At 39.3% G+C, this 72,089-nt stretch overlaps 1 protein-coding gene, 1 long non-coding RNA gene, 1 other non-coding gene and 1 pseudogene across 3 annotated transcripts; 3 read left to right on the top strand and 1 right to left on the bottom strand.

Moving 5' to 3' along the window:
- Nucleotides 1-4,525: 4,525 nt before the first annotated feature.
- Nucleotides 4,526-6,828, top strand: LOC145035964 (uncharacterized). Its single transcript, XM_078984458.1, has 2 exons — nt 4,526-5,005; nt 6,346-6,828. Exons 1-2 carry the CDS (start codon nt 4,526-4,528, stop codon nt 6,826-6,828), a joined length of 963 nt encoding a protein of 320 aa, XP_078840584.1.
- A 48,241-nt stretch (nt 6,829-55,069) lies between these two features.
- On the top strand, nt 55,070-55,483 carry LOC145033938 (uncharacterized). Its single transcript, XR_013677787.1, has 3 exons — nt 55,070-55,178; nt 55,254-55,324; nt 55,429-55,483. It is a non-coding gene; the product is annotated as an uncharacterized LOC145033938 (long non-coding RNA).
- A 5,688-nt stretch (nt 55,484-61,171) lies between these two features.
- Nucleotides 61,172-61,289, bottom strand: LOC145038075 (5S ribosomal RNA; annotated as a pseudogene).
- Nucleotides 61,290-62,225: 936 nt separating this feature from the next.
- LOC145038076 (5S ribosomal RNA) lies at nt 62,226-62,344 on the top strand. Its single transcript, XR_013679153.1, has one exon. It is a non-coding gene; the product is annotated as a 5S ribosomal RNA (ribosomal RNA).
- Nucleotides 62,345-72,089: the final 9,745 nt, after the last annotated feature.

Below are 72,089 nucleotides of genomic sequence, written 5' to 3'. Positions count from 1 at the left end.
CCCTCCTTCTCTTTTCACTCTCATTCTCCAAGACACACACACACACACATCCCTCTTCTTTCTCTCTCTAGAAAACTTCTCTCCTCATTCTCTCTAGAAAATACAAAATTAGAAGCAGAATCTGTAGGAGAGATTTTTCCAGTTGATAGTTCATGAGTCTACATGCATTTTTATATTTTGGTGGTCAATTTTGGTGGAGAGAAAAAGAGATGAAGAGAAAGAATAGATATCAAAAGAGATGAAATCTTTCTTTTCTCTCTTTTCTTCTCTCTAAAACTCTCATTCATTCTTTTCCTTTCACCCATGAAAATTTCCAGCAAAAACCACCATTTTGCATAAAAATATCCTTCGTCAATAAGGACTCATCAAGGTAAAAACACCTAAATAAATCATGCATGCAAGTTTCTACTATTTTCTTGTGATTTTATGTGCTAAATCTTTATCTTCGTCTCTTCTTTTTATAAGATCATCACCATTTTCAGATTTTTATGATGATGTTTGTATATTTTTACCATGAACATCTTGCATGTTGCTTATATGGTGAAAATCCATGATCAAATCTATATTAAGATCTTGATTCAAGCCATGCATGTGCAAATAACTTCAAAAATCGTCTTCTATTCCTTCATCTTCTTCAAACTTTTTTCGTATGGTTAAAATGCTTTTTAGAACATCATGGATGTGTTATAACACCATGCATATATGATAAACAAGGTTGCATGTTCATGATCTTAGTGCAAAATTTGATTTTTAAAGATTAAAACATCAAACTTAAGCTAAGAGTTTTTGAGAAACAAAACTTTTTACATTAATACATGTATGTATTTTATGATTTTAAATCTTTTTTATCTCTAAAAACATGAATATATCATGCATGATTCATAATGTCTTTAAAAGATTTCTAAGAATTACTCAAGGTAATGATGAAAACTCACTTTTCCAACCTATTAACATGCATGTAGTCTGCCAGATTGCTTCACCTGGATTTGAACTGTCACATCTCACTCATTTGTTAACCAAAAATCGTGATTATTTTTCTGAATTATAATGATACGAGTTAGCTTTCCAATTCAAGTGGTCTCACTATAAAACATTAAGATTTCGATTTTTAATAATTTTTACAAAATTGTTGCTTAAACATCACTTTCCTTATGAATATTAGTTTTCTGTTGCATGTTCAAAGGACTTACTCTTCACTAAAAAAAAGAGTTATTCCTCACTAAAAATCTTAGAAAAATTAATTTGAGAATTTAACATCATATATTCAGGGGGGGGAAGATCTTGATTCAAAAGTCTTTATAACATGTTGGAAAATTCTCAAAGTGACATCAATAACTTTTACCAAAATCAAAAGAACTAAGTTTTTCTCTATAATACATTGACCCTTTAGGCATATTTTTCGATGTCCAAAATAAAAAAAAAGAAAATTTCATTATTATTAAATTGTTTGAAGATTCATTCTGGAAATTTTCAGTTTAATATACATTTTCTTTATTTTTACATGAAAATAATAAGAAAATAGAGTATTAAAGCATATAAAATACTTAAACTAGTAAATAAATTCTGGAAAAAATTTATGAATGACCTATACTGTGAACCAACGTCCCCCATGAGGTTTGAGAAATTTTTGTTACTCTTTACCATTAGTTTTTATTTTACTGTTATTAAGCACAAATAAATTACAAAAATAAGGTTCCAAGTTATAAAAATCATACTTCTTATCTTTAGAAGCTTTTATATATTATATAACCTTCACAAAAAAATTTGATTAATTTTCCATAATCGTTTACTATTTTTCCAAGATTTAATGTAGATTAAATGAATTAAATTAGTGAAAAATAGTAAAACGTATCCAAATTTCATAACAATTTACAAAAAAGAAATCTTACATTATGACCATAAATAAATATTTTGAGGATTTATCTTAACTTTTTACTATTTATTTCCTATTTTTTTAGTATTAAATACACTTAAGTTCTAAAAATAGGGGTTTCTGTTAAAAAAATGACTTTAAATAATTTTCCCAGATTATGTGCACTGTAAAACTATTAAAATAATTTATAAGAATATTTAATAATAATTTACTATTTTTCCTTGATTTTATGATTATTCAAGGAATTAAAATGGTGAAAAATAATTAGACAAATCAAAAATTCAATAACATTTATCTTAACATCTTTGACTTCAGTTGAAACTGAAATAGAAAGTTTGGGAAATTTTAGAACTAAATTGATTTAATTTTTGAATATTTAATCATTGGAACACCTCTTAAAATGTTAAATATTAACATTTCAATAATGGGAGATTTCCACTTAAATTGTTATATTACAATTGATTCATGCAAATTTAATTTTCATAGAAAAATGTTTATAACTCATCAATATCAAAATTTTAATACATTATTGGCATAATATTAATGTGGTAGTAAGTATACTAGTACTAGATTTCAATTAGAGACTCATTAGTGTGTCACATCGTTGTAAGAATCGATACTCTAGTTCAGCGCACCATTTGCATTATCTCAAAGCATTGTGTGTATTCAGGACTCCCCCTATTTTTGGTTTTTATGTTTTAGGGTGGAAAAGCATGCCCGAAAAGCTAGTTATTGTTTGTTGTATTTAAATTGGTTTGTATCAAATTTGATTGCTATATTTTGATACGTATGTCTATGCAACTTGAAACATGACGCATTATCGTCTTAAGTCTCTTCCCTTACACTTTACTCCAACCATTCACTCTTTGAGCAAATGGTTATTATGGATGCCGCTATTCGAAATTGACAACTCCTCACCCACCCGATTGTTTGAGTGCATGATACCATTTTAATCTATGGAACGATAAACATAGAACTTTATATGGAACTGATATTTGCATATTTAGTCATATATTAAGCATACATTTTTATCATTTATTAGCTAAATTATTGCATTTCATGGACAAAAGATACTTAAAAGTGTATGAATTATGTTCTCAGTCCAAAGTTTAAGCTTGGAAGCAAAAGGAAGCAGGAGAAGCGGTTTGGAGCTCGGGAATTGAACAAAGAAGAAATACCACCAAAAACAACACCTACTTGGCGAGTATGGTCGCCTACTCGGCGAGTCCGAACGAAGGATTGAGAAGATAATGAGAAGATAAAGACTCCGTGACTTACCGTACATGGGATTTAAGTGATGGACTTGGTGAGTCAGGTCGAATCTATATATACGGATTCCCAGATCGACATTCGACATTCTGGAACCCTTGGGGAGAAGTAAGCTGCGAATCCGAGCTAGGAGAGACCTGAAGAACGAAGATACAACCTAGAATTCAATCTCGAAGGAGATTTGAGGAAAATCTACATCATTCTACTTAATCTTTTGTTTTCCATTATGGCTAGACAACTAGAATTCGTTTTTATGTTGTTAATCACCTCAAACATGAGCTAAAACTCTTAAACTTCTGTTTGGGGATACAATATTGATACTATGGATTGATTATTATGGTAGGATTAATTCAATGTTGGTGATTTTGTTGATTTTAGCTTGTTAAAGAACCTTATGTGTGGATGATAACTATTTTTCTGTTAATAGGAAGATAATTAAATAGTATGAACATCTTTTAATTATCAACCTCATATGTATGTGACCACTTTATCATATGACTAGGATTAATGAATATGAAACTTGAATTAATAAGAAAAATAGGTAAATTCATGTATGAGCTTGTATGATGACCATCAATAAGAAGTTAACTAAAGGACCAAATTAGTTAGTTATTACAAGTCTAAATTAACCCGAATAAATAATCTAGTGAATTAAATTAAATTAGACAACTGATCACTGTTTAAGTTAGTTTGTTCTCTAAGGATTAGTGCAGCGAATGTGAATCTAATTACTTGAAACGGTAACCAATAGAAGAATTAATCCATTGCACTATTACCATAATATCAACCGTAGGATATATTGAGTTGAACTAAACAGAAGTCCTTCTCATTATTGAATTTAGTTAAACCTTTGCTTTTCTAGTTTTTAGTTTAAGTGAAAGTTAGTAAGTTTCTAGTCTTGTAAAACTATAGAAAAACCCCTGCTTATTAATAAATTTAGATAAAAGTAGTTTTTAGTTTTAATTTACCGTTCCCTGTGTTCGTTACCCTACTTTTTTAGCTTTACCACAATTGATAGGTCCACTGCCTTTGTGTGTTTATTCTATAACTAAAAGTAGGTTTACAACTAGTTGGTTTTACACACATCAAGTTTTTGGCGCCGTTTCCGGGGAATGGTTCTAAATTAGCACTAATTTCTATTTTTATCGGTCCTTTATGTGGGATTTATCTCACACAAAGTTAATTCTTAGGTAATTTGGTAATTAGTATAGGTTTTAATAAATATTCGTTTTATTAGTTAATTAGAAAAAAATTTCTGTTTTTGCCTTGAACTCACCGAGTGCACTCGTGCCAACTCGGCGAGTCCATCGCTATTCGCATTTTTATTTTTATTTTATTTTTGTTCTTTTTACGCGTTTCTCTTGTCTTGCTTGCAGTTGTTTCATGACCCGAGGATCTGATATACCTCTGGTCCGTCCTCTAGAAGACCTAAAATCCGCACTAAGGAGTAACAAAGGAAAAGCCGTTGGAGAATACGTTTCTTCAAAGAACTCGCCACTAAAGAACCTCAAGTCCGTTTTCAGCAAGAAGAAGAGCAGCAAATCAGGAGCATCCAACGCCTCTTTAGCAATCAAAGACCCGATTAAAGAAGACACTGAGTACGAGACCGAGGGAGAAGAAGATCTCACTTTCGGGCACGAATCCAACTTTGAAGACGACTTAGTTCTTACCATGGCTAACATCGAGGAAATCCCCATGGGGGAATGGAAGAAGAGGATGTGTGACGACACCGGACCGGGACTTGTGCAACCTGCAATTCCCGCTACTGCTACGTTCGAACTAAAGGGTCACATACTCGCTCAACTTAAGGAGATTCCTTTCTATGGAAAAGACCACAAAGACGTTTACAAGCATTTGGATGAAGTAAATGATGTAGCGGATTACTTCAATGTAACAAACGTGCCTCGCGAGACTCAGCTACTTCACATGCTCTTGGTTACATTCAAAGGTGCTGCAAAAGACTGGCTCAAGTCACTTCCTCTCGGGTCAGTCACCACATGGGCCAAGATGAAAGAAGAGTATATAGATCATTTCTACCTGCCTTCCAAAATAGCCAAGTTGAAGCAAGCCATTGCCAACTTCGAGCAACAAGTTGGGGAGTCAATGTCACCACAAGGCAATTGCTCACACCATGACCTTAATAGCCAACAAGAGGTCTCCATCTTCTATGATGGAGTCAATGTCACCACAAGGCAATTGCTCGACTCGCAAGGCCCGCTCACAAGGAAACCACCCCCGGAAATCAAAGAATTAATTGAAGAATTCTCTAAACATTCTAGAGAATACCACAACCCAAGAAATGAAGTAATCCGGGGGTAGTGAACTCGGCCAATGATAACATAGCGGTGGTGATGGCTAAGCTTGATAGTTTAGATAGAAGGATGAAAAAAATGGATCAAACAATCCATGCTATTTGAGTTGGATGCGAGAACTGTAGTGGTCCTTACCTTAAGAAGGATTGTGACTTAGATGCAAATGGGAACAAGAAGGAGCAAGTGTTCTACTCAAGTGGCGATCTTTACGATGAAAATTGGCGAAAACCGAAGAAGGAACGGCTCCCGTATGAAGAATACAAAAAGGTGAAGGAGGAGAAATACAAGCAGAAGGAGAGGGGTTTTTATCAAAAGGAAGAGCCGGTTATGGAAAAGAAGGCCGATTTAGAAGAAATGTTCATTAGATTTATAGCGGCATCCGAGAAAAGGCACAATGATCATGATGCTGCAATACATGAGACTAGAAATATACTTCGGAATCAGCAAGCATCTATTCTTAACATTGAGAAACAGCTAGGAAAACTTGCACAACAAGCGAACGAGAGAAGACAGGGTTAACTTCCAAGTAAAAAACGAGAATAATCCGAGAATGGAGAATGTGAATGTTGTGACCTCCAACTATGGAAAAATTTTCACCCTTGCACAGAAAATCTCCAAGGTGCATGCAGAGAAGACAGAAGAGTCGAACCCAGCTAAACCCGACCAGACTCGCCGAGTCCCTCTAATGGACTCGACGAGTCCATCCCTGATGACAAAACTATTGTTTCTTTAAGGCCTTACAACCCTCCTCTGCCATTCCCATTCAAAGCCATACCTGCTGAAAAGGTTAAAGCATACAGAGCATTCATGGAGCATGTGAGATCCCTTCAAGTAAATATTCCATTTGTGGAAACAATGCTTCAAACACCCAAGTACTTTAACTTGTTGAAGGGTCTCTTTGCTACTAGAAATGATTTGGCTGAAGTCACAGAGATAGTAATGAGTGAGCTACCCGAAAAGAAGGGCGATCCAGGAAGCATCATAATTCCTTGTCAACTTAGAAATGTACTTGCCACTCAAGCGTTGACCGATTCGGGTGCAAGTATTAACTTAATGCCTTTTTCTTTCTTTAAGAAGCTGAATTTACTGGAGCTAAGGCCTGTGAATATGAAGATACATTTGGCTAATAAGACGGTTATTAGTCCAAGAGATGTTTGTGAAGATCTCCTCATCAAGGTGGATAAGTTTATATTTACCGTGGACTTTGTAGTGCTAGATATGGAAGAAGACCCCAAAATTCCAATTATTTTGGGGAGACCATTCTTGAATACCGTGGGTGCATTAATAGATGTATGCAAGTCCACACTAGCATTGAGGGTAGGAGATGAGTCAAAAGTGTTTAAAGCTCTACCAGAAGTTAAGCAAGAAGAATGAAGAGAAGGAGAAGTCTCATTCGTTAATTTGGATGATGAAATACTACAAAAAGAACTTGCTCTCTTACACGAAGAAGATCCAAGTAAGTTTTTGCTATGTTCTGGAGGAATTAGTGATGTTGACAAAGACTTGGAGGAAATAGAGAAGCTGCTGGAAGGAACCGAGTCAGAAAACACAGTGGAATGTGAGGAATTCGCTTCGACTCGCCGAGTCGCTTTAATAGACTCAACGAGTCCAGTTGAAAATCTCAGCAATTTAGCCGATTGTGATCTGCTTGTTAGCAGCTCCCTGCATGCTCTAGACATGAAGATTTTCCCTAATTCTACAGAAGATAAAGCAACAGAAGGAAGAAAGGATGGTGATCTTCAACACGTTCATGTAGCATGTCTTGATACAATAATGCAAGAAGATGAGGACAATCCCCTTGAAGATGAGGAAAGCTTTGGAGAAGAGGGAGATGCAATGGTTATGAAGGATGATGCTGATGACCCATTCATTAAGTCACGCAATACCAAACCTCGAGCTCGAATTTTCACCAACTATGAAGTCATAAAGTTTAAGGAGAATGGGGAAAAGGGTAATTCATACAACGGAAGATTATGCTATATGGAAGAAGAGAGAAGAATTAAGACGGGCTTACAAAAAGAAGATACACGCTTACAAGACAAAGTATAAACCGCAAAAGATTAGGCATGCATTCCCGATACAAGAGGATGAAGAAACGTAGATGGGAAGGATTCCAGCTAACGACTCCTTAAAAAGAAGCGCTTGGCGAGAGGCAACCCATTATTAGAATTTGCTTTCTTTTATCTTTTTCGTTTTAGTTTGATTTTCGTTTTTAGGATTTTATTTTTGTCCTCTAAATCATTAGGCATGACCGCTTGAGAGTGCGTATGGACTAAGTGTGTGGTGGCATGAATTTTTATGACAAAATGATATGATTTTTGAACTTGCGACCAGACTCGCCGAGTTTGACCTTGACTCGACGAGTCAGTTTTATTTACAGAAAAAAAAAATTACATCTGGTAAAACTGGGGTTTTTAACCCTAATGAGATTATCTTTTTCTCCACCTTACTCGACGTGCGCCTCTTTTCTTTTCTCTCTCAAGCATTCATCAAAGTTTACACTCTTTCTTCAAGATTTTTAAATTCTATAAACAAAGGTACTTAATTTCTTCCATAATTCTGTTAAAGTCATGATTCTTAGATGATTTAGGGTGTCAATTTCATAGATTATCCGATTTGAAGTTTACTAAATTTTTAGGGTTTTGATTTAGTATGAATTGTGTTGTTTTGGATGGTTATTCTTGCTCTAATACATCTTAGGAACATCCATGGACAAAACCCTTGACAAAAATTCAAGTTTTTATGGTCGAATTTCGATCGATCTATTGACTGACTCGCATAGTTCGAACGACTCGCCGAGTCGTTCATGGACTCAACGAGTCCAGCCGGGGACCTAGATGAATTTTGTTTTTAATGTTTTTTTGTATTTGCTGGGTTGTTTGTTCTTTGTTTTGCAGGGATCATGTTTTTCAGGGGACAGAGCTCAAGAGGATACCAAGGAGATTTTCCTTGGTTGAATTTTCCTCCGATTGAATCGACTTCAACAATGACGAGATGGAAGAAGAGGTTGGCTGATTTCAGAAAGAAGGAGGTTTATGTACCTAATCGGATTCACTGGGATTCGTTAAATAGTGTCCGGTATGAAGAAGAGTTGGCGCCTTACCTTGTGAAGGAATTTACTTACGAAGGGGAGACGATTATTTGTGATGGATGGAGCTGGGTTTTTAGAATTCAAGAGCCGGTGTATCGAGAACTTTGCTGGGAATTTTTCTCCACGGTGTCTTTCCGAGGAGGAGATGATTGCTACCACCCCAAGATTTTTAGTTTTTGTCTCGAGGGCGAATACCATCAATGTTCTGTCATTGAGCTTGCATGTCGATTGGGAGTTTACAACCAACCATTGGTTACTATGGCTATCTTTCGCACCTTCTTGGAACAATCTCATAAGGTGTTTCCCGACGGTGTTACAAGTACCAGTTGGTGGAACACAATCCCCAATAAAGTATACATTCTGAAATCGGTTCTAGAAGGGAGCATTAGGTCCCCCACACACCGCCTCATACACCGCCTTATCTCCACTACCATCAATCAAAGGAAGGAGGAATACAAGGTGTCCAACCTTGATGTATTTTATCTTTGGAGTATCATGACGCCCGACACTTTCTACAACATTCCATGGTGTTTGGCTTCTTACTTGTCGGAGGGTGTGGTCAAGGATCGCAAAACGTCCAAAATAAACGGTGGCATGTTTGTGACCCGGCTAGCCAACTCATATGGGTTGATGACCCGCGGTGCATGGAATTTGATGACAATGATTCCTGCCCCACCCTTTAATCCTATTCTTTTTCGGAGGGCAAGGATTATTGAAGACTTTGGGGTGGTCATTATGCTATCCCAAGTGACGATCCGGTAATTGGACCCGAGGCACCGGGAAGGAGGGTTAGATCAAGACGTGAGCGGGAAGTGGAGGAGGGACCGCCGGTGATTCCAGTGGATAATGATGAAGTACCAATGGATTGGTACAATGTCGAGATGAGGAGGTTCCAAGATCAAATGGCGAGGGGAATCAATTTTAGCAACGTATCCCGCGTGCGGCTTTTCAATCATTTCCATATTCCGCACATTGATGGGGGTAATTTTCCCTACATTACTTCGTGGGACGAGGTCATTAATTCAAGGCGAAGTGGATTTGGTGGGAGCGGAGCTGCTCATGGCAATGATGATGAGGAGGAGGATTAGGTTTTTTTGTTTAATGGAACAATTTTCATTTTATTTTTGTTTTTCATTTGTTTAGTGTGTTTTGAATTCTTGGTTGAAACTCTAAGTTATGTGTTTGATGTTTTATTTGCCTTGATGACTTTCAGATTTTGAGTTAGGAATGCTTGCTTAAAGGGTTTAGAGTTTGAGAGAAAAAGAAAAATAGTGGAAGAGAGTCAAGAAAGGGCGATGTTTAGAGCTAAGGTGTCGAGTCTGGTTCTAAGGGTATTAAGTAAATAATTCTAGAAGTGATGGGAAGTTCTTGGGATTTATCCAAAGCTGGAATGAGTGAAGAACGTGAATTTTTCCACCCAGCGGTCGAGTCGCCGAGTGCAACAAACCTACTCGACAAGTCACCCTTTGTACTTACACATTTTGAGGCTTTTTGCGACTATACTCGACGAGTTGTCTATATGACTCGACGAGTCACATGTTTGTCCACCATGGAGACTACTGATTCGATGTTGATGGCTACACTACTTGATCATTTATTCTCTGCAAGCAATTCCTGGAGGCTTTGTACTATTTTTCCTGCACATTTGAAGCTACCCACATGAGATTTGATGTCCGAGACATGGATGCATTATTTCCATGAATAAAGTCAATTGAAGATGGAGTTGAAGAGAAGAGATATCGGCCTAGCGACTGCTACCCCAGGGGAGTTTGTTCTAATTCTCTCTACATTTCATGTTTGTTATTTTTCATGCATAATATGCAATGAGGACATTGCATAAATTAAGTGTGGGGTAGGGGGTTGATGTCATCTTAGTAAATATAGAATCCTAAGTTAGGTTAATTTTTAAAAGTTGTGAATATTAAAAATATGACTTAGGAATTAATTTAGGAAATTTTGGTAAAAAGTAATTAGGATTCCATGTTAAAGTTATGTTGATGATTGCATGACGACCCAAATGTTTAGTTGAGCCTATATACGTTCTAGTGCATTTGTGGCTTCCTTATTCCAGTGAAATCATGGGACAAAAACACGACCTTGGTTAGCCCGAGGGATCCAATATGTTTAGCATCGTGTACCAGAAATGTATCCAGGAAAATTATTATCGTTAACCAATAAAGGTTGAAGTTGAGCGCCCCTACTTAAGCATGTAGGGTTTTGAGCGAAAAAAGTGAGTTACATGTTAAAAACAAAAAAAAAAAAAGAGAATTACAAGAAAAAGTTTGAAGAATTTTTGGAGCAATTAAAGTGATGTTCAAAGATCAAAAATTCTGAAGAAATTCAAAAATTGAAGATACTAAAAATCAAACAATAAGGTGGTGAATTCAAAGAAATCAAAGATCAAATGTCAAAGAAATGAAGAATTCCAAAGAGCTCCAATATGGTATCATAAATTGTAATTGTCTAGATTATGTATGCTTGGGTTGCTCAACCAAAAATACCTTGAGGTTAAGTGGTTTTCTGAGGATGGATTCAGAGGGATGCATAAAATGAGCATAGTTCGGGGTAAGTGGGCGAATATTTATGAGGATTGTGAGTATTTGGAGTATGGGGGTCCTTAGGAAAAATTTTACACACAAATGCATGTGTTGCGGTCTTGGCATAATGGCTGGGTTAGATTGGAGTTGTCATATGTGATTCTAATGTGTTAAAATTCAGTTTTGCTTGGGGGCAAGCAAAAGTCAAGTGTGGGGTATTATGATATTTGCATATTTAGTCTTATATTACGCATAGATTTTTATCATTTATTAGCTAAATTATTGCATTTCATGGACAAAATATACTTAAAAGTGTTTGAATTATATTCTCAGTCCAAAGTTTAAGCTTGGAAGCAAAAGGAAGCAGGAGAAGCGGTTTGGAGCTCGGGAATTGAACAAAGAAGAAAAACCACCAAAAACAACACCTACTCGGCGAGTAGGGTCGCCTACTCGGCGAGTCCGAGCGAAGGATCGAGAAGATAATGAGAAGATAAAGACTCTATGACTTACCATACACGGGATTTAAGTGATGGACTCGGCGAGTCGGACATGGACTCGGAGAGTCAGGTCGAATCTATATATACGGCTTCCTAGATCGACATTCGACATTCTAGAACCCTTGGGGAGAAGTAAGCTGCGAATCCGAGCCAGAAGAGACCTGAAGAACGAAGATACAACCTAGAATTCAACCTCGAAGGAGATTTGAGGAAAATCTATATCATTCTACATAATCTTTTATTTTCCATTATGGCTAGACAACTAGAATTCGTTTTTATGTTGTTAATCACCTCAAACATGAGCTAAAACTCTTAAACTTCTGTTTGGGGATACAATATTGATACTATGGATTGATTATTATGGTAGGATTAATTCAATGTTGGTGATTTTGTTGATTTTAGCTTGTTAAAGAACCTTATGCGTGGATGATAACTATTTTTCTGTTAATAGGAAGATAATTAAATAGTATGAACATCTTTTAATTATCAACCTCATATGTATGTGACCACTTTATCATATGACTAGGATTAATGAATATGAAACTAGAATTAATAAGAAAAATAGGTAAATTCATGTATGAGCTTGTATGATGACCATCAACAAGAAGTTAACTAAAGGACCAAATTAGTTAGCTATTACAAGTCTAAATTAACCCGAATAAATAATCTAGTGAATTAAATTAAATTAGACAACTGATCACTGTTGAAGTTAGTTTGTTCTCTAAGGATTAGTGTAGCGAATGAGAATCTAATTACTTGAATCGGTAACCAATAGAAGAATTAATCCATTGCACTATTACCATAATATCAACCATAGGATCAATTGAGTTGAACTAAACAGAAGTCCTTCTCATTATTGAATTTAGTTAAATCTTTGCTTTTCTAGTTTTTAGTTTAAGTGATTGTTAGTAAGTTTCTAGTCTTGTAAAACTATAGAAAAACGCCTACTTATTAATAAATTTAGATAAAAGTAGTTTTTAGTTTTAATTTACCGTTCCCTGTGTTCGATACCCTGCTTATTTACCTTTACCACAATTGATAGGTCCACTGCCTTTGTGTGTTTATTCTATAATTAATGGTAGGCTTAAAACTAGTTGGTTTTACACACATCAGGAACCAATCATAGGCTTGGTTGAAAACTCATCGTTTGCTCATATTCATACAAACTTGGTACTTATTATAGCAATAAACTTTGTTTCTCATTATAACAACAAACTTTTGTTAATAGAAACTTATTTACTTGTCTTAACAACGTACGTGTTTGCTCCTTGTAGCAACGAACTTGATTGCTTATTATAGTAATGAAACTTGTTTACTCGTTTTAGTAACAAACTTTATTTCCCATGAGAATAGGAACGTTGCATCTCATTTGGGCAACATACTTTATCTCTCATGATGACAACGAACTTTGTTTATGTAAACTTATTTACTCATTTTTGCAATACATTTATATTTATGGAAACTTTTATCAAAACCTTGATTTCTATTCATGAAACCAATACTATTTTTAATCTGTAAGCACACCAACTATTTTTATAGTTAACGCTTGTTTTACTTGTTTTTTTTTCAGGAATCATCTAGTAAGTGGCACGTAGAGACACAACACTTGTAAGAGCATTTGCATGTGATGTCTTTCATATACATTGTAATTTATTTTAAAAATTTGTTCAATGTCATTGTACATTTTAATTCTTTTTATTAGTATGGTTGGTGTTCTCTTTTAACGTTTGCTATGAGACCCTTTGTACTGTTGCGTCCCGTGCTTCCACTTTCGCGAGGTGTGGCATTTCGTCAGTTCAGATATATGGGCTTCGAGATGAGACAAATTTTCTTCTTTTATCCCTCGCGATTGATCAGTGTACTACTCATCTTCATTTTCATATAGCTAACGTTTCAATTAGTGCTTGTATTTGAGTCAGAGTTATATCGCTGAAGGTTCTTGTAACGTCCGTAGATCCGGGCTAGTCAATTTAGAGATAATAGGGGTCGAAAATGACTTTTTGACAAAATATTATTTAGAATAAATAATTTGAACCAAGTTTTAATATACATCACAAGGTTTCCGTACATATAAAGAACGCCGAAATCCGAGTTATAACGAAGAAGTTATGACCCGTCGAAGTTTCGGGACGGAACCGGCACGACACCGGGAAGCGTAAAAAGTGAATTTAAGATAGAGCGAGATTTAGCCTTAGTGATCTAAATGAAAGTCGTAGAATATGTTAAACCGAGAAAATCCATAAAAATAACACCCAAATCTGACTTCGTATGAAGAAGTTATGATTTTTCTAAGATTCGACTTAGCAGTGTACAGCCCGAAACTCGAATTTTAGTTCGTACGGTTTTTGGCTTATGCGAAGTAAATGAGAGTTGAATATCTCATTAATAGGAACTCAACGGTAAAAAGACAGACGAAAACAGAGTCCGTATGAAGGAGTTACGAATTCTTCGCGGTCATTTAACAGTCTAAACGCCTCGTACTGTTAAATTTAAGATCGGTCCAGAATTAGCCGACGGAGTCAAAATGAAAGTTGTAGATATTATTTTTACCTACGCGTGGATATAAAGAACATCAAAAACGGAGATCGTATGTGAAAGTTACGGATTTTAGAAGTCGGAAGTGTGTTGTGCGAAAATAGGTGATGTGGCACAATCTTGGCCATTGCTTTCTCTCCAAGTCTTGCCACTAGATGGTGACATGTGGCACCAAGTTCAGCCATTTTCATCCTATAAATACCACCTCTCCCACCTTATTTTCTTCACACCTTTCCCATTCTTTCTTCTCTTTACTCTCTCTCTAGAACCTCTCTCTAGCCCCGAAATCCCCCGAAAAGCCTAGGGAACCTCCCTAGCACGAGGCGGAAGCCTCGGAGTGCTCGACGGCTCCGAGAAGAAGAGATTTTCGGCTCGGAAACATTGCTCCAAGCAAAGCCTGGTTTTCCATAAAACCCGCTGTAAGTGAGCTACGCCTACGCTATTTTTAATATAGCTTTTATTTAATTATAGTAACGTTATTAGGAACTTATAATAAATACTTGGGCTATTATTATGGGTTATATAAGTATTTTTATAATAGTAATAATAGCTAGACTAATAATTAGTCACGGTAAATATTAGACTAAAATCTAGTGGTGATAATACTAGGTTTCGTCGAAGGAAATTATTTTAAAGTAAACGAAGCGTTGTCCGAGTACCGAGTCACCACCTTTTCAAGTGAGTGCATAGTTACTTTCATCTTACACATAGATATGAAGTATTTTATATAAATTACACACTATGTTTGCATATTATCTTAGTACTTGTTGTCTATGCTAAATGAACGATTTTATACATGTTTTAAATGATTTAAACTGTATATGTATTTTATATCAACGATAATGTTAGGGTAAGACATGGGTAGATGTAATAGATGGAGTATGAGTTGGATGATGAGTTGAGAGGTGAAATAGACCATGAAGTGAGGATGAGAGGTGGACGATGTGAGAATCCTTTTTCCCAAATGATGGCCCCGTCATTCAGCAGAGTATGGATGACAACCACGGACTATTCTAGACAGTCTAGTGGAACACTAGCAGGATCGCAACCTGTAGGTGTTGTGAACGACGTGTTCACCTGGTGTACTCTAAACCCCGGTGATCATGCAGACTTGATGCCTAAACCCTGATGATCAGGCAGACTTGATGCCTAAACCTTGGTGATCATGCAGACTTGATGCCTAAACCTTGGCGACTATGCAGACTTAGTGCCAGTTGTGTAAACCGTGGGAATGATGGACATTCTACTGATTCGTTAGGATGATCCTTAGGAATGAATGAACGAGAAATAGTTGATTCTTAGGGTAGATCCTTAAGAGTAAAAAAGATAATGGGGATGAGTAATTGGGTTTAATTGCTTGATTGTTTAAACATAATAATATTATTGTGGGTTGAAAACCCTATATACTCACCAGGTTTCCCAACCTGACCCACTCAGTTTATTTATATCACAGGTGTTGATATGAAGTCACGTTACACTGAGAGATTAAAGAGATGTAGATCACTAGTGTAAATAAATGTAAGTTCTGTTTATGCTTATGTTCCTGTATTGACGATGGCATCCCAAACGTTTTAAAATGAATAAAATACGTTTCTTCGAAAATGTTTTAATAACGTATTTATCGTGTTTTTCTGGGAACGAATTCCGCAACATTTTGATTAAAAGAAGAACTCTGATTTTTATAAAGCATAAACAAAATCGGTCTTTTTCTGGCCGTGAAAATGGGGATGTCACAGTTCTGCTACTTGAAGCATTTAACAATCTTTTCTCTATATGTGTTAAGCCTTCACAAAAAAGATTGGTAAAGCTGATAGTCGTTGATTGTATGTTGAGAAAATCGAATAATCATTTTTTTGAAGTGCTTCCAATATGCATGAAAAGATTCTTTTTTCCTTTTTTAATGGTATGGATCTTGCGACAAAGGTTCAAAACTCGAGCTTCCGGAAAATAGTTTTCTAGGTATAACTTTTTGAGCTCATTTCAGGTGGTTATGGAGTTAGAGGGAAGATCATATATGCATTCCTTTGCCGAATATTGTACTGAATAGGGAATGCCCTTAAAATTTATTTGATCTTCTGTGATGGCATGCAGCTTTATACCAGAATATACGACACGAAATTTCTTGAGGAATTTGTGCGAGTCTTTGTTTTCGAGGCATTGAAACGTAGGAAGGAGGTGTATTAACACATATTTAAGTTTAAAATTTTGGGCATCAGCGAGTGTAATGTAGATACGTTGTCGAGTGACTTCTTGTGTAGCCCACAATCTGAAATACCTCTCTTAAGTTTCTATGTTACTCATGCTTGATTTGTAAGTAAGTGTTTGCAGATCAGACTCTAAAGAATCTATGGTCTTAGTTTTCTGGAAGGTGGTGGGCAGGGTTTCTTTGCACTATGAGCAGGTGACGATGGAGGTGCTTTTAGGAATGATAAAAATGTGATTTCGGGTTCGCTCCATAAGGGACTACCTTGTGGTGTGGTGGTTTCAGGTGGTAGGGAGGGTGATGGATTTGAGGAACCCATTTATTGCTTTTGAAGATAACACATGAAAGCAAGGCCGAATCCATAGGGACACAACCTAAAGGTCAATGTCACTTTGCGAAAGGTGCATACTAGTAAAAAATGTAAAGTATATAAACTGGGATTTTTGTTGTAAAATTAATAAATAAAAATTCCTGTAAAATAACTATAGGAAATTCAAAAATAATTTTTTTTTTCCGTTCTACTATGGCTATCCTTATTATGCAATCAATCCAGATCTATATATTTAAAATATGTTCTATTTAAGCCGATACAAAAAACCAGTAATAAGCTATAGTAAGTTCTAATTTACCAAATTAATTAATCCAAAACAAACTCTTCAGTTAATCTTAACTTTTTACTAACTTAATTAAACAAACTCTTAATTAAATCAGAAATGCAACATTAATTATGATCCGTGTAAAATTCATAGCAATATTCAATACTTTTCATAAGCTCGTAAGTCTAAAAATATGTGATTTTTAGTTTATAACAAAATCAAATTCGAATACAAAACCGATATGTTACTTGTTACCTATTACTACTTTATTAGAACAATTACGAATTTTAAAAAGTGATTAACTAGATTGACTTAATCCTAATCAGGTGATCAGTCTAAAAAGAATGAAAAGTAAAATATTTATTAAACACAAAACTGAAATAACTAGACATAAACCTAAAGTAAAAAACCAAATCTTTTGATTAACTACATAAAAAGTCGAAATCTACGCAAAACCGAAAACTGGTGTTTTTAGCTAGACATGACTGAAAAACAATCTACAACTAATAAAATGCAAATCAACCAATAAACCTACACTAACTATACTAACTAGTCGGATGACAATCTTTAGATCTTCGTATCTCACCAAGAAACATCTGAAACGTTAAAAAACGTTTGAAATTCGTCTTATTATGAATTTGATGGAAGTTTGACTTAATCCGGAAACCATGAAGGGTATTTATAAGGAGTAAATATTGTTAGATAAAGATTACAGGGCTTACATGATAGAATTTTCAAAAAAGAAAAAAATAAGAAAAATTCAAAGAATATTATAGACTGACTTTTAATGAACTAGGATGTCTTTTTATGAATTTTCGCCTAAAACACGATCATGTTTTTCCAGAAACGCGACCTTATGATCGGGTTTTGCCATCGAGGTCACAAAAATCAATTTTTGACTCCGAAAAGTTGGGAACATAAAACAGGATAGTGTAAAAATTGATGTGATTGTATTTTGTAATCAAGTGGCTCAAATGATATCCAGACTAGTCCAAAAATATTGTGAAGTAAATGTAACATCCCAAAATCATGATAATATTGTAAACTATTTCAAAACCCATTATTAATAATCCATTATTTTAAAAACAAATTCATAAAATAAGAGTATTAAAATCTCTCAAAACATATATCAACAGGAGGATGTGTAGGATCATACATGCGCTTTGCCCTGATTATCTGATGTACATGAAATCATAAAACCAACAACGGTAAGCAAAAACTAAGTGATTTCCCCAAAATGTCACACGCAACATAACATAAACAATGCATGCTTACCGGTCCCACAATATAAAATTGTATTGCCTTAGTTTCCATTACCTACATAAGAAGTTGTCGGGGGAGGAGCTATTCCAGCTAAATTCAAGATGTTTATAGTAATTTGACATGTAAAAAATATCTTCATTAAAAACATATCTAATGACAATCATGAGACCAATGAATGGTTGTCTTGCCCAATGTTTTAAAACCCGGGTTGACACGGCTGGTTCAACTGGTTGGACCGTGACCCGGGGTAAAAGGCGGATCAATTGAGAACCGTTTTTTGTAAAAATACGAACCGGATCAAACTGGCCGGGTTTCCCCTAAACTGTGGTTCGACCGCTTATGTTGAATCGGTTAAAACTGGATTGACCTGTTTTAATAGGGTTTGGATATTTAGATACAAGTAGCGAACGCCAAAACAACGAGTCATTTGTGGTTTCCTCAATGTTTTTTAAATGTTTAAACTTTGTGGACATCAAATTATTGGTTTTATATGTTTATGCATTATGCAGGAAAGTAAAAATAGAAAAATACCATAAACCAGGTTGACCCGGCGGTTCAACCAGTTGACCTGTGAACCAGTAATCACACCGGATCAACTAAAAACCCGGATTTTAAAACATTGATTTTGCCTGGATGATAAAGGTAACAGGTGTTTGGACATGTGCTTTTAAAGTGAATATTTATTTAACATAAAATTGGGTTTATTATTCTTAAATAAAATGTAATCGTGTAACTATATATTGATCCGTTTCTTCAACTGAATACTAATGATTGGGAAGTTTAGTAATCATATAAAGGAGGCCTTGGGACCGAATCTGGTCTCAGTTATTACATGGCCACTTTTTCAATTTCTTTTCCAAATTTGCTTACTCAAGAAATCAAAATTAGAATTAGGTTTTATAAAAAAAAAAAAAAATTGAACAACATAGATATTATATTAAAATCTTGCAAGTTGCTAAAAGAAACATTACAAATAAGACAAGACGAAGATTTGATTTTAAATTCAACCAACGCAATTAACTTTAAATTGCTACAATAATCACACTTTTAAAAACTTCTTAAAAGAAAACGTTGAATGAAAGTTCACGGGGTCGACGTGCAATTGTGCTAAAAAAAACAAACGAAAAATCAAATGAAAGGGTGTTGAAGAATCGATGCAGTGTAAATATCATCAAATATGTGAGACGAGTTAGAGAAAAAGAGCCCCTACTACTATTAAAAGTTTTTCATCTTTAAATAAATGTATATATAATAAATAATAAAAAAAAAATTAAACCCTACCCAGCTATCTACTTTGCCTCCCCCGATAGGGTGTTGGCTCTTGTGAGGAAACACTCAGACCACTTCCTATCCCGACCAGTGGTGGATCTTAGTGGAGCATTGGGGGTCCTGGGCTACTGCTCAATTGCCACCAAGCAATGTAATTTTTTTTTTTTTTTTTTTTTTGGTTTTTTCGATTAGGTGCACCGGCTTGAAGTACGATGGACACCCTACTAAAATAATCTGAGTCCGCTACTGATCCCGACAGACCTCACAATGGTGCCGAAAGGGAATTTAGAATGTTTTGGAAGAAAAATGTACTTGAACTTGATACCCTACGTAAACTCAATCTCAAACAAAGATCTCGTATCAAATTAGGAGATTGGTGGACAATAACTTAAAAAAAATTCATGCAGCCATCAATATGAATAACAGACATATTAGAATCGATTGTTGATTAATGGTCAATGGGAATCCAATCCACGAACATTAAGGAAGAAGCTTGGAGAATTTTTGCAAGTAATTTCAGTGAAGTCTACTTCACCAGACTGAAACTAGTCAATAATGATAGTCCATTCTCGGATTCTCCGTCTCTAAAATAAAACAAGTTGTGTGTGCTTATGGTGGGCACAAAGCCTCCAGAATTAATGGATTTACATTTCAACTTGCTAAATAAATACGGAAGCAACTGAACTTGGACCATAGTAATAAATGAATTACTTTCTTAGACAAGGAAGACGAATAAAAACCCATGTCAGTCAAGGTAAAATTCAACAAGGCAATTTTAGGGATAAGTAGAGGAAATAGATATGCCTTCTCTACCAAGGAATTCACAATTAATGAACATATTTTAGACAATGCGACCTTTCAGCACTCGTTCTCTTCAACATGGAGGGTCTACATGAAGTAATGTATACGACACTTGATAAAGGTATCTTATGGGGAATTTTGTCGTCCAACAACGGTCCCACCTTGTGTTAACTAATGTATGTGGACGATGTAATGTTTGTTGGTGAATGCTCTTCCATAAATGCATTAAATCTCATACCAATCCTTAGATGCTTTTATTTTGCATCCGTGAACTTTCATATGATTAAGGTGTAAGGAATTAGGGTGGAGAACTTGGATAGAGCACCACTTATACACCTTCTAAATTATGAAGCGACTTTCCTCCCATCATATAAAGAATACCTATGAGAGCCGACACAAATCTGAAACATAACTAGGCTTTAATTGTTTACCAATTTCACTCAAAGTTAAACTAGAACGCTAAAAACCTTTCTTTTGGCGGATATAGGATATATCGCACGTATCGAATCACTACTTTGTAGTCTATCCTTGTATAATTCTCATATTTCAAACCACCCAAAAATCATCGACACCTTGGAAAGGTTAAGATAGAAGTTTCTATGGGAAGATGACGGAGCAATACGAAAATTATTTAGGTGGTTTGTCAAAATGTCGTTAAGAAAAAAAGTATGAAAGGCTTAGCATTTTTTTTTTTTTGAAAGGCTTAAATTTTATAAAAGACATGCAAGAAACTAGAAAAAAGTCATCACAACAGATTACAAGCTAAAAGATGATTATATAACCAAGAAGTCCAATCTATTTTAGCTTTTCTACAGCTATTGAATATCCAAAAGAAAGCATTGTCTATCACCTCATCTAAAATGACCAATTTCCTAGGTAAAACCGATCCAAAAATGACAGAATTACAAAAATTCCATAAACAACATAAAATAGTCAAAATGACCGCATCAAAAACTTGGTGCTGCCCACTTCTTAAAGAAATAGAATCCAACCACGAAAGAAGGTGATCAATAGGAAAATGATGAGGAATTTGAACACCCCACCATATAGTAAATCGGTTCCATATCTCTAACAACTGGCTACAAACTACAAAAAGGTGATCAATAGTCTCAATGGTATTCGAACAAACATGGCATAAAATCAAATCAACAGTAATGCCTCGATGAGAAAGTCTCTCTCTAGTAGGAATACTTCGTAACCATAATCTCGAGATAAAGATGTTCAACTTGATAGGAACCCTATTATTCCATCTGGTTTCACATGTGGCTGTGAACAACATCTCACTATCTAAAAAAGCTTAGGCTGAAGAAACAGAAAAGGAATAAGGAAATCAATAGTTCACCCCAAATGTAACATCCGCAGCATGGAGGTAACTAATTAATGATTTTTAACTTTGGATGAGGCTCACGACATGAGCGACCTTTGACTTGTTGACTCGCGTTTTTGAGTCTCACGACGTGAGAATATGGGTGCTCACGACGTGAGAGCGGCTTGATAGCCACAGCCCTAATATTTCGAGGTTTTAATGGAATAAGAAGGCTAGGGTTGCCCATCCTTAGCATCATCCGCTCTCTTGTCTGCTGAAAATCCTAATCTCGACCTACTTGGAGTTCTTAGCCACTTTTGTTTCATTTGAAGCTCTCTTTGGTGGCGTTTGTGTCATTGGAGTGCAAGAAGAAATTGGTGGAGCAACATCTTGGCAATCCAGCTTCTACGTCCTCACCATTTTTCAAGGCTTTTGGACAATTGCAATCCATAAAGACCTGACCTTTCCATCTAATGCATGCTAGATCTAAGTATTCATCTCCTTTTTAAATGATTATGTGGGATTTCAAGCATTAGATCCACAAAATTGGCAACTTTATGGATCATTAAGGCATTTTCTGAAATATAATTCTTGGATTTGAGTTTTTGAGTACTTTAGACTACAAGACTGAATCGTGATCTCATTTTCCCTTCTTTTAGTGAGTGTTTGAGTCATTCAATGGACATGCATGACTAAAATCTATGATTTTTATCCTCCTTTGGGATAGGAAGGACCCCCGGTAATGTCCCAAGAAACAACTTGATGGATTAAGAGCTTAAAGTTCAAAGTTGGCCATGCAATTCTAACGACGAAAGGATTAAGGCATCAAGTCGTGAGGATGGTTGCCTTACCGATGTTTTTTTCTAGAGTTTCTCATGACGTGATCCTAAAGGTGGTCACGTCATGATGACAATTGGAATCGGGACCAAGCGAGTTGATTGGCTGAGTTGACTTGATGGGACAGGACCGGGTCGAGTTGGTGCTTACGATGTGACCATGGGCTAGTCATGATGTAAGGGCCAACTGTTGGAATTTAGATCATGGGGTTGAAACCATTTTGGAGCATTTGGGCCTTAGGGTTATGTAGATGGGTTGGGTCATTAGCAGGCCTAGTTTGGGCTTGGGCCATTATTAGGCCTCATGACTTCGGACTTGACCTTAGGAACTGACTATGGAATAAGTATTGTTTGTATTCAGTATAAGGAGCCGTTGTGCAACGGATTTTGGTGTGAGACTTGTTATATTCTTATTGAGGTGAGTTTTCCTCACTGTACTTGTCGGTCGAAGGCACCAATGCCAACCCACTAGATTGAGTATCCTGATATATCGGATGTTGTTATGATGTAGTACTCTGTAGATCTACATGTTTGTCTGCCCACTTGTTATATGTTTATCTATTGCTAGATATATGTTAATTGTTATGTATATGTCGACATGATATGGTAACGTTGAGATTGTACTGCTTTGTGCTATTAGTTAACAGACCAGGGCATTCCAACCGAAGGGTTGTGGGGCGGGGCATTCCAACCGAAAGGTTTTGGGCCAGGGGAAATCCAACCAAGAGGTTGTGGGCCTAGTATGTATTGGCAATCCAACCAAAAGGTTGTGGACCCGATATTTACCGGGTTATATGTTTGTGTGGTGGTACTTTGGGGAAACTCATTATGCTTTGGCTTATAGTTTCATTTTATCTTTTTAGGCACATCAGAGGATTGTAGGAAAGCAAAGGCATGATCGTACACATCTCCTATTTTTTTGATATGGATTCTTGGGATACTCTGATATGACTTTGTTTTTTGATAATGTATCTTTTTGTAAACTTTGATGGTTAATGGTTGTTTTTGAAAAGAATTTTAATTATGGATTTTGGGATGTTACACCAAGCGGTCTGGTGTTGACTGAACTTGGAGATCCTACATCAAAGATGTAAGAGCATCTCACTGAGTCTACTCGATGCCTCCCTAGGAATCCGTATGAGAGAATCAGTATCCCAACCAAGTAACACCCTATCTCAAACCGAAGCATATTGATAAGTGTCCAAAGCAAAAATCCTATGAAAAGACACAACTATGGGCTCCCCCTTCCACATATCATGCCAAAAAGAAGTCACTCTCCCATCACCAATCCTGAAGGGGCAAAAAGACTGACGATCTAGACCACGATCTTTGAGTTGGACCAATATTCGAATAATTCCATTCCAAGGACCCAACATCCCTCTCCTCAGGGACAGATAACTACAACCACCATTAGAACCGTTAAGATCTTTAACAACCCTAACCCAAATCAAATATGGATTATGAAAGAATCTCCAACGCCATCTAAAAGCGTAGTCGAACGAGATCAAACTGCTGATTCTAAGACCCCTATATCAGCTAGAGCTTTATTAAAACGAACCTAATGCATACACCTCTCATCCAAATTTTCACCACAAAAAAAAATCTGGCTCGAAGAGACTCCACGAAGTTAGTAATAAAGATCAGAGCTATAAAGATGGACATCAAGTAGCTACCCAGACTTCCAAGAACAGACTTGATTAAAGTGATCCACCCTCCAAACGAAAGAAATTTCGCCTTCCAACTTGAATGTTTAGAAAGAAATTGATCTATAATGGGGACCAAGCAGAAACCCGAGACATGTTCTAACCAACTAGAACTCCAAGTTGAATGAAAGGACAAGAATCTGGAGCACATCCTACCCTACAGGCCACCACCTCCACCTAAGGATAAGGAGCCCCCACTCTTATCAATTTGCTTTTTTGCAAATTGATTTTAAGACCCAAAGCTAAATAAAAACACTGCAAGATACAAATAATATGGATGACATTTTTGGAATCCCAAGAAGAAATCAAGACAACATCAATATAAAAAAGATGTGAGAAATCAATCCCACTGATGAAGGGCTTAGAGTTGGAGGTCTTATAACTCTTAATTTTGATCTTCTTACCTAGTGGCGGTGGAGATTTAAAATGAAGGAATGTCATTATGGTCTAAATACTAAGTTATACATAACATCAATGGACATGACTACGGTTACATTGTTAATAAAAATGAATTACATGATAGTAGCATAACATCTTCATCATCGAGGACAACCTTCTTGACGAATGAATCTCTATCAACAATATCCAGCCTAATAACTAAAAGGTCCTTTCTTCCACTTGTCAAATTCTCAAGAGTTTTGCAACATTAAATTTTGTGATTTTTCTAATAATTAATTTCCACTTGTCATTTTGTGCGAATTTTCGATTTTCTTAATTAACAGTTCATATTTATAGGTCATAGCAAGTAATTAATGCGTCATTAATTTGTTTCCTTATATTTTCAAATTTTAATATGTTTCTTTCAATGAACATAATTAAAATTGACATGTGTTTTTGTAACCTCCCAATTTTCAAGGCCAAATTTTAATATGTTTCTTTCAATGAACATAATCAAATTCTCATGACTATTTCACCCCCTACTACTACTACTACTATCACATATCATAACGTAACAGATTATCAGACATATCTGGGGTGTCTGAACTACCATTCGGTCCTAACAACCGAACTCGGGGACTACTCCCCTCCTACTACCTCTAACTCATATAACAGATCATGCTAGCATATAAACATAACATCACATACTATCAGACGTATCTGGGATGTCTGACTACCCTCCAGTCCAAACAACCGAAATCTACTACTATCACATATAACATATCATGCTAGCATATAACATATTAGGTAGTAGCAAACCCAGATGATATCACAGAGACAATCATCTATCATACGTCTCCTACTGGTGGGCTGGCATTGTGGCCTTAGACCCACCGCTACTGGAAGGTAACTCACCTCACATTGTTGAAGTCCCGAAGACACAATCCCACACTTGCTGAAGTCCCGCAGACTCGACCCCAGCTGCTAGCTGACAGATTCCCGAACTGTCAACACCAAAATAACACCCAATTAATAATTGGGTCCCAATACATAACCATAAGTATATTCTTTGGGTAATTACTACATTACCCCTAACTTGGCTTATTCAAGCCCAAGGCCCAATCCATAGGCCCAAATTCAATTAGAAATCAAAGCCCAACACATGGCTAAATTTTCGAAATTGGGCCTAGTCCTAAACATGGCCTCATTCTAAGGCCCAACACCATATAATCATTAAGGCCCAAACTATAGCCCATCTATGGCCCAATTTTCGAAATTGGTCCCAAGCCCCTAACATGGGCCTTACCCTAGGCCCATTAAATTATTCTAGTTCATTAGCTTGACATTGGATGGCCCATTAATTACCCAACCCCCAAGGCCCAAAAGAAAGGCCCAACAATAAACCCAAGTGAAATTAGGGTTTCACATAAAATGATGATTAGGGTTAAGTTTCCTACTTAACCCATTAAAGACTTAATCCATTAAGTCCATTATCGCTTAGATTAATCTTTGCCAAAGTTTATTATTTAATATCTCAAGTTATTAAATAATTCTTGCATGTGTGACCCGATTAATTCCCCAAATTAAGATTTACTGGCATTAGGGTTTTTCCAACTCAAATACTAGCCTATTATTAATTTGTTGGACTTTTAGGTTATTTAGGGCTTTATTGGGCCTATTAAGCCCACTAGAATATTATTAAGCCCATTAGGGTTTTATAAGGTCCATTAGAGTCCATTAGGGCTTACAAGGCCAATTTGGGTTTACAAGCACCCTAAACGAATCAAACTCACAAAACGAGCACACCGACAACCGACACGGCGGCCGGTAGCGGCAGGAGGCGGCATCCATCACCCTAAGGTGGTATTTTTCAATTTCTTTTGATTACTTCCATATTTACAATTTTCAATGCAAAATACCAAATTCACACACACTCACACACGCACTAAAATACATATACACGGCAGCACATGGTGGCAGCCACCACCTCACGGTGGTGGTGGTGGCCATTCCCGGTTTTCCGGCCAAACCAAGCTCACTGTACAGCAGAATACACACACCCATGAATTTTCTTGTTTGCAACTGGATCTAGCCACGCACCTGGTGGCATTTAGCGATGGTAGCAACACCACAAATGGCATACCGGCAGCAGGAGGTGGTAATGCCTTTTCCGACCAATAAACACCCACACACATACTTCTGATCTGCAAGATGCAGCTCAGCCACCCTCCCGGTGGCTTACAGCGACGACAACAATAGATTTGGGGACGTCAGCCAAGCAACAATAGTTCAAGCAACCACAACAGTGGCTATCGGTGGCAGAAAGGAAAGGAAAAGGGAGAAGAATGGTGTAGGGACCACTACAGAAATGGTGGCGATGCAACAGGAACAAAGAGGCGAAGAGGGTGGCGACGGAGATGGCATGCCAAGACGACAGCAGCCGGAGCAGGAGAAGGTGGCGCCTTCTCGCATCCTCATTGGCGACTGGAGTAGCAACGACGCTTCTTGGTCTCCCCGACTTCAAAAACAACTACGCAAGGCAGCAGAAATCTCAACAGCTTGACTGGTGTCAGTGTCGATGACTACACAGCAAGAAGAACGAATGGAGACGTGGAGACACGACCGAGAACGATGCCCGCAGCAACCTCACAACATCGACCTCGCTCTTCTGATCTCTAAACCAATATGACTTGTCTCGGGGTTCTCGTCGATCCTCAATACTGCTGATGATAGCAAGAAACGAAGGGGGTAGTAGCGGCTAATGAGCATATGGCGGATGAGATTGGGTTTAGATTACAGGGCAATACAACAGTTATATACAGTATCTTAACAAACTTCCCTCCATATTGACAGAAATGGCCCTTCTCCATAACAATTTCTTCCAAAATAAGGCCATATTTTAGAAGACAACCCCTAGCATCTAAGATTCTTTCACATTAAGTCCAATATTTACCCATTAGCCCCTGATCTCATAAATTCCTTTCAAGTTCGACCCATGAATTACCAAACAGCCCCTAATATCTTAATTATGACGCATTCAGCCCCTCCACCTCTTTTCCTTTTTAAGTTAAATCCAAATAATTACCACGGAGCACCTGACTTCATTAATATTTATAAACTGAGTTCCAAACTCACGCTTTAACCCCCGACTTTTAAAAATGTTGCAAATAACTCCTCGAACACAACACCCTGCATATATAATTGTTTATTTTAGGCTACCATTCATTCGTTAATTTATTTATTTATTTTAATAAATAAACGGGTGTTACAACTCTCCCCCACTTAAATTAGATTTCGTCCTCGAAATCATTTCTTACCATTCCTTACTCGCCCAACCACTCTAGTAATAAGGTCACCATTCTGTGCACACCCTAGCCTTACCAGGGTAGTTGTGACCAAATCTTCGCAAAGCCCTAATATCTTCATATGGACGAATTCCTCGTAACATGATCACATATATTCCGTCTGAAGTTTGTTGTCTCGAGAAAATCTGAATCCCTAACAGACCACTCATACTGAATCATTATTGTTGAATCTAGTCCGTTTATCCCTCGACCAACTACTCAACCTTTAATAGCTCGAAGCTCCTACTATAAAACAGGTTCACAGACCCAATTATCCATGCAAATCACTTATTCTTGGTCGAGGCTCAGCTAATCCCATTGGGAGTGACTTGTCACTTCCCAATCAACCAACTTTTCCATCCGAACTTGCAACCTATACACAAATACTAGTAGTGACAATCGTTGAAACTGTCCGAACAATGAACTACCTGAAGTAGTATGTTGCCTCATGGCTGCTTCCCAGCATCTACTGAGACCTACCTGGTCTCAATTTGTTCGCTAATCATCTGAAATATTAGGTTCTGACCCGGCTGCGGAGCCAAAGGACTCCCACTTAGTTGCCTCACACGACTCCTGAACGAAATCGTTCTCTGAACTAGTTCCCACTAGTTATCATGCCATTGTGGCTCTAACAACCTCCTAATACAACTGATCGGGTCCATGTGTCGAATCCTATCATCATCCAATCCAAGACTAAAAGTGTTTGCTACCTAACCAATGGTAGGCTTATTTCACAAACGACCTTAAGCAGTCCATTGCTTCCTTGATCTCATAATTATAGTGACGTCCGTATAGTTTCATTACTGGCTTAACCAGATGTAATCCATTTGGGTAAATCCAAAATCCAATCTGTGGATTTCCATATGCTCACTGCTACACCAAAACTGGTGGGTCCTATTGCTCCTTTCGCGTCCTAACAACGCACTCATGCTATCTACCAACCTAGCGAATGCTACGGCTACACCCGCAGGCTTACAACACTCTATCACTATCTAGATGCTAGTGAATGCTACGGCTACACCCGCAGACTTACAACACTTCCCATGCTAACTGACCACTAATGAATGCTACGACTACCCCCGTAGTCTTTCAACACTTCCCATACTAACTGACTGCTAGTGAATGCTACAGCTACCCCCGTAGTCTTACAACACTTTCCAAACCAGGTCGAACACGCACTCAACCTATCACACAACTGAATTCGAGTCTTAACCGGAACTCTAACCTGGTTCCCGAAACCTGCTATCATGTAACCCCATTGTATCAGTACCGCACCCATGCCTGTGATCAAAGTGTCACAGTAAAACACGAAATCATCTACACCCTCTGGAAGGGTGAGAATCGGTGCCTCGCACAACCACTATCTGAGAGTCTCGAATGTTGCCTACTACTCAGGCCCCCAACGAAAGGCCACCGACTTCCTGGTCAGTCGGGACAAAGGAACCACAATCTCAGAGAAGTCTCATGTAAATCTCCGATAGTAACCTACTAGACCCAGGAAACTCCAAATCTCATATGGAGACCTCGGAATCTCCCACTGCATCACGACCTCTATCTTGGCCGGATCAACTAGAATACACTTTTGGTTGACAAGGTACCTAAGAGATTGCACCCCACGCAACCAGAACTCACATTTGGAGAACTTTATAAAATGTCTCTCCCCTACTTAGATTCGGCTAAGTCTTCACATTACTTGAGAATTGAAGGGTTACCAATCCTTCTCGCTTTCTAATATCCCACCAATGACAACTAGTGCCTGTCAATGCTAGCATTTAATCGCTAATTAAACCTCGAGATCTCCCATCCTCGGAAATCTTGTGTAACGACCCAAAATTTAAGACCAAAAATTTCTTTAATAAATCATTACTTAAAGTAAAGTCATCATTCCAAAACATAATATGAGTATAAGTTTTCAAAACACATGTTCGTTATCAGAGTAAACATTCTCAGGCTGTCTAATCTATGGTGTGTGCCATGCGATCACCCCGAGCTCTTTCCTCCGCTACCGGAAGTACCTGAAACCCAAAACTGAAAACCATAAGCACGAAGCTTAGTGAGTTCCCCACCCTACCACATACCATGCATAACCACATACTGCATATACTGGGCAATGCCCCCTATCTTGGGCCTCGCCCCTACCTCGGGCCTCGCCCGCTACAACGGCCCCGCCGCTCCAGGCCCCGCCTGGCTTCGAGCCCCGCTCGGATACAAATCTGTTTCACTTAGGCCTCGCCTGTCACAGGGCCTCACCCGTCAACAAATAATTTCACAACACATAACTGACACATGCAACTAGTTCTGTCCTAAGGCCTCGCCTATCCTGGGCCTCGCCCATGTCCTGCTACTGATGAGTCATGGAACCCCGTCCATGCTCCTAATGGTAGTGAGGTACGGGCCTAGCCCACTCTCACTCCTGTTCTAGTTCGGGCCTCGCCCCTAATTTGGTACTAGTGAGATATGGAACCCCATCCACACTCTGCTATTGGTGAGATACGGGACCTCGCCCACACTCACCTCCCTACCAGGCACATACATGTATCACACAGACAACAAGTATAAACTATCATATATAAACAATTCCTTGGGCACCCGCCCGCTATTACTGGACCTCGTCCTGCAAACAATACTAGCATACTGTGCCTAGGGCTAACCCCCGGGTCTTCTACTCATAACTACATGGGCCGACATTATGGCCTTAGACCCATTCACACAAAAGGAAACTCACCTGCACTGGCTGAACTTGTTGATGGTCTCACTAGTTGCTACCTGACAACTCACGGAACTCCTGCTCCTCTTGCTCCCCGAACTACCAATATCAATGAAACACTGAGTCTAACTGACCCCCGAAAGACAACCAAGTCCACCCTGGTCCAAAGTCAAAGTCCTGGTCAAATTCAACCTTCCAGGTCAACCCTACTCGCCGAGTCACCCTACTGACTCGCCGAGTTCAAAATGATCAGATTCCTTCCATTCCTGACTCGACTCGCCGAGTCAGTCCATGACTCGCCGAGTCTATCGATTTCTAAGTCCAGACCTGTCCAACTCACTGAGCCTCCACCCGACTCACTGATTCGAGTCACAACTCGAAGGGTTTAGGGTTTCGCGACCTGACTCGCCGAGTCCGAGAACAGACTCGCCGAGTACAAGGCAATCTTCATACGACTCGACGAGTTGTTCATCTCACTCGTCGAGTTTCTCCACAACTTCATGCTACTCGCCGAGTACACTCAAATGACTCGTCGAGTCCCTTCAGATCTCCTTACATGCAGAGGATTTTAGAGTCATGCATGGACTCCAAACTGTAGATCTACCCTTCCCAAGCCTATTCCACACGTAAAGTTGCAAACTTTACGTGTAGAGAATGAGATCTAGGCAAAATATGCCATAAACTAGGGTGTAAGGCCAAGGGGCTTCAAAATCGACTTAATGGCTGATACTTTATGCTTCTCCAGGCCCTAACACACTTGGATCTGAAGTAGCAACTCCAGATCTGGCTTCTAACCCAAAATAATAACATTATGGCAAAAGAGCCCCAACAACCACACATATATCTAGGTGCAAAAAGGGTCCAGGAACTACTTTACTACCTCCAAGTGCTCAGAATGAACTCACAATCCCAAATCTATAGCTCCTTCTTACTCCTCCAAGTTCCTTCTTCCTTTTCCAAGCTTTAATGCACCTTCCAAGGCTCAACTAGGAGATGTGACGGCTAGGGTTTGATATCCAGGGCTAAAGAGGCAGTAAGGAACCCTACGAAGAAGATTAAGACATTTATATGGGCTCCCAAGTCCCGAATTTAGGGTTTTCCACGCATAGACCAGACTCGCCGAGTCACCATGACCGGCTCGCCGAGCCGGTCGCTTACGCCTCGACCCGGATCCCGCTCGGACTCACCGAGTCCCTCCTTGGACTCGCCGAGTCGGCCCTTAAATTAGGGCTTTTCTTTCCTTTCTTGGCCTTTGAAACTTTGGGTGTTACAACTCTCCCCCACTTAAACTAAACTTCATCCTTGAAGTTTACTATACTCTACTGTCGGTGATCAACCTCCAAAGCCCCACCATCCATTCTAGCACCAGCTGCCTAACTTTGCTGGCCTTCCGTTCAGTCATTCAGACCAACGCCAATCCTTATGGATAATAACTTCGGATGCATCCAGACCCTGAACATCCTGGAAACACAACTTACTCAACCGACAATCTTTCTGGTAATCTCCGAGTACTGCAACATAGGGGTCCACCCCTTCTTTCCCTGCGCGATTTCCCTGTCTCCCCAAGGCAACGCTCCATAACCATCTATCCCTTCTGCCGCTGTGAAGACCCTTTCCTCACCAAATCTTTTACTCCCGCCACTCCCAGTACGGGTCATCATTGCCAGTACCCTCTGGGCATTCATCCTGCTATCATTTGGTGTCGAACACCCCACGATCGACTAACTGAATTCCACCATACTTTGTATCCCCTCACTGCTACTTACTAGAAATCCTGCTATTCTTATCTGGCTTCTGAATGTATTGAGATCATCCTGGTCCCTACCAACCTATCAACAACTGGATTACCGACCCTCACCGATTATTGACCCAGCACAACCACTAGTAGCTCCCAGCGACATTCGAAGATACTTCCGCCACCTACACTGCTCAATCTATTCTACCATGTTGGCACTACAATTTCCTGGGATCCCCAATCCCCTCGCCTAAACGCTAAGATCCTTACCAGGTCCCACCTGTGCTGCTAAAACTCACGAGCCTCGCCTACGGGTCTCACCCAACCGTACTACTGAGCCACCCTGCTCTCAGGTCTCACCTACACTGCTATCCTCATACGGGCCTTGCCCATGGGTCTCACCCGACTATATCCTAGAGCGGCCTCATCCAAGGTCCCATCTCTCAATGGCTATACCGGCGACTCCATACCATTCTCATCCATTCCCATTCCCGATCCATATCTGAATGCTAGGAGATAAGGGCCTCGCCCCGACTCCGCCAACGAAGCTACTACGAAATGCTACGGCTGCCCCGTAGTCTGACAATACTTCCACCACTGACTGCTAGCACGAAAACATCTCCTGTAATTTGACCTCAAGATCTCCATTCCGACTTACACGAGTTCTACATGCGTCCTTTTAACTGGAATCCGAACCACATACCCACCATTACCCTTTACACGCACGCACTGATGGGAAGTTCTCAAACTCCCAACCCTAAACTACTCGATTCGTCAACCGCTGAACTACCTTCTTTCCTTCTCAGAATCATATACCCTATCTGGATTCGCGTGCCCTTACCCTTATACACTCGGAGGATTCTCCCGCACTTGGATCCTGCTTACACCTCGATGATCGATGAGAAGAAATCCCAATCCTTGCTACCATAATCAATCCGCTGAGGAATCCCAGCTTACCATAGCTAAGGATCCAACCTATCCATCCTAAAACTTATACGGCTCCGAACTAGCGAGACATACTGAGTCTCACCAAGGCATGCTACGGATACTGCACTCAACATAACCTTCTTCGATACAACTCATCCCTTAATTACTAACCAATAACCAAGGTATGCAAAAGGCATATAACTCGATCACAATGAACCCGCTCGAAAATAAAATGCTCAACCGCTAATGATGCAGAACCATAACAATATAATCATGCACAAAATAAAAGAACTGAAAATGGAAGTCACATACCTACAATGTCCGGCGTTGCTCGCATCTCCAAAGTAGCCATCTGAAAAGCCCTGCCTCCTATTGCAGGCACCTCCGCACGGCCCTGACGGCCGTCTGTGATCCTCAAAGTTGCAGGGGCGGGTGCCATCACCCGTCCTACTGAAAACAAACTAGGGCACTGGGCCTTCTTGTAGCCCCGCTGATTGCAGTGAAAACATATCGAGTCTGATCCCTGAGTGATGGTAGCAGGACAATCTCTGCTAAAATGACCAGTCTGACCGCACCTAAAACAGCCATACTCACCACCACTACCACTCCTGCACGCGCCCCCGTGCGTCCTGCCACACCTTCCGCATCGACTGCGGTCCTGATAATCCCTCGACCTCGAATCCGTTCCCTTGGGCCTTTTGCCCGAACTCGCGGCTACCTGAACCTCATCCGGCTTCCTCTTCCGGATCTACTCCAAATCAATTTCCCTCTCCCAGGCCCGAGAAATCATATCCTCCAGGGTCTTACACCCGGACCTGCTCACGAACTCCCTGATGTCATCCCTCAGCATCTCGTGATATCGTGCCTTCTTCATCTCCTCATCCGCGACATACTGCGGAACAAGAAGGGCTCTCTCTCTGAACTTGGCGGTGATCTCCGCCACAGTCTCAGTAGCCTGCATCAAATCCTGAAACTCCCGGGCCAATTGCTGCACCTCAATAATCGGCGAAAACTCCGCTCTAAACCTCGCTGAGAAATCACTCCAAGTCATCGCGTCCAACGCGGCATCATCACCCAAAGTGTGACCAATCTCCTCCCACCAATCCCTCGCTATGTCCTTCAGAAGACAGGAAGCGAGTCTGACCTTGTCCTCCTCTGGACACCGGCTCGTACGGAATGCGTTGGCAACATCAGCCAACCATATGCTGCTAGTGATGGGGTCCCTAGCCCCATGATAATCTGGTGCCCCGCAAGCCTTGAACTCCCGAAATGTCAAGGTACGCGCTCCCAATAAAGCCATCATCTCAGTACGGAAGGCTCCCAGCCTCTCATCCAAAATCTTCAATATACCCTCCTTGACCGTGCCAAAGATGATAGGAGTCTGAGCTAGAATACTGCGCGTAACCTCCGCTGATATCAACTCTCTCATCCGCTCCTCAAGCTGCTCGGCCCCTAAACCCGAGCCTAATCCCTCTCCGATGCCTGATCCGCCCGCTGGTCCCTCTTGCAATGTCACCATACTAAAACATATAACATAACCACTATCAGAATACTCCTCACTGCTGCGAGACCAAACATACACACTACCAGGTTCCCGGTCTTGTCTCGACCTCTCCCGAATCGAGTACGGATCCTCTGCTTTTAGTAGTACGGGCCCATACTACCTTCCACATCTATCCGTACTTTCCTCAGGAACTGCTTTGACTCCACCAGGTCCCTCTTCTACTTCTACTGCTCCCAGCACTACCTCATCCTAGGCTTACCCTAGGGAAACCTTTGACTCAACTCAACTAGTCCTCAGCTGCTGAAGGCCTCCTCGCAATGCCAATTAGCCATCACCTGGATAGCATCACATGTGACGAGGCTCAGATAATCCTTCAAGTAAAAGACTCGTTCCTACAACGGTTGGACTCAAACAAGAGTTGCGCAATAGGACCAAATCCAACACTCTGAGATTATTCAACCCTGATCACATGTGACGTGACGTATCCACCTAATGGCTAACTCCCATCACTTAGAATCCCACAATGCACAAAGCAAGCAGCATTCAGACAAGGGAAAATCTAACCATAACATACTCAAGCAATCATATCCACATAGCAAGAATCTGAACTAGCATGCAACACAACTCATAAACTCAGGCATAACCTAATCAGGCTATCCTACTACTGACTATTCAGCACTATCATGCAGATCAAAAGCACATATAACAGGCACATAAGGCATCCTCCCTAGATCCTTAGTCCTAATCTAGCATGCTGTTCTATTAACTGATAATCAAAACATAAACTTGTATGGGTATTTTGGGGTACTTACTTGAGCTCGGTTGATTGCATGCACCACACCTCTTTTCTCTTTTCAAAGTTCTTTTCTTTCTGAATTCTTTTTAGTTTTCTAAAATCATTTTCTTTCTCAAAACTCTTTTTACAAAGCTGTCTTTGCATTTTGAAAACTTCCTTACCAATTCCTCAGTTTGAGTTCAGACACACCCGAGAGCATGTCCGAATCCCTCAAACCAAGGCTCTGATACCAACTTGTAACGACCCAAAATTTAAGACAAAAAATTTCTTTAATAAATCATTACTTAAAGCAAAGTCATCATTCCAAAACATAATATGAGTATAAGTTTTCAAAACACATGTTCGTTATCAGAGTAAACATTCCCAGGCTGTCTAATCTATGGTGTGTGCCACGCGATCACCCCGAGCTCTTTCCTCCGCTACCGGAAGTACCTGAAACCCAAAACTGAAAACCGTAAGCACGAAGCTTAGTGAGTTCCCCACCCTACCACATACCATGCATAACCACATACTGCACATACTGGGCCATGCCCCCTATCTTAGGCCTCGCCCCTACCTCGGGCCTCACCCGCTACAACGGCCCCGTCGCTCCATGCCCCGCCTGGCTTCGAGCCCCGCTCGGATACAGATCTGTTTCACTTAGGCCTCGCCTATCACAGGGCCTCGCCCGTCAACAAATAATAACACATACACATTTCACAACACATAACTGACACATGCCACTAGTTCTGTCCTAAGGCCTCGCCTATCCTGGGCCTCGCCCATGTCCTACTACTAATGAGTCATGGAACCCCGTCCGTGCTCCTAATGTTAGTGAGGTACGGGCCTAGCCCACTCTCACTCCTGTTCTAGTTCGAGCCCCGCCCCTAATCTGCTACTAGTGAGATATGGAACCCCATCCACACTCTGCTATTGGTGAGATACGGGGCCTCGCCCACACTCACCTCCCTACCAGGCACATACATGTATCACACAGACAACAAGTATAAACTATCATATATAAACAATTCCTTGGGCACCCGCCCGCTATTACTGGACCTCGTCCTGCAAACAATACTAGCATACTGTGCCTAGGGCTAACCCCCGGGTCTTCTACTCATAACTACATGGGCCGACATTGTGGCCTTAGACCCATTCACACAAAGGGAAACTCACCTGCACTGGCTGAACTTGCTGATGCTCTCACTAGTTGCTGCCTGACAAATCACGGAACTCCTGCTCCTCTTGCTCCCCGAACTACCAATATCAATGCAACACTGAGTCAAACTGACCCCCGAAAGACAACCAAGTCCACCCTGGTCCAAAGTCAAAGTCCTGGTCAAAGTCAACCTTCCAGGTCAACCCTACTCGCCGAGTCACCCTACTGACTCGCCGAGTTCAAAATGATCAGATTCCTTCCATTCGTGACTCGAATCGCCGAGTCAGTCCATGACTCGTCGAGTCTACCGATTTCTGAGTCCAGACCTGTCCAACTCACTGAGCCTCCACCCGACTCACTGATTCGAGTCACAACTCGAAGGGTTTGGGGTTTCGCGACCTGACTCGCCGAGTCCGAGAACAGACTCGCCGAGTACAAGGCAATCTTCATACGACTCGACGAGTTGTTCATCTCACTCATCGATTTTCTCCACAACTTCATGCTACTCGCCGAGTCCACTCAAAGGACTCGCCGAGTCCACTCAAAGGACTCGTCGAGTCCCTTCAGATCTCCTTACATGCAGAGGATTTTAGAGTCATGCATGGACTCCAAACTGTAGATCTACCCTTCCCAAGCCTATTCCACACGTAAAGTTGCAAACTTTACGTGTAGAGAAGGAGATCTAGGCAAAATATGCCATAAACTAGGGTGTAAGGCCAAGGGGCTTCGAAATCGACTTAATGGCTGATACTTTATGCTTCTCCAGGCCCTAACACACTTGGATCTGAAGTAGCAACTCCAGATCCGGCTTCTAACCCAAAATAATAACATTATGGCAAAAGAGCCCCAACAACCACACATAGATCTAGGTGCAAAAAGGGTCCAGGAACTAGTTTACTACCTCCAAGTGCTCAGAATGAACTCACAATCCCAGATCTATAGCTCCTTCTTGCTCCTCCAAGTTCCTTCTTCCTTTTCCAAGCTTTAATGCACCCTCCAAGGCTCAACTAGGAGATGTGACGGCTAGGGTTTGATATCCAGGGCTAAAGAGGCAGTAAGGAACCCTAGGAAGAAGATTAAGACATTTATATAGGCTCCAAGTCCCGAATTTAGGGTTTTCCACGCATAGACCAGACTCGCCGAGTCGGTCGCTTACGCCTCGACCCGGATCCCGCTCGGACTCGCCGAGTCCCTCCTTGGACTCACCGAGTCGGCCCTTAAATTAGGGCTTTTCTTTCCTTTCTTGGCCTTTGAAACTTTGGGTGTTACATCTTGATGGGTACTCTTGAAATCTGATCCATCCTGACACCTCAATCCATCTAACATGTTGTCAATTGAAGACCTTAATCTTCACTCTAGCTGGCGAATCCTCGTTCCCACTCCCAATCTTGCAGTACCACTGAACTCTAACCGAACACAGTCTATGCGAAAACACAATTCTCTTAAACATCCAATGACCAACCACTTATACATCTAATACCCGTGACTGACACTACCATCTTCCTGTCACCAGTTCCGTCCTAGCAACGGTAGTGCCTTGAACTCCAAAGTTCATCCATAAACAATTTTCGACCATACCTGAACAATGATAGAACCTCTGAACGCTAACTTCATTGGAGAACAATCACTCCAACCCTGATCGAGTATCCTCTAAATAATACTCCCGCATAGATCCCGACAAGGATCCGAAATGATAACGGTATGCGCGGAACCCACTTCTCAAGATGCGTCTCTCTTTGGGTTCATCAAGGACCTTTCGGCATGCAGGATGGCATATATGATCCTTGGTAACCCAAACACTAGCAAAAAAACCGACCCGAGGTCTGACTTATCCAAACTCACTCACAATTCCAACGTGATACGTATCCCCAACATCCATCTAGTAGCAATAGAAAATGACATACTCACAATGTATGGGGAAATACTGGTCACCTTCTACAGACATGACCAACCCTGTCACACCTGTAGCAGCCTAAACCCTTGGAATGACAAACTCCCTTGTGTACTTTCTCGTATGCACTGCACTGACTCAGGCCCTGCCGGCTTTTCACCCGATGATCAGAAGTCATGGGTCTCTTCCCGCGACCCTCTACTATACACACCTGGCACACACACCTCTTTCCAGGGTGCTCCCAAATCGATCACGCACTGCAACTCTTGGAAATCATATCCTTCCGGGTCTGACACCCTGTCACGCTCAATAGATCGCTTGCCAATGGCTAAGCTGCAACAACTGGAACATCCTCTGTCCCCAAACTACGTCGCAAACCTTCCCTGAAGCTTCTTAGATTCTCCAAGACTTTCACTGATTCGAGTATGGATCATGTGCTTTAGTAGTAGGGGCCCAATACTACCTTCCACACCTATCCATAATTTCCTCAACAATCCTCCCGGATCCTCCGAGTCACTTCCTCAAATGGTACACCCAAGTCTAACTGAGCCTCACTACTAACTCACTGAAATATATCCTAGGCTTCCCTAGGTTCCCGAACTCACTCAGTCCTCAGCTGCTGAAAGATTCCCAGCAATGTCAACTAACTACCTCATGAATATAGCAACATGCAACAAAGATCAGATAATCCTTCAAGTAACAGACTCATCCCTATAACAGTTAGACTCAAATGAGAGTTGCGCAATAGGGTCAAATCTATCACTCTGAGATTATCCGGCCTGTGCCACATGTGACTTAGCATATTCACTTAATAGCTAACTCACATTACTAAGAGTCCTACAAAGCACAAAGCAAGTAGCATTCAGACAATGGAAAATCTAACCATCACATTCTTATCAGATCATTCTATCCTCTAATCAGGAATCTGTACATGCAATTCAAAGGCTCATACAATCAGGCATAACCTAAACAAGCTAACCTATTACTGGTTGATCAGTACTAGCATGCAAGTCTACAAGAACATACAATAGGCATATAAGGCATCCTCCTAGATCCTTAGCCCTATTCTAGCATGCGATTCTCATAATCATATCATAACATAAAATATCATAACATGTATGGGTATCTTGGGGAATACTTACTTGAGCTCGGTTGATTGCACGCATCACACACTTTGTTCTTCTCAAAGTTTTTTTCTCTTTTCGGATTCTTTTCAAACTCCTTTCTATAAAATGGTTTACTTTTGAAAATTTTCATACCAAGCCCTTAGTTTGAGTTCAGACACACCCAAGAGTATGTCCGAATCCCTCAAACCAAGACTCTGATACCAACTTGTAACATCCCAATTTTCAAGGCCAAAAATTTCATTTTTAAATAAGTTATTACATAAAACCATTAGTATAAAAAACATTCATAATAATATCTTGTGTCAAACCAAAGTGTCAGTAATCAGTACATATTATCATAAAACCGTATCAGAGTGTAATCCCAAAGATCTCACGTGCAAAAAACATAGTGTGATGCGCTGCAATCAAGCCGACTCCTTTCCTTTAAACACGAAGTACCTGAAACCAAAACTGAAAACCGTAAGCACGAAGCTTAGTGAGTTCCCCCATCATACCATATACCACACAATCACAAAACATACATACTGCCAGGCATTTCTAGGGTGCCCGACCTACCCGGTACGACCATTATGGGGTGCCAACCTACCCGTGTCAAGCCATTCTGGGGTGCTGACTACCCATGTCAAGCCATTCTGGGGTGCTGACTACCCTTCGGTCCTAACGACTAAACCTCGGGGACTATTTCACCCCCATACTACTACTATTATCACATATCATAACGTAACAGATTATCAGACATATCTGTGGTGTCTGAACTACCCTTCGGTCCTAACAACCGAACTCGGGGACTACTCCCCTCCTCCTACCTCTAACTCATATAACAGATCGTGCTAGCATATAAACATAACATCACATACTGTCATATGTATCTGGGATGTCTGACTACCCTCCTGTCCTAACAACCGAACTTTACTACTATCACATATAACATATCATGCTAGCATATAACATATCAGGTAGTAGCAAACCTAGATGATATCATAGAGACAATCATCTATCATACTGTTGGGTTTTGAGCAATCTAACACTTCCTAAGTGTGCATGCAACCCTAATAAACCTTGGATCTATGTTTGTCTAAATACATGCAAAATAATAATTTTCCAAGGTTTATAACCTATCTAACATGGCATGGGGAACATTTCAACATAAAAGAGTTAGAAGAGATTACATACCTTTTGGTGAGTTTGGTTCTAAGGAGTTTGAGGGCCAAGCACCAATAGTATGAATGCCTCAAATGGAATCACAAACACCACAAACTCTTGGAAAACTTTGAGAGAGTATACACCTTGTATAAAATCGGCCACACACATGCACACACACACTAGTTCACTAGTTTTCTCTTAGGCTCCATTTCATGCTCCATAAGCATTCTTATATAGTGTGCATGGTTAGGGTGAAACCCTAATAACCCATGTCTTTTCCTTTTCCAAGGATCCATGGGTTAAAAGCTCCATGGATCATCCATGGACTTCCACATAAGCCTAGCCCATTAACAAATGAGTATTAGCCCACACTATATAAAACAAATAGCCCATAATTTAATTAGTATTCCTTTTAATCTCTAAATTAATTCATAATTAATTTAAGACTAAAACTAATTAAATAACGTAACTTCATATTAATATATTATAACTCATAATATATTAATAAACATATGTGTATAACTCTCATAAAATTATCCATAATAGTTTGGATGAGATGCAACCCAAATGGACCATGCCGGTCGGGTCAAGTATATACCAAATAAGTTATGGACTTAAACACCTTATCCAATAGACTCCCACTTGGATAAGTCTAATACCCATATTTGCCTATAACTTCAGGAACCAACCAACAATCGTAGCTCTCGAAAACTCCCTCGAACAATGAAGACTCTGTCGAACTATGAAGCGCCATTTTAGATAAGTGATCACATAATCCTCTGTTCTCATGATATCAGCCGGACAAACACATGGAACTATGTCTTGCTTATTGTCTAGCAGTTGTTTCTCGATTTTCCGATTTGTTTGACGAAGAACTTCACTGAACACATCGGTTTAGTTCTGACCAGGCCTGGTACATGGGTCAACACAAAATCATCGAGGGGCCCAGATATCGCTTCTATTTCTAGAAGGAACAGATAAACTTCGACTGATATGCTTGTTCTACTACTTATTGAATTGTACACAAAGGCACGTTTTATAACATCAAGTTACTAATGCGTTTACGTGCAATCAATGCACAACCAACTCATAGGTAACAACTCATATCTCTAGGTTTAAAGATTTATATGATGTTATCGTCTCACGATCACTCGAGATAAATTCCATGAAGTGATACAAGTGAGCGTGGGTTTATACCAATACTCATAACTTATGAGTACTCATGAATGTTGCAGCAACCATTGCCATGTCTAAACACCTTTAATGTATCTACAAACCCAATTCATGACAATCTTGATTCATACCTACTTCCGACGTATGATCGATTGTGGAGGTTTGAATAAATTAATTATTCTGGAAGTCAAAACATGCAAAACTGAAACAATAGTAAATAATTGACAATGATAGTAACACTTTACTCATAAATAAATCACAAATTTTATTCATCATCAAACGTCGATTACATTTTACAAGTTTCAGGAAAACTATCTAATCTGTAAAACTAATATCGTCCCTCAGCCTGATGCGTCTCGCATGCTGAAAATGCTTAACCCTCGTCAGTCCCTTCGTAAGGGGATCTGCAGGATTCTCATCCGACGATATCCTCCTTGTCACAAGGAGTCCTTCTTCAATCTTGTGTCTTATGAAGTGATATTTTCTGTCAATGTGTCGGGATCTGCCATGATCTCTTGGTTCCTTAGCTAAGGTAACCGCACTATTGTTGTCACAGAAAATCTCTATAGGTTCCTTAATAGCTGGTACAACTCCAAGGTCTCCGATGAAGTTCTTTAGCCATATCGCCTCCTTCGCTGCTTCACTCGCTGCTATATACTCTGATTCACAAGTCGAATCAGCCACCGTCTCCTGCTTGGAACTCTTCCAAGAAATTGCCCCTCTATTTAAGGTAAAGATCCAGCCTGACTGAGAGCGGAAATTATCCCTATCAGTCTGAAAACCAGCATCACTATACCCTAATATTCTCAAGTCATCACTGCCACCAAGGGTAAGGATCCAATCCTTAGTCCTCCGCAGGTACTTGAGAATGTTCTTTACCGCGGTCCAATGAGCCTTGCCAGGGTTCCCCTGATACCTGCTGACCATGCTCAAAGCAAATGCCACATCAGGACGGGTACAAGTCATAGCATACATGATCGAGCCAACTGCGGAAGCATACAATAATTGGCTCATCTCAGCTATCTCTGCCTCTGTACTCGGACTTTGAGTCTTACTCGGTTTGTTATTGCTTTGGATCGGTAAATCTCCTTTCTTGGAATTCTCCATGTTGAACCTTTTCAACACCTTATCCAAGTAGATACTCTGACTAAGTCCAATTAGTCTTCTACTCCTTTCTCTTAATATCCTTATCCCTAGGATATAGGTAGCCTCCCCTAGGTCCTTCATAGAAAAGCACTTCCCAAGCCAGTACTTAACCTCCTGCAAGGTTGGGATGTCATTTCCTATGAGTAGTATGTCATCCACACACAGTACCAAGAAGCTAACTATACTCCCACTAGCTCTGACATACACGCAAGACTCATCTTCGCTTCTCAAGAAGCCAAACTATTTTACCTTCTCATCAAAACAAAGATTCCAGCTACGAGATGCTTGTTTTAATCCATAAATGGATTTCTCAAGCTTGCATACTCTATTAGGGTACTCTGCATTGACAAAACCCTCTGGCTGATTCATGTACACATCCTCAGCCAACTTTCCATTAAGGAAAGCGGTTTTAACATCCATTTTCCATATTTCATAATCATGAAATGCTGCAATGGCTAAAATAACCCTAATAGACTTAATCTTTGCTACCGACGAAAAGGTTTCATCATAATCAACACCTTGAGTTTGAGTAAAACCCTTCGCAACCAGTCGAGCCTTATAAGTATGCACTTTTCCTTCCATGTCTGTCTTCTTCTTGAAGATCCATTTGCACCCGACTGTTTTACGGCCTGGTACATTGTCAACCAAGTTCCAAACTTGATTGTCATACATGGACTGTATCTCGCTGTCCATAGCCTCCTTCCATTTAGCAGACTCTGAGCCTGCCATGGCTTCCTTAACACTGCTAGATTCATCCAAATTTACTAGTGTACTATCACTAATAAACGTATCACCTTCCATCGTAATATGAAAACCATAATAAAACGAAGGTGTGTTCCTAACCCGTGTGGAACGCCTCGGAGGTACAGACTCGTCAGCTGGATCAACAGGAGTTTCCTCCTTAGGTTGATTGCTAGTGTCTGAGGTTCCTTCACCAAATGATTCTTGAATTTCTTCAAGATCAATCTGCCTCCCACTGTCTCCTTGGCTTATAAATTCTTTCTCGCGAAAGATCCCTCTTCGTGCTACAAAGACCACATTCTCACTGGGTCTGTAGAAGAGGTAACCGAAGGATTTCTGTGGGTAGCCGATGAAAATACACCTTTCACTTCGGGGTTCAAGCTTATCATGAGTTTCGCGCCTCACGAAGACTTCGCAACCCCAAATTTTGATGTGGTCCAAATTGGAAACCTTCCCAGTCCACATCTCATGAGGTGTTTTGGTAACCTTCTTTGTAGGTACTAGATTAAGGATATGGGCGGCAGTCTCTAAGGCATACCCCCAAAAAGAGATTGGTAACGAAACTCGACTCATCATAGAGCGAACCATGTCCAACAAGGTTCGATTACGCCTCTCAGCTACACCATTCAGCTGTGGTGTCCTGGGAGGAGTCAATTGTGAGACAATCCTACACTCCTTAAGGTAGTCAAGGAACTCGGTACTAAGATACTCACCACCTCGATCGGATCGAAGCATCTTAATGTTCCTGCCCAATTGATTTTCTACTTCCTGCTTGAATTCCTTAAACCTTTCAAAGGTTTTGTACTTATTTTTGATTAAGTAGACATACCCATATCTACTAAAATCATCAATAAAAGTCACATAATACCGATTAGCATCCCTTGTGGCGGTTTTGAATGGCCCACATACATCAGTATGTATTAGGTCCAACAAACCTTCACCCCTCTCACAAGTTCCAGTGAAGGGTGATTTTGTCATTTTTCCAAGTAGACAAGATTCACAACTATCATCCGATTTGAGGTCAAATGATTCCAAGACTCCACTCTTTTGGAGTTGGCCTATGCGTTTCTTGTTTACATGTCCAAGACGACAATGCCACAATGATGCTTTATCTAGGCTAGTAGAAGAATCAATATACAACACATTATTTCCTAAGTTGTCCACAATCGACACAGTTTCATACACACCATCACAAGGTAATGCTTTAAAATAAAACACATTATTAAAGAAAGCATTAATACCACCACATTCATTATCAAACGAAAAGGTAAAACCTTGTTTGTACAAAGCATGAAAAGAAATAATATTCCTCGCCATTTCAGACGAGTACACACATTTATTCAAATCTAATTTTAACCCATTATTAAGCAACAAAGTATAAACTCCAATCTTGGAAACAGGTGAAGCCTTCCTATTCCCCATGATTAAGTTTATCTTCCCGTGCTCCACATCCTCACTTCTTCTTAGGCCCTGCAAATCAGAACATATGTGAATACCACATCCTGTATCAAGCACCCAAGAGTTAGAATATGTTGAGTAATTAGACAATATAGTGTAAATACCTGCATAGGTGGGTTTCACTTCCCATCCTTTAGATCCTGCAAGTACTTAGGGCAGTTTCGCTTCCAGTGTGCCTTTTCATGGCAATAAAAGCATTCAGCATCCTTGGGAATGGCAGAAGGAGTGACAGAACCGTTCTTAGTCTTTGATGAGGAGCCTTCAAGAGACTTTCCCTTGGTACCCTTCGAAGGGTGCTTCCTATTCCTCCCTTTGCCTTGCCCAATAGCTAGAACAGGGGTAGAAGTTGGAGTAGGAGTAGTAGAGGTAACAACCGTTTTACCCTTAAGACCGGTTTCAGCGGTCTTCAAGAGTCCTTGAAGCTTGCTGAGGGTAACTTCCTCCTTGTTCATATGATATGTCATTCGAAAATGATCATAACAAGAAGGCAAGGAGTGCAAAATGATGTCAATTGCCAACTCCTCGGGGGTGTTAACATTCAGCTTCAGCAAACGGTCCACATACCTTTGCATCTTTTGCATGTGGCCCGTGACGGATTCACCATCCTTCATGCGGGTAGTTATTATGGAGGAGATTATTTCATACCGCTCCTGACGAGCACTCTGATGGTACCTTTCCATCAGGTCTTGGTGCATCTCAAAAGGGTAGAAATCTTCATACGACTTTTGGAGCTCGGCTGTCATCGTGGCCATCATGATACATGCCACCTTAGTAGCATCTCTCTCATGAGTCCTGAATTCAGCGATCTCCTCAGGAGTAGCAGTAGACTCATCAAGTTCTTTTAACTCCTTATCGAGGACATATTCCTTGTCCTCGTAACGAGTAACCATCCTGATGTTCCTAATCCAATCCATGAAGTTGGAACCATCAAAGATGACCCTCCCACAAAGATTCATGAGAGAGAAAGAACCAGTTGGGTTAGATCCTGAAGCATTAGTGTTGGAAGACATCTGAAAGAAGAAAGTAAGTTTAGATTAGATATTTAGGATCCTTAATAAGACACCCAAATGTAATATTAAGGCTAGGATCCAATCACAATATATTACACTTAGAAGAGGGATGCCGTAATCTAAGTAATAATATATTTGAAAGGTAGGTGAATGACGATTCACCAATTTCCACCATGAAAACGAGATGATTTATTAGGTTTAATTGGATTTGAAATTCCTAGATTCTTTTGAGATTCATTGAACTTTTCAATGGCATGTTTCAATATCGATTGTGCCCTTCAAGTTTTGTGACTGGGATGCCGAGGATCACAAAACAAGGTGTGAATAACCATGCTAATTCACTTGGTACTCTTAATATTATCACCTAATCAATGTGCCGGTTAACCACACACGCTCCATTGATCTATGACAAACATTAAGTCACCCTTCGTGATCCTTACTAGTCCTAGTTAGTGTGCCGGTTAACCACACACGCTCCACCAACGACTTGGTAAGGTACAAAGTGTGAATTCCATGGATTAGCACCATGTTCACATTTTCCTAAAATAACTAAGATTGGGAATTAAAAGAGTTTAGTTATTTTATAATATTCATTATACTTTTAATGAGGATTTAAAGTCATTATTCCACCCGTTCGGCTAACGACCCTCCACCGATCAAGCAAGCGGTGGGTGAGAGTATACACCCATTAAGTCGCCATTTTATAGGCAACAACCTTATACCCACCTTATAGACCAGCTTCGTGAATGAGGCCTACTAACGGTAAAACGACTTATTCTTATACATATATATAATAATTAACCATTAATGTTATAAATAGTATAAGGGTTGAATTTTAACTATTAAAACTCTAAGGTTTGGAATTAAAGTTTATTAAAGTGTGTGAAACTTTACAAATTCCAAAACTTGAGGGCAAGTTTTGTAACTTTGCAAAACTCTTCATTTCATAACTTATGAATTAAAGGTTCATAAAAATGAAGACTCTTCATTTTCATGTAACTTATGTGTTTTAAGTGTGTGTTAAATGAAAGTGACCTTTGGTAATCCATAACTTGAGGACAAATTATGGACTCCATTAAAACACATAAATGATAAAGAATTAATCCTAAACAATTCAGCAAATAATTCCTATCATTTTCTAAATTCATAAGAACATGAACATGATCATCAAAAATTCAAGAATTATATGAACACATAAAATCATGGAATTTTGATATATGCTATTGCAAATGGATTAGAACAACCATTACACCAACTAAAATAAGTTTTATAACACCAAAACAATTTAGGGTAATGTTTCTAGTCCATTTCCAGCAGCAAAAGTCGAGAATCTGCACTCTTTCGATCCTACTCGTCGAGTGCATGAACTTACTCGCCGAGTAGGTTGAAGTTTTCCTTGGACTCGTCGAGTCCCCCCAATGGACTCGGCGAGTCCACCACGCTGACAACAACGATTTCGACTTTTTTCACTATTTTGCATCAAGTATCAAACAAGCAAGCCTAGGCTCTGATACCACTGTTGGGTTTTGAGCAATCTAACACTTCCTAAGTGTGCATGCAACCCTAATAAACCTTGGATCTATGTTTGTCAAAATACATGCAAAATAATAATTTTCCAAGGTTTATAACCTATCTAACATGGCATGGGGAACATTTCAACATAAAAGAGTTAGAAGAGATTACATACCTTTTTGTGAGTTTGGTTCTAAGGAGTTTGAGGGCCAAGCACCAATAGTGTGAATGCCTCAAATGGAATCACAAACACCACAAACTCTTGGAAAACTTTGAGAGAGTATACACCTTGTATAAAACCGGCCACACACATGCACACACACACACTAGTTCACTAGTTTTCTCTTAGGCTCCATTTCATGCTCCATAAGCATGCTTATATAGTGTGCATGGTTAGGGTGAAACCCTAATAACCCATGTCTTTTCCTTTTCCAAGGATCCATGGGTTAAAAGCTCCATGGATCATCCATGGACTTCCACATAAGCCTAGCCCATTAACAAATGAGTATTAGCCCACACTATATAAAACAAATAGCCCATAATTTAATTAGTATTCCTTTTAATCTCTAAATTAATTCATAATTAATTTAAGACTAAAACTAATTAAATAACGTAACTTCATATTAATATATTATAACTCATAATATATTAATAAACATACGTGTATAACTCTCATAAAATTATCCATAATAGTTTGGATGAGATGCAACCCAAATGGACCATACCGGTCGGGTCAAGTATATACCAAATAAGTTATGGACTTAGACACCTTATCCAACACATACATCTCCTACTGGTGGGATGGCATTGTGGCCTTAGACCCACCGCTACTGGAAGGTAACTCACCTCACATTGCTGAAGTCCCGAAGATACAATCCCACACTTGCTGAAGTCCCGCAGACTCAACCCTAGCTGTTCGCTGATAGATTCTTGAACTGTCAACAACAAAATAACACCCAATTAATAATTGGGTCCCAATACATAACCATAAGTATATTCTTTAGGTAATTACTACATTACCCGTAACGTGGCTTATTCAAGCCCATGGCCCAATCCATAGGCCCAAATTCAATTAGAAATCAAAGCCCAACACATGGCCCAATTTTCCAAATTGGCCCTAGGCCTAAACATGGTCTCATTCTAAGGCCCAACACCATATAATCATTAAGGCCCAAACTATAGCCCATCTATGGCCCAATTTTCGAAATTGGTCCCAAGCCCCTTACATGGGCCTTACCCTAGGCCCATTAAATTATTCTAGTTCATTGCCTTGACTCTGGATGGCCCATTAATTACCCAACCCTCAAGGCCCAAAAGAAAGGCCCAACAATAAACCCAAGTGAAATTAGGGTTTCACATAAAATGATGATTAGGGTTAAGTTTCCTACTTAACCCATTAAGGACTTAATCCATTAAGTCCATTATTGCTTAGATTAATCTTTAAGTTTATTATTTAATATCTCAAGTTATTAAATAATTCTTGCATGTGTGACCCGATTAATTCTCCAAATTAAGATTTACTGGCATTAGAGTTTTTCCAACTCAAATACTAGCCTATTATTAATTTGTTGGACTTTTAGGTTATTTAGGGCTTTATTTGGCCTATTAAGCCCACTAGAATATTATTAAGCCCATTAGGGTTTCATTAGGTCCATTAGAGTCCATTAGGGCTTACAAGGCCCATTAGGGTTTACAAGCACCCTAAACGAATCAAACTCACAAAGCGAGCACACCGCCACCCAACACGGCGGCTGGTAGCGGCAGGAGGCGGCAACCACCACCCTAAGGTGGTGGTTTTCAATTTCTTTCCATTATTTCCATATTTACAATTTGCAATGCAAAATACCAAATTCACACACTCACACACGCACTAAAATACACATAGACGGTGGCACATGGTGGTGGTGGTGGCCACTCCCGGTTTTCTGGCCAAACCAAGCTCACTCTACAGCAGAATACACACACCCATGCATTTTCATGCTTGCAACTGGATCTAGCCACCCACCTGTTGGCATTTACCGATGGCAGCAGCACCACAAATGGCATACCGGCGGCAGGAGGTGGCAATGCCTTTTCCGACCAATAAACACCCACACACATACTTCTAATCTGCAAGATGCAGCTCAGCCACCCTCCCGGTGGCTCACAGCGACGACAACAATAGATTTGGGGACGTCAGCCAAGCAACAACAGTTCAAGCAGCCACGACGGTTGCTATCGGTGGCAGAAAGGAAAGGAAAAGGAAGAAGAACGGTGGAGGAACCACTACAGAAGTGGTGGCAATACAACAAGAACAAATAGGCGAAGTGGATGGCGACGGAGATGCCATGCCACGACGACTGCAGTCGCAGCAGGAGAAGGAGGCGCCTTCTCGCATCCTCATTGGCGACTGGAGTAGCAACGACGCTTCTTGGTGTCCCCGACTTCAAAAACAACTACGCAAGGCAACAGAAATATCAGCAGCTCGACTGGTCTCAGTGGCAATGACTACACAACAAGAAGAATGAATGGAGAAGTGGAGACACGACCGAGAACGATGCCCGCAGCAACCTCATAGAAATCTTACATTGTATTTGAAAGATTTCGGAGAGATGGATATATAAAACATAAGAGATGTAGAGAAGAGTGCATGGGCAACCTTAGAAGCATGGCTAATCATTTGTGGGACACACACATAGATATGAACTTCCCATATCTAATAATTATTTCATGCATGTTTTTGTATTTTGTGAGTGTTAGTGGTAGAAAAATATTGAAACGGAGATATAAAAAAGTGTGAGAGAGTGAGAAATAGATATGGAAGGGATTTAGTGGTACTTGCATGATCGTCTCTTAGATACACACATGTGCAAGTATTTTGGCATTAAAATGCATGATATAAATGTATTTGGGTATTTATAAAATTACATAATATATAAGTACTTGCATTTTTTAATTTTACACAATATATACTTGCATCATGTTTTTATGACATATATAATGAATTGGAAGCTTAATATATAACCATGCACAGGTAAGTGTTCTTATAAAGATTGCTATTATTATTGTCGTCTTAATTCAGTAACTAACAAACTTGATTTCCTAAAAATATTTCATACGTTTTATTGATTGTGTTCAATATGATGATCTCAAAAACTCAAATGAAATTAAAATTTTGATACACAGAACTCCGAAATGGTGTTTATGGTTCCGTGTCTAAACAATTTTGATTTGATAGTTTCCATGCATTAGATTTCGATTTATGTTAAAAATATTATTATTATGAAATCAATTATTAGGCTTAAGTTTGAGTTCAAAAACGAAGTAATCTGTAGGCAATTAAGGATAATACAGCTTCAATTGCTTATAAAAATACAATTCAACATACAATAGGTCTTAATACAGCACGGTTTGCGGTGTTGACTAATGAACCTTGACCTGTTTTTACCAAGTATTTCCTTTATTCTTCTATTCTCTTCTCTTTAATTCCTTTGAAAAATAATATTAGGAACAACATAATTTCTCTTTTTTTACGTTCCCTTCGCTTCCAATATTATCTTTTATGCTTAACTTGGACTTGGACTTGGTGTACAAAAGGTATATGAAGATTTATTTGTAATGAGAAAAGTTTTGATGTAAAAATAATAGTGGGATAGAGACCCCATTGCTAACTCTAGTAAATGCAACAAATTCATATGAAACATCAGCTTTCAGAGCTTAACATCTTCGACCTTAGATGTAGAATGGACTTGTAACATTAATGGGCTCGGCCTAACACTTTCCTTTGGAGAGTCTAGGCTTTTTAATAGCATATTGGGTTAACCAAGTCATTTGAAGTAGAAATACCAGTGGGCTAGAGACCCCATTACTACCTCTAGTAACAACAACAAAATCATATGAAACATCAGCTGTGACAGCTGAACATCTTCAACCTTAGATGTAGAATGGACTTGTAACATTAATTAGCTCTGCCTAACACTTTCCTTTGGAGAGTATTGGCTTTTTAATAGCATGGTGGGTTAACCAAGTCATTTGATAAGGTACACTGTTAAACTAATGTCATTACTCATCATCCCTAATAAATAATGAAAATGTTTTTCCCACATCTCATTTTCTTTTTGCTCGGAAAATGGCATGTTCTCATATTTTTAGATTTTATTGTTTTCCACATGTAATTATCTTATTTGTTTAGAAAAAATAAATGCCACATACTCACATATTCTTCCCTTAAATCTCATAATAAATGCAAAATCAATCTTAAAATAAATAATAATCTATGTTATAAATAATATTAACACGAAAACTATTTTCTTATTAATGTAAATCCGTAAATTCAATCTATACCGACAAAATTCATTGCCATTCATACAAACATTCCATAGGTGTCAATGTCTATTCCCGTAAATAAGTGTTTAATGTTAAAAAGTTGATATTGATTTTTTTTTCAATAAATCCGTGTAAAACACAAGTCTCACACCTACTAATATTATTACAAAAATAACACACCTTTTAGAAGTGAAATTAAATTGTCTCCTATCATTTATGCCTATAAATATTTTTATCCATTAAATATTAAACAAGTCTCATCTTTCCATTTTTTTTTATCTATCATACTAAGAGTATATTAAAAATATATCAAATTAAAGTAAATTTTAATGATGAAATGATGATACGTATCATAACACTACAAGAAAAGTTCTTTTTAGTGACCAATTGTTTTGTGACCACCAAAAATTTGGTCACTAATATGATCATTTAGTGACCATATATTAAGTCGTTACTAAAATTTGGTAATGCTACAAGTTTAGTGACCAATTCTTTAATAGTTGTCACTTAGTGGTCACTAACCGTAAAAAAATTATATATTTAATTTCATAATAAATATTAGTGACTAAAAATAGGTCACTGATTTGACCCTAATGCCACAAATAGTTGTCACTACATCAAAGATTTATTGACCAAAAATAATGGTCATTTAGTGTTATTTGTTTAGACCGACACATTGTGACTACTTAATAGGTGGTCACTGAATAAATTTATGACCAAAAAAAAGTGGGCGCTCGGTAAAAAAAATATATGACCATTAAACAGTGGTCATTGAACCAAAGAGAAGTTAGTTACGCAAATTACCATTTGGGATAAATTTAATAACATTTCAATGGATAATTTATCAACTTAAATTACAACAATGCCCTTATATTGAACGAAAGAGAAGTCTCATCTCCATTACGCACAATCCTCGCCTCCCTTTCTTCTATCCACAATCTGCATCGACCACCGACTCCATCGTTACCTTGACTTCCGTCTATCGACGCTGCTCCAACCCGTGTATGTATACCAACAAAAGCTTCTAATACTTACAATTTTATCTTTGCTTCGACTTTAGGTATGTTTCTCAATGCTCATCTACTTCGCATGACGATCACTCTTCCAGAAATAATCAATCAGTTGAATTTTTAATTTTTAATATAGAACATCAAATTGATGTTAAGTTTAGGTGGATTTTGCTATTGTTGGATCATTACTGGTTCTGTTATAGGTTAATTTCGCTAATCTTAATAACTTCAATTTTATGAGCACCAAGTGTTCGATGAAATTCCACAATGAAATGTTAATGGTACAACTCCAGTTCGAACCAAATACCCTTGTAGTAGCCAAGCCAAGACCTCTGTTTCCGATTTGCATGCATACTTTTGGTTTCAAACTCCGTAGGACATTATATTCTATCAATCTCTTTTTTTAAATACCAAAATGTGCATAGTTTTAACGCAGGTTGTTGAAATGTTGTGGTTTGGGAAACTATTCAAATGGAGTGAGTGGTGGTATTGTGCATGGTGGTAGAGGGGGTACTGAACTGTATCATGGAAGGCTGAGTGAAGGTAGTACCACATATGCCAAACCAGCTCTTTCCCTCATTATCTATTTCTGGAGGCCATGGTGTCCTTGTTTGTGGTGGTTCATTTCCACTGGTCCAAAATTGGCACAAGAGATGACTATGTTCCTCTTGCAATGATAAATACTACTAACAACGCTTGGTAGGCTTCCTATTCTTAAAACTTTTTACTTATTCCACGCTACAACTTATCAATTTGTAGCTTCTAAGTTATTCACCAAGTGTTTACACTCCACACCATACTACACTTATATAAGGAAAGAAATAACATCTTACTTTAATTTGATCCTTTGGAAAAAGCTAGCCATATATAGCAACATCATTCAAATAAAAAGCAATTTTCATTGCTACAATAGGATTATTTTTTCGAAGTAACATGTCTCGATAAGAAAATAAAATGGAAGTCCAATATTATAATTTGGTAATCTTTTTGAAGAACAAAGCCTCAATAAGTGAAAATTAATGTTGTAAGTTGCTATTTCTTCATTTCTTGCATATATATATATATATATATATATATATATATATATATATATATATATATATATATATATATATATATATATATATATATAGTCAACTGAATCCTAATTTGTATTTACTATAGGAGTGGTTAAGGGAATGGAAAGGCTCTCCCTAGGGAGGATGGTACAACAACTAAAGGATTTTATGGTACATTCGACAAGATATATTTGGTAATATTGTGATTTACCTCCTTGTGTTTACCCTTTTAAGTAGGTTATGATTCTTTATTTATGTGTACGTTTGCAGGAATGTCCAGTTGGCATTTTTAAAGATGCGGAAGAAACTAATGATCAAATTATTATTTGACACATATTCATGTAATGCCTTGAGGGAATGAGACTGCTTCTGAGGTATTTTTGTAGAAATTTAGTATTACACAATTTCAAGTTTAATATTTTTTATGGAATAAAAAGGGTTTTTTATTTTAATTTTTAATTTTGTATTTAAATTTAAATTTCACTTTTAAAGATGTGCAAGAAACTAATGAGCATGTGAAGATTGATGGGATACATGAAAGTGAAACTAAGGATGTAGTGGGAATCAGTGAAGAAATAGTTTTGGATGTGCCATCAGAAATGACTTATTTTCCCCTTACTCGTCAACCACCTTATAAGGATGATGATAATACTAGCATTAGAGTGACTGAACCTATCAAAATGTTTTCTCCCAAGGTAAATCTTTCTAAACATTGTTTACTACTTTACTTTCTTGAATGTCCTTTTCATATATTTTCCATGCTTCAAAAGCTTGATTTATGACTGGTTTTAGGTAAAGCATGCATCAGAAAAGAAACTTACAAGGGCAACACTACTTAAGCAAACATTTATCGGTTTCAAAAACACGCATCTAATGAAGCATCTAAAGGTTCAATGAAACCTAGAACAAGTGGAAAGAAAGGCTTAGTAATGAAAACAAGAAAAGAAGTCACCAAAACCTTCTACTCCCTTACCTTGTTCAACAGTAAGTAATCTTCTAAATTTTCATTTTACAACAACATATAACCATGTTTATTTATTGGCTTTTAACATTGTGAAGGTTAAAGATCTGAAAAAGAATTCAAAGCTCAATCTTCATTATTAAAGTAGTCTCTTCCCTACTGTTAACAGGTTAGTAAAAGTGTGAAACTGCAAAAGTTTTTTTTGTCTTTTTTATAAATGCGGAATCTAAACTCCAATTTTCTAAAATCTTTTATGAACTTATTTTGTTCTAGGCCAAAACAGACTATTAGTTCAAGCAAATCACTCGGAGTTGATTGTAATTTTTTTTAATGATATGTGATGGAAACAGGGTTGTGAAATTTTAGTGAGAAGTAGTCAGGCATGTTAAATTTGTGTTAAGTCAAGAGCTACAATTTTCATGGCATGAAGTGCAAAAAAGATTTTAATATGTCAAATTTATGGAGGAAACAAAGGAATCAAAGGTAGTCTTTTACAAATTCAAGTTATTTTACTTTATTTACAAACCATTTCTCTTTTTGAGGAACACAAACTTCGTTTACAATAACTGAATGTATTTTTAATGTTAGGAACAAAACTTTTGGTACTTAGGTTTTCTACATGGTAAGAATGGCAACGTGCTTTCATTTTTGTTTCATATATAGGCATCATACTTTAAAAATGCACAATTATAGCATTGTACTTTCAATTTTATCTTACTAAGACCTTATACGTTCAAATTACCGCATAAACTTGCTTTGTATTTGGATGACATTGTTATAAATTGGTATATTTCATTAATGTAGTATGAAAGTTCATTGTTATTTCTTGCATTTAACCATTTATAATATCATTCTTGCAGATTGTTGGATAGTCGAATATTTTGCCAGTTTAGAGAGTTTACACGAGATGCTTCAGTCTCACGGGTTAGTAGGATCCTTATTTACTTTTTAGTTAATAATTTTTTTTTCTTCTATTTCAATTTTCCAATTCTATTACAACATTATAAATCCTATAAATACCAATGCACTTTCATTACTTGCTTATTATAATATCATACTTTCATTTTTTTTTTCTATTAGAACTCAGCAGTCAGTAGCAGGCCACCAACAGGTCCAGCACCGCCAACTCCAATAATCATTTTTGTTTTTAGATATTGTAGGTTTATTTAAATTTGAGAATAGTTTTTGCTTTATCTTTATAAATGAATCATAGTATATTTTACCATTGACTACTTAAATGGGTTAAATACAAAAAATAGTAACAAAAGCCGGTGACGACTTTTTATGGTCACTAATTGAATAGCAAAGTGATGACTTTGTATGGTTACTAATTAACATGGTGACAACTTTTTACGGTCACTAATTGTATAAACCAGTGACAGCTTTGTATGGTCACTAGTTGAATAACCTAGTGACAACTTTTTATGGTCACAAATGGAACAAAATAGTGACGACTTTCATTGATTAGTGACAACATTTAGTGACCAAATGGGTCGTTATTGATTTAGTGACCAAGTCATTTTTGTCACTATTTAGTGACTACTTATATATTTTTGTCACTAAATTGGTTTGGTGACGGACCTATAGTGATGAAAAGTGACGACCAGAATTTTGGTCACTAAATCGTTTAGTGATGACTACTTCTATTGTTAGTGACCGTTTTGTTTTCGTCACTAATTAGCATTTTTTTGTAGTGTAATGTTAGTGAATATAAATATTTATAAAAATATTTATAGACATAAAAACAGGGGCAATTTAAATTTTCTTTTTAGAATGTATTAATTTGGGAGCTTTATATAAAAGTATAAAACCGCCACCCCTAACCTTGCGGTTGAGCCAATTGATAAAAGAACTTGTCAACAATATGAATTTGATTACAATTATATTCCCTTCACGGAAGTAGCAATCAACTCATCCCTAATCTTGATTCTCGGTTCTTGCTTGGGCCTTGGGTAATCACAGTCTGTTCAACAAATATCAGCAATGATGAAGCCAAGCTCAAGTAATTGGGTTAATACCTAATTGGGTGAAACTCAAGTAAGTATTTATTTTGTTTTAAAAATTGGTTATATTTTAATTTCAATGTTATATCTGGACGATTTGCCGATTTGGTAAGTAATATTTTAATTTTAAGAATTTATTTCATTGTAATGTTTTTTAAGCAATATATACAGTCCTTATAAACTGTGGATAGCCACTTTAGTGACCAAATGACTTAATTACAGTGGAACTATAATTATAGTGGAACTATATTACGTACATTATACAAAATGTTTTCGTAAGTATTGGACTTTTTGGAAATTTCAAGGAACTTAACACCAACAAACTTATTGCAAGTGATAATATTCAACAATTCAAGCCTATATATTCTTACATGAAAACTTAATATTATAAAACCAAAACATATATTCTTTTTTAAAGACATTTTAATGGGAAATTTTAAGTATCTTGATTTGTTTAATATGGAGTTATTTTAATGTCACTTGATTATGTCATTATTATATTCCTAATTGGTTTAATGTGAATGAAGCTTGGTTTGTTAGGTGATATATAATATATTTTTTAACTCATTTTGGTAGATAATATATAATATATTTTACTTTTGAACTCATTTTGCAAATATAGGATCATGAAGATAATTTTATTGATGATACACCACCGGTAGTTAATAATGTTAGTGACGGATCCGGAAAAGAAGGTGTGCCAAAACCAAGTCCTAAGAAACGAAAAAGAAATGGAGGCGTGCCATAACCAATTACTAGCAAACGAGAAAGAGCAAGGAATAATGGTAAAGGAACTGCTCCTTGTTGGGTAGCGTTCGAGCCGGTGTGGATTATAGAGGATGATGGTGTTGAAAGAAAAAGTGTGGAATGTATTCATTGTAAAACAATACTTAAAGTCGATACGGACCGAAACCGGACATCTAATATGAACAAACATTGGAGGAATTGGATGTTAAACCCGGAAAACAAATAAAAACATGATAAGAAGCAAGCCAATTTGAATTTTAAGAAGGAGCCAACTGGTGAGACTAGTGTACAAATGGTTAGACAAGTGTACAAACATGGAAACATGATGACATTAGGATCAAACGTGCATTACTAGGCCTTTTTACCGTTGGTGAACTACCATTCTAGTATGTTGAAAATGAAGCATTTATTGAATATACTAACACGCTTATTGGTAGGGTGATCTTGCCTTCTAGACAAAAAATCTACCGAGACGTAGGCAAGTTTTACTTATATGAGAGGAATAAATTGCTCAAGTATTTTAGTAATACAAACACCGCTATACACTTGACAACCGACATTTTGACATCCTCTTCTAAAAAGGTCAATTACATGGTTGTCACATGTCACACCCCCAAACCAAGGATGGCGGAAACGTTTGGGGGTGGAGGACTTCATGTAGAGTATCACAACAACGAGTATAATAGTGCTCAAAGTAAATACAATCATCACAAATATAATTGAAAAAGTTACATCAAAGTACATGTTTACATGATTCACATCAATTACATTATGATACAAAATGAACTGTTTGACGAATTATCGTCCCATCCTCAAAACGTTGTTGATTTCCTGTTTCACTGAATTCGTGAGAATACAAGTAGTTTTGAAAAAGTGTCAACACAAACGTTGGTGAGTTCATAAGAGATTTCGTTAGAGAAGTAAACCGTCTTCCTTGTAAAAGCATTAGAATATGTATCCAGAAAATCCGATATATTCTTTAAAATCTGTGTAATGTAGTCTTATAACCGAACACCAAAATGTATAAGTAACCTCTCTTACTAATAGAAAACGGTATGTGTTTAAATCGATATAAAACGCACTTGTATAAATAAAATTCCCGTAAATTCTTATGTTTGTTAATACTTTATGTATATGTAGTCCTAAATCCCAGGTCCGAGAAATAACAAGTATTGGCCATACTTAAAGGTATAAATGTGGTTTCAAATGATGTGTAATCATATAATTACCAAAACCGAAAGTGTACAGTATTATCTTTACTTATTGAGATAAAAAGTGATTTTAAATCGTCATAAAACCCATTTAGGTTTTATGAAAATCCCGTAAACTTTATGGATTGTTATATCCCTATGTGAGTCGCTATAATCATACTATGACTGAATGAACCTGCCACGACGTTTCTCAGGCGTCGCAAAACTGAAATGACATTTGTCACACGTAGACCTGCAGGTCCCACTGTAGCTAGCAGCAAGGTGTGGGGTGTCAAAACCAATATAGATCTGTATACAAGTATCACGTTCTCCCTCCAGGAGACTCTGATTATAACTACCAGGAATTATATGCCGCACTCAGACGTACGGGAAGAGAATGTCTCACAATTTAGGTTAACAAGTTTACGTGTAATGTGTGTGAATGTAAACCTTTTCTGTATGGATATACCCTTTTTGTACGAGTGTGTTAAGTGATGCATCATAAACTATACCTATTATAGTTTATCTAAAATGTTTATAATATGTAAGAACTCTTTTATGAAAATACATTAGTGTTATGAATCCATTAAACTATGCTTTTTATAACTTAATATACGAGTTCTAAATGAATGAATAACCTTATCATGAATGACTTAGTTTCAGTTTATAATGATAAACTAACAAGGAAACACATTCAATAATTAGAACTTATGATTATACACTTTGCTCAACATAATACAAAGTGTTATGATATTTATATGTTGTTAACTAACTTTAACGTTTCTGCACTGTTTTGGAAAAATCATAGAAAAATCATACGAAGTCGAAAACTAGATCCATAAATTCTAATAGTTCCCAAAATGTGTCTAGTTTACCCATAATTTTTATCATGATTTTTGGAAGCCTTTAACGTGTATTAAAATGCTCATATTCACAGACTGGTCCGGATTTGTGTTTGAAAAGACAGGCTGTTTTGTAAAAATCACCATAAATTGTAGAAAAAATCGTATCGAGATGTGCAAGTAGTCATTTTAAAGCTAAGAAGTGGAACTACTTGCACCTAAAACATTTTTGAAAACTAAAATGTTTAAGTTGTCTAAAACAGTCAGTGAATGGAGTTGAACTTTTCTGACGAAGGCTGTTAGAAGAGTTTAGCTATGTTCTTGGTGTTTTAACTTGTATTCCCCCCCTTAAAACTTGAGAAAATATTAAAATGTAGGGGTATGAACTCACCTTCAGTGATCTCAGTAGATAAGTGTTGAAGAAGAGAAGTGTTCAACCCAAGAACACTTGAAGAATCACTTGAAGATTCGAAGATCTAACACAATTATGATGGAGTTTGTGTAAGATATCCATGATTTGAGTAGAAGAAGTGAAATAATCATAAGGAGAATGGATTATGCTTACCAAATGTGGAGGAAAACCCAAGATCAGCCCTTGAATCTCGAATTTCTAGAGAGAGGAAGTGAGAGAGGAAAGAGTTTGATCTTCTTGGTGAAATGAGAGAAAATGGGAGCAGTGAGGAGAGAGGATGAATGTTGTCACACCCCCGAACCAGACGGCGGAAACGTCCGAGGGCTGTCGTGACTTAATTGAATACCATAACATTGAATATATATGGAACATAACAACATTCGTCACCATGCATTAATATAGTACAACCGATAAAGTTTACATGAAGTACAATGTTTAAACATTACATTCCCAAAAATAAATTTGTAACACCCTCCTCTGGCACGTATCACAATATTGTCCGCTTTGGGCCACTCGGCACGAGGACTTCCCAGGGGGTCACCCATCCCGGTACTACTCCCGCCCAAGCACGCTTAACTGCAGAGTTCTTATGGGATCTGCTGCCCTCACGGCTTTAAAACGCGTTGTGTTAGGGAAGGTATCCACACCCTTTATAAGGAATGCTTAGTTCTCCTTCCCAGCCGATGTGGGATCAGATCTAACCCACTTTCACCCCCCATTATAGGGTTCGACGTCCCTGTCGAACACATCGACCCGTGCCCTAGCTCTGATACCATTTGTAACACCCTCCTCTGGCACGTATCACAATATTGTCCGCTTTGGGCCACTCGGCACGAGGACTTCCCAGGGGGTCACCCATCCCGGTACTACTCCCGCCCAAGCACGCTTAACTGCAGAGTTCTTATGGGATCTGCTGCCCTCATGGCTTTAAAACGCGTTGTGTTAGGGAAGGTATCCACACCCTTTATAAGGAATGCTTAGTTCTCCTTCCCAGCCGATGTGGGATCAGATCTAACCCACTTTCCGAAGTCCGGAACTGACTGCATCGGACCGAAGTCCGGAACTGACTGCATCGGACCGAAGTCCGGAACTGACTGGGACCGTGTCCCCTGCATCGGACCGGAGCCCGGAACTGACTGAGCATAGCATAGCATATCACAACAAACATACTGCATACTGCATCGGGCCGCAACCCGGAACATAAAACACATAACACATAGCACATGAATTATGTCTGAACCACGAAGGCATCAAACATACTAACTACTACATCGGACCGAAGTCCGGAAACTACTATTAACTGGACGGGCCGGCATTGTGGCCTTAGACCCGCCCCTACGGGAAGGAAACTCACCTCGTAAGCTAGCGGATGAGTGTGTGGCTCGGAAAGCTAACGGCTGCTGCTCCTGAATCTCCTCGGCTCAATAAGTTCGCACTTGATCTTGGATCTTGGCACTAGAACTCGTTTCCTTGCTTCCTTCTTCTTCTCCTTCTTCACCCCGGAAACGGGTCGTTACAATTCTCCCCCACTTGTTTCAGACTTCGTCCTCGAAGTCTGCTACGGCTGGATCTGCGAATAACTCCAGGTAGTGCGTTCTCATTTCTTCTTCAGCCTCCCATGTCCATTCAGACCCCTTCCGATGCTGCCACTGCACCTTTACCAGCTGGATTACCTTGTTCATCAAGGTCTTGGTCTTCCGTTCCAAAATTGCTATCGGCTTCTCGATATAATTCAAGCCGCTATCGACCTGGATATCCTCCAAGGGAACGACCGCTGTCTCGTCCACTAAACACTTCCTCAACTGCAACACGTGGAAGGTGGGTTGCACCTGATCCTACATCGGCTTGGAAGGAGAACAAAACATCTACTTATAAGGGGTGCGATCATACCAGCACTAATGCACCGGATCCCATAAGAACTCTGCAGTTAAGCGTGCTCGGGCGGGAGTAGTACCGGGATGGGTGACCCCCTGGGAAGTCCTCGTGCCGAGTGGCCCAAAGCGGACAATATTGTGATACGTGCCAAAGGGGGGTGTTACAAATGGTATCAGAGCTAGGGCACGGGTCGATGTGTTCGACAGGGACGTCGAACCCTATAATGGGGGGTGAAGGTGGGTTGCACCTGATCCTACATCGGCTTGGAAGGAGAACAAAACATCTCCTTATAAGGGGTGTGGATACCTTCCTTGTCACAACGCGTTTTAAAGCCGTGAGGGCAGCAGATCCCATAAGAACTCTGCAGTTAAGCGTGCTCGGGCGGGAGTAGTACCGGGATGGGTGACCCCCTGGGAAGTCCTCGTGCCGAGTGGCCCAAAGCGGACAATATTGTGATACGTGCCAGAGGGGGGTGTTACAAAATTGTTCGACTCGTTAATAAGTAAACTGCAAGCCATCACTGGGTACATTTTTCCTTTGAATCACTGGTTACCTGAGAATACAAGTATTTTGAAAAACATCAACATGTGAAATGTTGGTGAGTTCATAACCGGTATTTGAAAAGCAATGTTTTGTATCATTTTGAAAACCACCAGAAAATCCGATATTTTCTGAAAAGAGCTTTTGAAAATGTTTGTGAAGATCCATAGGTATGCTTGTTTGTTTCTATAGTTGTAAGAAAAATGTTCATCAAAATTGTGTACATTTTGAAAAAGAAACGTGTGTATTGAAAAACCCTAGGAAAACCCGATGTTTCCTAATTCTTTGAATTCCATGAAGTTAAAGATAAAACCGTTGCAGCGCGTGAAGTCATTAATCCCAGGCGACATCGGATTATTTTTGAGCATGATTAATTGCTATAAACACGCGTTACACAAACGACCCGTTTATAACTATACTAACGATCCCGTAAGCGTCGTCCGTACTAATCACGTTATCCGACCGCCCTGACTTCGAGTAATCCCACATCCGAAGAGAAAGAGGACACGAAGACCCCGATGACTCCATTAACCGGTTGGGGATAAAAAAAAAGGTACGAGGGGCCCTTGACCCGCCTCGCATAAAATACCGACTTTACTAGCAATACCATAGGACCCTTGGGGACCAATAGTATAAATGCCATTGAAAGTCCTTTTACGTTGTGTTAGATCATGTAAGACCCAACAACTCGTAAGGTAGAAGTCTTCGGGCCTTAAGATCAGGTCATTGGGCTAGCCAGGCCCAACAAACAAGATTTTACACTTTGGGGCCCAAAGATGGTGCGTAGACGTCTGTGCACTCTCACGTGTGTATTGAATTACCAAGTGTTTTCGTGTATGAGTCGAGTTATCGTTGTGTTAGTAGTTTCGGATTATTATTGATTCGAGACCGAATCAATTCGTTTAACAACGATTTTTGGGTATTGTTGTGTATTGTGTCGGTAGTCGCGGTGCCAATATTTGATCAAGTTGCGTGTATTGAATTTGCCTTGAACGTTTTCTGTTTTCAGCCCCTCATTGTTTGTAAAATTTACTTTTTCCACCCTCTAAATAAATAACTTTCCGATTTGGTCCTTAAATCATTTTTCTTGACATTTTAACACCAAAAATTATTGAAATTAATATTTTTCAGCATATTTTTCATTGAAAACAGTTTAAGTCCCTGAAATTGTAGTTTTCTCGGTTATAACCCTTCTTTTTCGCAGTTTTTACAATTTTGGCCCCAATTGGAAAATTTTTGCAACTTTGGTCCTTTTTAAATTTGAAGAGCATTTTAAACCTTTGAAAAGTACTTGTAACACTAGTAGTCCACTGTTTCACAGAAAAACACAGTTTTGGCCCTCCAAAACAGAAAATTTCGCATAATGGGCCCTATTGGGCCGAAATTGTCATTTTTAGCCCATTAAGCTTGAAATTTATGTTTTTAATCCTCCAAAAGAGTATATTTTCAGAAAATACATTATGGAAACTGTTTTGACTCATCTCACCCATCATATTTCGAAATATTTCATTTTGGGCCCTTCAACTTTGTATTTTTAACATTTATGTCTAAAAAAAAATGAGTTTTTAGTCCAAAGTATGTATTATTAAGCCACTTAGCTATTTTTCTTGGTATACTTTGTATGAAGTAGTATGTTTTATGTTAGTATCATTTAACATAAAGTACATCTCGATTTTTAGTGATTCATGACTAGATCCAACATCATAATCATACAAAACACACATATAAGCATTGAAATCATACAAGGCATACACATAATGATAGATCTACACATTTGCTTGTATTCTCCCCCCACAAAACTTATAAAAACCGAAAATAAGGGGGTATGAAGCTCACCTTAGGGTTTGGTTTCGGTTTTGGAGGAGAAATGGAAGAAAATTTGGTGATTTTCGACCTAAGCAACCTTTTCTTGATGATCTCGAGTTTGAGAGGTTCTAAGACACAAGATTATGCTTTCATATGAGTTAAGGAGAGATTTTTGGATATAAGAAGAAGTCTAAAGTATGGATCCAAGTTTCAACTTACCTAGATGATGATTTTTGTGAAGGATTCTCCTTGGAATGCTCTTGAATCTTCGAAATTTAGTGAAGAGAGTGGAGGGTGTTCTTGAGAGTGTTTGATAAGCAAAAATGATGGAAGTGTGTGTGTGTGTGGGTGCTTTCGGCGAAGGAAAAATAGGGAGGGAGAAGAGAAGTGAGTGAGGTGATGTGTGCATGGAGACATGAGTTAGTTCATGGAGATCCAAGGGGTAATAATGAGGTGGCAATCTATAAGTCAACTTCTTCCTCTTGGGCTTGTCTTGGGCTGAAACTTGGAAAGAAAAGAGAGTATTGGGCTTTAATGCCCCTAAGCCCAATATTAGAGTTAGGTTTGATGATTGTAAGATATAAGTGTGATTTTTATACTTTGTTGGGCTAGTTTAAGTTAATTATGGTTCATAACTTTTAATTCATTTCATTCTAGGCCCAACATAGCCCAAAATATTGAAATAAATAAATGTGGGTCCAATTAGAGCCCAATTAGGGTTCTAAGCCCATGATAGTCAAATTGGAAGCTTATTGGTCCATTTGGGCCCAATAAGGAAGTCCTAGTCTAAAATGGACTTAAACGAGGTCTTCTAGGGTTTCCAATTTCTTGATGACCATTTGTAGTACTTGTATGATGTATTTGATTGAAGTTTTTGATGTCATAATAATAGGTATCACACATGCTCTTAAGTTTTTGATTCAACCTTTACTTGAATGTAGTGATTACAAGACACAAAATTTCTAGTTGTAACAAATGTCCAGCTCTCAAAAACGTGGGAAAGGGTGATAATTGAGTGGAAAGGATATTGATGTGACCTAGGTAAGGTGGGGAGGTGTGGTTGGTCATAGAGTGGGTGTGGGAGTGGTTGCTTGTGTCATAAGGTAAAGCAAAGTCAACACTCCACCTCTTTGTACTTTACCCACTAGCTTTTATTATTAAAATAAAGATTTTCATGAAAATATGATTAAATTGTGAATATTTAGGGTTCATTATGTTAAAATATGATTTTGGGTGAAAATCCCGTGTTAAAATAATTAAAAACGGGCCTTCAACGCAAAACTACGCAAAAACCGGGAGAAAATGGGTTTCCAGTGAGACCTCTCGGTCCTAGGCCGAGGTTCGGTCCTTGCTATGGCCAAATCCGAAATGAAGCGAAACAGAGGGAAATGAAGGGACGGCTCGTGTCCGCATGCCAGGCTCGGTCCGAAGGTAAGAGGCGAAGATGGTCAGACCCGAAATGAGCCGAATGAACAGTGGCTTCGGGTTCGGTCCCCCCCCCCCCCCTATGCGAGGTTCGGCCGTGAGAGGACCTTTCGGGTTCGGTTCCTCCTGGAGCCTTCGGTGTCGGGTCTTCTTGGTCTCAGTCCCTAAGAGGACTTTCGGGTCCTAAGAGGCTTCGGTCCCAAGGGAAGGGTTTCGGGTCCTTAAGCCTATTTTACTCGTTTTTACCCCGTTTTAAGCCGTTTTTGACCCGGTTAAGGGTCGGAATGACCCAAATGACTTCAAAAAGTTACGGAAACTTTTGAGAGAGATTTGGGAGAGATTTCACATACTTGGAGAGATTTCTCATACAAAGAGATATTTGGGAGAGATTTCACATACTTGGAGAGATTTCTCATACAAAGAGATATTTGGGAGAGATTTTACATACTTGGAGAGATTTGGGAGAGATTTGACATTGTTAGAGAGATTTGGGAGAGATTCTTGATAAGAAGACATAGAGTGAAAACGATTGAGAGAGGTTTCATGTGTGGCATTTGTGAGTGTTCGGCTTCGCAATGCAAGGTTTGTAAACCTTGTTAAGCCTTGTTTAAGGATCTTACACACTCCCGATGAGTATGCAACATTGTTTTATCGGTTTGGCTCGCCACGTACCACAGTTTTAGGTTAAGGAGATCTAAATGTTCGCACTTTTTGATTTATGATCTCTCATTAGAATAGAGAGTTGTGTAGAAATTTCATAATGTACATTCTTGTACCCACGGATAAATTGAGTCAAACGGTTTGACTTGTTGAATTTAGTTGACTTTGACTTGACCGAAAATTGACGGTTGTCACATCATGCCCTCGTTAGGGGGAATTTCGTCCCGAAATTTGAATTTAGGCAAGGAGTAGGCATGAATAATCGAGCCAAGAAATGAGGATACTTCGTAATCGACTGACTCTCGCGCTCCCATGTGACTCTAGGTCCTTGGTTAGTATTCCAGCGAACTTTCACTAATGGGAAGTGGCGTTATTTTGTCCGCTTGACCTCTCGGTCCATGGTCACTATGGTTCTTCCGCGAAGGTGAGGCTCTTGTGGAACTCGATCTCATCGAGGGAGATTACAAGAGTCTCGTCAGATAGATACTTCTGTAAGTTCGGGACGTGTCGGGTAGAATGTACTTTACCAAGCTCGCGGGAGTAGATTGAAGTAGCGAGTTATAGGGCTGATTCTGACAAGAATCTCGAAAGGCATAATTTTCTGGGATATTGGCTTTCCATGCTTTCCGAAGCGTACTAAGCCTTCCCAGAGTGAGTGTTTCCAGAGGAATTTGGTCTGTTATACTGGAGTTCTAATGGTTTCTCCCTCTTGCTTCTCTTCCCGTCAAGGGTTGCTCCCTTTAGGGTCAAAGTTGGGAGGGGGTCTGTATTTTACGAGAAGTTCCAAAGGAACTAAGACGGTAGGTCAGCGAGACCCAAAATTTTGGCGTATTCCAACTATTGTCTTTGGTGCGGACTGTTTCTCAATGGTTTTGATCAATTGAAAGGGTCCTTATGAATTTCCACCTTGATAAGGATGTGTCTTGAGAATTGGACTCCTCAATTCCAAAACTCGTATCTAGAGAACTTCAGGTAATACTTCTCTGATCGTATTGCTTCCGTGGTTTGTTGTAGCTGCTCTCCTTGGTTTCCTTCTTACTACGAGGGTAGATAAGTAAGTCATTTGTAATGACGATGATGAACTGATCCAAGTAAGAATGGCATATCCTATTTATTACGTTAGTGAATCCTACGAGTGGGTTTGGTCCTATCCGAGGGTTATCACTACGAACTTTCAACGTCCGCATCGAAATTGGAGGATTGTTCCCGGACATCCTTCTTCAATACTCGTGACTGGTGATATTCAGATCTCAGGTCCAATTCCTGAAGGCTACCTCGTTCCTTGCGGTTGGTCGTCCTATTCGTCTATTCGAGGTAGATAGTAAAGGTTTCTATTGGAGATGTTGTCGGGGCCTCTGAAGTCGATGGAATTACGAGCAATTTGCCTTTCTATCTGAAGAATAAGACCAGATCTTTCCAGGGTGAGAAGCTTGGTTCTTCAATTTCGTTGTTGAGTAGTTCGACAGGTTTGACCGGACAGCTCTTGTAGCTCGGTAGGAAGCATGTGGGTTTGGTTTACGCGACTAGAACTTTTTGAATGGTAGGACATTTACTCGTCCTTCTGGGCAACCTTAGCCCAAAGTTCATGGCAGGACTCGTACCATATCTATCCCAAGCTTCTATGCTTGAATCTTGTCTGCTACATGCGCGACATTCCCGAAGGTCACCTGTATATCCATGTGATAAGGCTTCGGGAAGTATAACACTCCTCTGGTGCGTGTTTTGGAGTTCCACAACGAGAGATGACCCAAAGGTCCGTGCTGGATGTTTATGAGAGACGATAGTTTCGATATTCGGGGGGTTAGGCGAAGGGCCCTTTTGTAATCGTTAAATCGGGAAGATGAGGGCTATATCAATCGAAATTGGATAACGACAACAATATCTTTTTAGATAGCATGAGATAAGTTATATTCATAAGAAGAGATCACTAGAGTGATAGGGTGTCTTGTATTTATTTTCTGTGTGTTCCGTTTTGTTTGATGTTATGATTATTGTAGATGATTCATACCACAGTGTCTAGCACTGGTAGTGTGTGTTTCGATAGCCAGTAATGATACTTGATATCATGATTCCTGACAGGTCTCCTTACGATCTAGCGGTATATGATCGTCGTATGTAAGTTGATATCGGTGAAATCGTCGAGTGGGTGACCCCACTCAACCCCTAATACTAGACATGGAATAGGAGTCAGGATGGAATTATTTGTTTCAAGACTTTAGTATTTTGATTATAATAAACCCCGATGTATGGACAAGGTCATCACAACTTATAGGTAATGATCCTAAGGTCATATATGAATGTCTTTGGTTTGATTTGTATGAGAGAGAATATTTTAGCTACTTTTTAGAAGGAAGGTTACTTTAGCAAGCATAACAAATTCGTTACAAATATATAGTACTTAAACGTTTTGTCGTTGGGAACATTACAAAAGTCTTAACATGGTTCCCTACTGCTCCTGCTGGTGTGTTGTGACAGCCCGGATCCCCAGGTATCTTCATTTCTTATATATTTTGGCATTCTGTGAGGGGACTCGGCGAGTTGGTGGTTGAACTCGTCGAGTCGGGTCGCGATTTTTAGCGGGGGTTCGCGTCCGGACTCGGCGAGTCCAAGGGATGGACTCGACGAGTCCGCGCTGTGTAATGAAACCCTAATTCCCCGGTCCTAAGCTCTATTTAAAGGACCTTATGGCCCTCATATGCGGCCACCTTGAACCCTAAGAGCCTCCATACGTCTGTAAGCCCTTGTGTGTGTGTTTGAAGGCCTTTTGTTCTTCATTTTGTGTGTAAGTGCAAGGAAAGGAGGGAGAGGAGCAAGCTTGAAGTGTTGGGGAGCTCAGATCTGTTGCTATTTCTTCAAGGGGGTCTTCTTGAGGTAACTTTCTGAGCCAATCTTCGTGTTTTGTGTTGATGGGCCAAATCTAGGGTTTCTTCTTGCATTTCTTGGCTTGAATAAGAAGTATGAGAGGTCCCCTGGGGATATGGGACCTAGATCTAGACTTTAGCAGGTCCAGGAGACCCCTTATGACAAGCTTTTTGCCCATCCTTTTGAGTTAGAAGTTATACTTGCCATATTAAAGGTTGTTTCTTCAAAATAAGCCTTGTATGCATTGCATGGCAACCAAGACTGAGACTTTACGTAACAAATAAGCTTGGGAAGGCCAGATCTATGTATTTATGGAACGGATCTGACCGCAAAAGCCAGTTTTAGCTGGTGCATGGCATGGACTCGCCGAGTCTGAAGAACAGACTCTACGAGTCACTTGAAGATTGTCCTTGAGACCATCTTGTGTGTAGACTGGACCGAGTTGTGGGCGACTCAGTGAGCCACAGAGAATTGGAAAGGTTTTGACAGGTGGACCGAGTCAGGATGGGACTCGCCGAGTTGACCTTCGACTCGGCGAGTTGAGTCGCAGTGGCCCTGTGAGTCAGGCCCAGGTGGAACTCGTCGAGTCGGGGGAGTACTCGACGAGTCAAAGGGAAAATTCCTGAGAGTTGGTAAAAACGCGTAGACTCGCCGAGTCACTATTGTGCACTCGCCGAGTCTAGTCCAAATTGACTAAAGACTGTTGACCAGGTCAACCTGTGTTGACTTGATTTGGATGGTCCACCTTATTGGTGCAAGTAATATTTATAGATTTATAATATCGTAGGAGGATTGCAGCTCGAGGGTTCGAGCCCGAGTGATTCCAGGATTTACGATTAGCAACTTAGCGAGGCATACGAGGTGAGTCTTCTCACTATACTGTACCCGGAAGGGTTTTGACTATGTGACCGGAAGGTCGAACGTGATATATATGCTTTATGTGTGTTAAGTTATTTGCTATATGTGTAATGTATGATATGTTTGATAAGGGTCGGAAGGCGTGTTCATATGGACTGTAAATGTTGATGTGGGTAGGACCGGAAGGTTTACCCAGATGGGACGGAAGTCCCCTGAGACACATGGACCGGAAGGTCAAGGCCTGGAAAGGCGTATGTGCGTATGTTGTATTTTGGGAACTCACTAAGCTTTATGCTTACAGTTGTTGCTTTATGTGTTTCAGGTACGAGTGAGGACCGTGGGAAGGCACCAGTGTGACCGTACACACACTCGGGGAAACTATTTTATCTTTTGTTATGTAATCGTTTGAGACTATGACGTTATTTTGGGAATCTAAACTAATTAATCATGTCTTGTTGGTTGTAAAAATGAAAATTTTTGGTTGGAAATTTCATGACGTTACAAGTTGGTATCAGAGCCTTGGTTTGAGGGATTCGGGTACACCTTCGGGTGTAACTGGACTCAAACCGGGGATTGGAGAAAATTGTTTTTACAAAATTTCATTTAAATAATTAAAATTTAAATTTTGAAAGGTGAGACGACCAAAGAAGAAAAAGTGTGTACGGTCAGCCAGCGCCCGAATGGTAAAAATCCCCAAAATACTTTTATTATATGTGTTACGATATATGATATGATATGATACGCATGCTAGTAGACTAGGTATACATGTTAGGGCTAGAGTGGCCTGATTTTGTGATGCCTTAGTCTAGGAAAAACTTGCTTCTATGGAGTGCTCGAGAGCGAGTGAGTAACAAGAGTATGAAAAGAATAGAGTGCTCAGGATTCGAGGTTGGGGAGGATGACTTGGGTTAATACCGACGCGGTGTAACTGGCAGTATTGGGCCCGTACTACCAGGGACACCGGGTCAGTAGGCAACCAAGTGGGAACCCCTGAGTATCGAAAACTGAGCTGGACTGCGTTATCGAGTGCGATCTTTGCCCGATAGAATCTCTGACATTATTTTGTTGTATTTCAGAGACATCATGGTTGGACCACGACACAGACCTGGTACGAGTGGGGTGACTGACGAGGAGCTTCGTCAGATGATTCATGAGGAGGTAGCTGCAGCGATCCGGGCCGAGATTCCGGAGATGTTTGGGTCTATCAAGACCACGTTGATGGAGACATTTGATGAGCGGTACGCCGCGTTGTCTGAGGCTGCCGCTGCTGCAGCTACCGCAGCTGTGGCTGCTGCCAGGCCACAGGGGGGTGACTCGTTGCTATTCCGGGAATTCAACAACACGAAGCCACCAGAGTTTGATGGGACTCAGGATCCGATTGCTGCGATGAGGTGGATTGCCGATATTGAGGGATGCTTCTATACTTGTTCATGTCCAGAGCATCTGAGGGTGCGGTTCGCCCTGAACCAGCTCCGCCTGGGAGCAAAGGATTGGTGGAAGTTCATGACGGCAAACTTCACTCTCGCGGAGGTTTCAGCCTTGACTTGGGAGAGATTTACTGCTATGTTCAGAGACGAGTATGTTCCCCCGGTAGAGAGGGAACGGTTGGTTCAGGAGTTCTTGACCCTCAAGTAGGGTAATGATTCGGTTGCAGTGATCATGCGGAAGTTTCATGAGAGGGCGATGTTCTGCCCCGAGCAGGTGTCCACGGAGC

The sequence above is a fragment of the Lactuca saligna genome, chromosome 3 (assembly GCF_052625555.1).
Source record: "Lactuca saligna cultivar CGN05327 chromosome 3, ASM5262555v1, whole genome shotgun sequence".
In the NCBI taxonomy this organism is placed as follows: domain Eukaryota; kingdom Viridiplantae; phylum Streptophyta; class Magnoliopsida; order Asterales; family Asteraceae; genus Lactuca; species Lactuca saligna.
The sequence above is the reverse complement of the archived record's forward strand: the minus strand, read 5'-3'. Positions and strand labels throughout refer to the sequence as shown.

Coding starts and splice junctions, on each gene's coding strand:
- LOC145035964 (XM_078984458.1), top strand. CDS start 4,526: ATGACCCGAGGATCTGATATACCTCTGGTCCGTCCTCTAGAAGACCTA. Junction 5,006..6,345: donor TTTACAAGCATTTGGATGAA/GTAAATGATGTA, acceptor AACTTGTTGAAG/GGTCTCTTTGCTACTAGAAA.